The sequence below is a fragment of the Panicum virgatum genome, chromosome 6N (assembly GCF_016808335.1).
Source record: "Panicum virgatum strain AP13 chromosome 6N, P.virgatum_v5, whole genome shotgun sequence".
Classification (NCBI taxonomy): domain Eukaryota; kingdom Viridiplantae; phylum Streptophyta; class Magnoliopsida; order Poales; family Poaceae; genus Panicum; species Panicum virgatum.
The window spans coordinates 32,225,790-32,287,117 of NC_053150.1; the positions used below are offsets into that span (position 1 = coordinate 32,225,790).

A 61,328-nucleotide genomic window follows, 5' to 3' on the forward strand; every position below is an offset into this window, starting at 1 on the left:
ACTACCATGCATGGTTTATTTTCTCGGTCAAAACGTCTCCATATAATATACATGAGATAGACGAGTCGGATGCTACAGTAACCACAATCCATTTGTAGCAACGGGTGGAATTTTGGTCTGCCCCTAAAAAATTGAGGTGGGTCACCCACTCACCCCAAAATTCCACCCGTTCCTACTAATTCATTTTTAGGGGTGAGTGATGGCATGACCCGCCCCTATAAATTGTTTCACACAAAAAATTTCATAACTTTTTCATATGATCTCGGATGAAGTCAAATTTTATACCAAAATTGTAGAGAATTACGAGATCTAAAACTTTGTAGTTGACAACTTTTTCATTTAAGGTCATCTAATGATCCAAAAAATTACTACAAGTTCTCTAATAGCTATAACTATATAGTATCTCATATAACTCAAGTCATACTTTGAAATTTCTACAATCTTAACCTTTATATACACTGATATATATTTGGCATATTTTTTATGTTTCTATAGTTCACAATAACCATAGTGTAGAAGTTTCATATTTTTTTAATTTATTTTGCTATAGGTAAACAATTAAATGAATTTACAGATAAAATAGAAATTACTTTTAGAGGCGGGTGATGGCATCACCCGCCCCTAAAAATGTATTTTGTACGGGGGTGATGGTGTCGCCCACCCCTACAAATATTTTTCTAATTTATTCTAGTAAATCTTTTAATTTAAAATAAATAGCAAACAATCTTAAAAAATTGTGAGCAGCGGCTCGGCATGGAGGGGCGGCTAGCGTGGCGTTGAAGGGTGGTCGGCGCGGCCCGCGGTGGCGCTCGACGGCCTGCGGCGCGCAGGCTTTTGCAGCTGCCAACAAGGCACGGCGCAGCTGCCGGCGCGCCCGGACGCGGAGGCGCGTGGCGAGGCGGCCTCTCGCGGCGGCCTCCCGTGGCGGCGATCGGCCTGAAGCGGCGGCCTCCCGCGGCGGCGGCGGCCTCCCGCGGCGGCTACCGGCCTGGCGCGGCGGCCTCCCGCGGCGGCGGCGGCCTGGCACGGCGGCACGTGGCGAGGCAGCCGGCGGGGAGGAGCGGCCTCGCACGGCGAGGCGGTCGGCGGGCCGCGGTCTCCCGCGGCTGCGCGCGGCGAGGCGGCCGGCGGGGAGGAGCGGCCTCCTGCTGCGGCGCGTGGCGAGGCGGTAGGCGGGGCTACGACGCGCACGACAGACGCGGGCCTTTTTTATTTTTTATTCTATTTGTAGGGGCGGGTCACTCTCTTACCCGCCGCTACAAATCTATTTCTAGGGACGGACAGTGGTGTTACCCGCTCCTGCAAACAACTATTTTTAGCTGCGAAAAGCAGGGGGGATGTTACACCCGCCCCTAAAAATGTCTTTTTATGCGCCCCTACAAATCATTTTTGTAGTAGTGATACTCCGTCCCACAAAGACATATTTGTGGTTAAAGAAAATAACGTAGGTACCCTAATTATTAGGAAAGAGTTATGTGCTCATGTAAGTGACTTTAATTAATTTGCTATAATTAACTGTGTATGAAGAAGTCTTAATATAAAGGCAAGAACGCTATGCATGTGCCGAAGTTTAAAGGGGAGTGCAATTAGCTGGGTGCAACATTATGCTTGTACAAAAGGTACTTGCATTCTCCTTAATTATGACAAATTCTGAATGATATATACTGAACCAAACCTATTCAAAACAGGGTTCAAATTTAAAGCGTAGGGGGAAGGTGGTTATAAATCTCTCATGACCTACTCCTGATCTTTAGATCTATGATCTGATGGTTTATTGATTCATTTCAACCCAAACTAATCCATCCTATTTCAAGAAGACACACCTCTCTTAATTAAAGTCAGCAAAAAAATTTAAAAAACCAAAAACAAATGAGGGCATATACGCCATGACACAAGTTTTATCTTTGTGCATCACTCAGAACTGCCACAAAAACAGCTAGAGAGTAATGTACATAGTTGAGAAAGAATTATTTTGCATCCCTCCGGTATAGCTTAAGTCTAGTCTTAAGTCTAGTTTTCATTTTTCAACCCTCTGATCCGCAAACCATTTTTGCACTAAAAATTATGAAAAATCCACATGTGAACATTGGCACAAACTTATTGTGGTTTTGGGTGACACCGCCACATATGGAAGATTGAAAAGGTGTTTAAAGTATGAAAAATATTTAACTAAATTAAAGTGTAAAAGGAATTATTTGCATTATGCAGTCTTCGTAGCATAAATGAGTTGTCTGTGTCAAAAAAGAGGACATGTTAAGGGCTAGTTGATGACAGCCTGGCTGGCCTGCCGGCTCTCACGTGGGAAGGCGCATCTAGACTAAGTTTGCTAAGTTGCAAACTCGCAATTAAAAAATCCAAAATTACACTTGGAAAATGATACCATTTGCATGTGTCAATTATAATTTATTTACCTAAGTTCTAAATGATTAATTTAGGTTTATAATATTCTGTTATGCAAATACGAATTCTTTAGAAGATCATTAATTTTTGAAAAGTGATAAACCATTTCCTTGATGTTTGGATTCTTCACTAATTCTAGAAATTGGCAGCAGCGCATAGTGTATTTAAAATTCGAATCAATTGGTTCTGGACCAATAAAAGGTCAAATCAATTTGTTCTAAAGCAAAAACAATTTATAATGGGCCCATGTGAAATTGTTTTATTGAGTTCTGTACACCATTTGCATGTCATCACACTCCATTCAATGTAAGACTTGGGTTACATCACGTTATTACCACATCAACTAGAACTACAAACATTGTTTCCAACGTTGAAAACTTAATGGTTTTAATAATTGAGAGTTGAAAAGTACACAGTTTAGACAATGTTTGGGCACAAATTCAGAGACAAAGCCATCATCAAATGAATAAAGGGTCTGAGGTCAAGCTTTGTTGGTCTGAGGAATAAGTCTGTCCATATAGGAGTATCATATACCCTCCAAATATATAAAAGGTAGCAGACAGAATTAGTCAGAGGATTTATAGAACAAAAAATGAGGAAAGATCACTGAATGATTGGCTAACCCAACCTACTATATTGAGGTGGCTTCTGAAACAGGAAAGGTAACCCCGTGCTGTTGTTGGCGTCATTTTTGTGAAACATAAATGACACCCACATATATTTTTCAGTGGAGATATGTAATGGTAACTTATGGCTCAGTTGGCTAGGTACTTAGTCCAGCAAGGAGTATGACTACTGTTCTAAATTTAAATACCAGGCTATAGCGGAGCAACGGCGGTTTATGACAACTGCTACCACAACAATGTTGCACTAAATTAAATAGCACATTATATCAGCCGAGCAGTATCCTCCGCTAAATACTATAGCCCGCTAAAATTGAGAATGATCCATGCCTACTCTTACAGGAGTAGTGGACTCATGAAATCTATGATAGAGAACATTCCAGCGGTCAGCGGATTAGGTGTAGATCGAGTTTTGATATGAAACTCTGGAGAGAGGTACACTCAGTGTGGTGCCAATGTCATGGATTTGCTTGGCAGGAAATGTTCATGCACTTCATAGGCTGCAGGGGTTGCAACGGTGTGCCAGGAGAACTCATGTGCTGAAGGAGCACTAGACATTTTCTCCTTTGTGACAGAGTGACGACCGTGCTGCATGCATTTGTCTATGCTCTTAAGAGACCTGGACGCTTGCGATATCATTCTACTCGTCCACCGAAGACCATTGCAATGAAATAAGTTATCAGAAATGTTGAGCTGGCCAATTCAAAGTCAGTGCTTACAGTAAACTAATAAGGATCAATGTTGACATGACATCCCACATAAGAAAAAAAAAATAAAATTGCAATAGACATTTAAGAAGAGGGGCTATGACACCAAGTTGCAGGAATAGCTAGTATTATTTGTTCATGCAAGTTGAGACTCCGGATGCATGTTTTCTTGTTCAATGTTCATCAGATTATTGTTGGATAGTTCGTCGGTGACGTCAGGGTTAGAGCATGGGGACATGGGGTCATGCTTGGATGTGAGTAGACAAGGAAACAGCAACTAGGTAGCCATGGTGATGTCTCTGTCCAAAACCATCTCGATCATATCTTGGATATCTATGAATAGAACATGTAAGGACGCAGAGGTAGCCATGGTTTTCTCGGTCAAACTCGGTTGGTGGAGACTATGTCGCTGTCAGAAACTATATTGTTTCCGCACGCGATGAACTGAAGGACGTACAGGAGGGAGGGGGAGCCACATAGCGACAATACATGCATACTAATTCAGAGTCCAATTTCTCCTAAAGAGAAATTATATACGGTACTCGGTAATGCTATTGGTGTAGCGTTTATTCTACACCCTGCAGAGTTACCTAATTACTGAATCACGTTCAGTACACACGTAGTGGTTATTACTAAGATTTATTCGGTGATTAATTAGGTATAACTACACACCTAGAATGTAGAATATCGCGTCGGTAGGTGTGTCTATATATATATACTGTATACACAACGCTCGCATTGACATCGTCTTGTGCGTCCCCCAAACTCGCGGTTTGGAAATTCTTGCCGCTGTTGTGGAACACAAGGCTCGGCCGGTTCTCACGAAGGAACCAGTAGAGGGAATTCTTTAATCTTTTGCTGTCATCGCAAAGCCAAGTTTCTCACCTAAGATATCAAACCATTTGTTAAACCGTGCATGCAGCACGCCGGCTGAAGGTTCAGCCTTTGAATAATGAACGGGCTGGAGGGCTGCTACCGTTTCATCGGAAGACAATGCAAGAGGCTCCAAAAACCATATCCTCTCGCATATGCGACGCAATGATATGATAACTTTGGGTTGACACTTTACAGAGTATACTTCTCGATGGCTATTCTCTAGTCTTCGTTCTTGACTATTGACCGGTTCTGGCTTTCGGCTTGTTTGATCGGATCAGTTAGTGTTTGTCTAGGATTTGCTGATCTAGCTTGTCATACATGTTTGAGAAAAGATAGAAATCTCAATGAACAGACCAAGGGAAAATAAATCATCATGTTTCAGCAAATGTTTGAGAAAAAGAAATCGCAAAGAAGGACCTAGCCCGGATGCAGACCGTCGAATGAAAGAATCCACCGGCTGCTACAGCCGTCGTCAGGTCTCGCCCGGGCAGCTGGCTGCGGACGAGAAGGTTCGACTACGCCTACCACGGAGCCCACATGCCGCGTCGCCATAGCAGGAAACGAATCTAAACTTGTCTCCGCAAGTCGGCTTACTGGATCGGACAATAGCTAGCCGCTGCCGCTTTCATTGAACAATAGAAGCAGCTGGTGAAAGGCCACAGGTACATCGGTCTGATCTCTACATACAGTGAAAAGAAAAAGAATACTAGCCTTGCTAGTTTTCCACACTGGTGTGTGATGACTTATCGTCCCAAATCCTGCAGTACTGGCTGGTTCGTTCCCAGCTCTTCCTCGCCTCGGCGGTGCTGTACTCCGATGCCGTCGACGAGCTCGTGGAGGTGGGTCTCCCGGCGTGGAGCCCTATGTACAGGAGTCTGCTGGCGGAGGCTTGTTGTCCTCAGTGACGGCGGTTGGATCCGGCCTTGTGCTTGGTCTAGGGTGCTTCGACAGCTGCGGGTGCTGTGGTTGGCTGGTGAGTGGATGGACCTCGACTTCCCCGCAGCACGTGTCGACGGCGAGGTTCGATCCATGGTTGGAGGAGCTCGGGGCGTGTCCCCCGCCGACGTTCTTTCATGGGCGTTTCTATTCCGGCCTTCGCGTCGGGTGGCTACTGCGGCTCCTTTCAAAGCTTCCATGCGATGGGGTTCCTCCAGATCTGGGGTTGCCTTGGAGCTTTCTTCATCGGCGGCGGCTGGCGACGGATCGACGACGGCGGTCGCTGGAGGCTTCTGGTTCTTGAGGATTTCACATGGTCCAAGGACTTTTTTGTAATTTGTGCTTCTCTCAGGGGCCTCTGTGTAAGTTGGTTGGACAGCTGTCCTTGTATCCTCCTGCGTATCTGTACTCGTACGCGTATTTGTATGTCTTCCTTAACCAGTAATACAGATACGTTTAATCCAAAAAAAAAACTCACGAAATAGGGAGGGCAAGTCGCCCGGGCGTGATGAAGGCTAGAACTGAGAAATTTGACTCGCAAGAAAAATTGAACACGGAGGCAGCAGTGCATTGTTAGCTAGGCTATTGTTATTTGTTTGTTTGGCACCTCTACCCAATCATGCCTTACATACGGAATGAGTCTTTTACACAGGTTCTCTTTTCTCATTGTTTCACCATCCTACTTCACGGGATCTCTGATCACATATGACAAGTTACCACTATAGAATAACTCATGTGGGTTTCAAGCCCAATTCCATATATGCATTGTCTATCACATTCCGTGAAAGACCCTCTGTGAATTGATCTGCCAGATTCTTAGTCATCTGAACATAGTCCAAGGCTATAACTCTAAAGTTTCTCAGTTTTCTGATAGATTTCAACTATCTTTTCACATGCCTTGATGACTTCATGTTATCCTTTAAACTGTTCATCTTGACAATCACTGTTCGATTGTCACAGTTCATTAGGATTGCCGGTATCGATTTTTCAACTATCAGCAAGTCCATAAGGAGCTCATGAAGTCACTCGGCCTCAACAGTGGTGCTATCTAATACTGTGAGTTCTGCTTCTATTGTTGACCTTGTTAAGATGATCTGCTTACAAGACTTCTAGAAAACCGCTCCACCTCAAAATGTAAACACATATCCATCTGTGACTTTTATCTCATCAGCATCAGAAATTCAATTTGAATCGCTATACCCTTCTAGTACCCCTAGGGTACCCGATGTAGTAAATTTCATAGTCCATTGTGCCTTTGTCAGACCCAGGGCCACAGGATATCTCATGTGGAGCGGTCCTGTGCGAGATATAGGGTAGGAGATATCACGTACAACATGTAACCACCCGTAACATATCTTGTACTAGTTGGATTGGTTAGAATCTACCCGAAAACTACTCAAGATAAGATCTAGGAGATAAAATGACCTAGAACCTTCCTTGTAACCCTGCTCCCCCAGCCTATATAAGGGCGGGTAGGGACCCCTCCATTCAGACAATTCCCCCCAAGGCAATACAAACCACACATGACGTAGGGTATTGCGCAACATCTACGGCCCGAATCTGTCTAACCCTTGTGTTGCTTGCACCATCGTGTTCCTGATCTCAACAATTCCCCACGATAATCTCTCTACCTAAGGGTATCCCTAGGTAGATCCGACGGTAAAATACCGACTGCTGGCGCCCACCATGCGGCCCATCTCCAACGATCCTCCGACAAACTCGATGGCATCTCCTGATCATGATGGCATCCTTGAAAAGGGTACAACTCTCACGTTTGGGTCATGGACCTGCGTTGCAGATGGATCGGGTGGCTTCACTAGCCACCTGGACGATCACCAACCGGAGAAGCCTAACTCCTCCCGTCAGCAACTCCCAACAACCTGGCAGCTCTAGCTGCCATAGTGCAAAATCCTCCCAAGGATCCCCGAGAGGAAGAAAATTTTGATCTGATAAACAGATACTGGACTGACCCTGACGTGCCACTAGCTTCCTATGACTACAACCCGAACCTAGTTGCGGCAGGAGATCAACTCTGCAACAAGATCACCGAATGCATCAATTTGGCCCAAGAAATGCTAGAACGTAGAGGAACCTCCCACGTCACAGCTTTGGATGAATCCCACCAATCGGAGCGCGCTATAGGCTATCTACATCAAGTGGATAATTCTCTCTTAGATCGCATCAACTTTGCACAAAGCACTCTAGGAAAAGACCGCGTGCCAAGTACAGCAAAACCACGAATCACAAGGCTACACTACCCATTGCCAAAGGACCTCCTCGGTCAGATTGATCGAGTAGATGAAGCCCTGCTAGGATGCATTAACCTAGCAGAATCTACCCTGCACGCTAAACATCAGGATGCCTAAGAGGCTAAATTCAACAAAGAATTTGACAATTTCATAGATGGTCTAGAGCCACTCGACTCCGGACCCGTGCAAATAAACTCCGAATTCCTTGATCCCAATAACGATCAAGAATTCATCAACCACCTAAACAATTTGGATCCACCAGATAAGTTTGATGACCCAGAAGATTGGACAGACGACGTCGACCTTTTCATGAAAAGCTTACTTCACCTCGACAAGATCGATGAACTCTGGCACATTTCAAAGGCCAAGAGAATGTAGGAAGAATCCCAGAAATACAAACAGCGTGAGCAGCAGCGTCGATCACAACCCTCTGCTCATCAAACCCAACGCGCAACTGTACAAACAAAAAACGCACCGCCCACGTGGCACCTCCGGCTCAGATGGAACTCCCTCCACCTGAGCCCACCAATAGTTCCCAAAACATTCCTTTTGGATTGCAAAACTCGACTTCCACATACCAGGAAGCCACGTCATCAAAAACCCTGACCAAACTCAGAAGGACTCAGGTTTCCCGATCGGCTACAATCAGATCTCGGCAAATTCGGAGTCGCGATAACCGACTAGAAGAAATCAACTGAAGGAGGGTACCTAACAAACCTCCCCCACTATAAAACCAAACAAGGTTAGGCCCAATAGGGAGGAAGAGGAGCTACCATATCAAGAGGGACCAGCTCCACCCTCCAACCAAGAAGAAAGAAGCACCAAAGATTCATCTAGGGAGATCAACATGGTGCGCCTCCTGGATCTAGAAGACGACGACGACTCGATGGAGCTAGTCAACCTCGACAACTACAACTCCGATGACTACAAGCAGTACCTTTCCGATGAAGATATGCTCGACGACCAAGCTGCCACTCGTGCAAAAACCCCGGAGTACAGGAACCCTCCCCCTCCCCCTCCTCCAGCAGTCACGGTCATCGTGAAACTGGAGGTCGAGGACAGGGAGAATGAGATGGAGCGCCGAAGAGCCTGCAACCAGAAGCGAGCCGAACAATGCCAACGCTTATCTGATCGACTACAACAAGATGTTGGAGATCCCCATGACTACTACAACAACGACATCCGCAACGTAATCAACATTGGGCGAGACACCCGCACCGTCATCATCTCCAAGCGTCAAGAACGCGAGGAAGCTGAGGCCTACTCTCCCTCCTCCAACTATCGTGTCTTCAACGATCATCAGAGACAGGCGCGCAAGAGGCCCAACATCGGGGCCCACAACTCAGAGGCTGACCCATTGAGGCCAGCCCCTCTTCCTCAATAGGGCAGGAAAGCAGCCCTCACCAAGGAATGCTTCGAGCGATCCCTGCAGAAGTGTTGCCCCTGGTACCCAAGCGGCAAGCACTCTACCTTTGAGTGCCGCAACCTTCGCCTCGCGTTAGGTGCACCTCAGTTGCCACCTAATCCTCCACACAACCCAGACGTCACTCCCCAAGGCTGAAGAAGCAGGATCTCCTGCTCCAACAATTACTATATCTACCACTATATAGTTTCGATCGGCACTCAGGTGCAAAAAGGAGTCTAGGTAAGGAAGTTTCGGTATTAGAGTCTTGCGTAAGCCATCGATTTTAATAAAATTATCATAATATACATCAGACTTCCCAAACTCTTACTTACTCCATTAAGCATCACTCCCATTGGGACGGTGTCCCACCCCTTGGAAGCGCCTCTGTAACACCAGCTCCGGTAGGTACACAGGAAGCTAGTGCTATCCTAAAACCTTTGAACTCGTTGGGAAGTACCTCCGGCTACCCATTCTAGCTGGCTACTCAGGCAGCGTCACTCCCATTGGGACAATGTCCCCCCTGGAAGTGCCTCCGTAACATCCGCTCTGGCAGGTACACTATCCTTGAGCCTTTGAACTCGTTGGGAAGTACCTCCGACTACCCATCCTAGCTGGGTACTCGGGCAGCGTTACTCCCATTGGGACGGTGTTCCCACTGGAAGCACCTCCGTAACACGCGCTCCGGCAGGTACACGGGAAGCTAGTTCTATCCTTGAGCCTTTGAACTCATTGGGAACTATCTGACTACCCATCCTAGATGGGTACTCGAGCAGTGTTACTCCCATTGGGACGGTGCCCCCCCACCCCCCCAGAAGCGCCTCCGTAACACCCGCTTCGGCAGGTACATGGGAAGCTAGCACTATCCTTGAGCCTTTGAACTCGTTGGGAAGTAACTCCGACTACCAATCCTAGCTGGGTACTCGGGCAGAGTCACTCCCATTAGGACGGAGTCCCCTCCCTGGAAGTGCCTCCGTAACATCCACACCAGTAGGTACACGGGAAGCTAGTGCTATCCTTGAGCCTTTGAACTCATTGGGAAGTACCTCCGACTACACATCCTAGCTGGGTACTCGGGCAGCGTCACTCCCATTGGGACGGTGTCACCCCTCCCTGTCAGACCCGGGGCAGCGGGACTGCTTATAGGCATAAAATATTTTAGAGTAAGGGATAGCTCATGGATGTACCTTACCTCTTTTGTAACTACCCGAATAGGCGTAGAACTAGTTACAGTACAAAGGAAACTACCCGATCGTGCTGTAGTATGACTCCAACTGTACTCGACTAGGACTTTCCATGTAAACCTGTTCCCCTAGATATATAAGGGCAGGTAGGTACCCCCTCAAAATACATCAACACCTAATGCAATAGAAACCACCACACAGGACGTAGGGTATTACGCAACTCACGGCCCGAACCTGTCTAAATCTTTGTGTTCCTTGTACCATCGAGTTCCAGAGCCGTCGATCCTTACCTACAAACCCTACTGCTAAGGGTATCCCTGAGCAGGCTTGGCGGTAAACACCGACAGCTAGCGCGCCAGGTAGGGGACTCGATGAGTTCATCGGCGAGTTCGATGGCCACCTTCGCTCTCAGCACCATGACGCCTCCCCGAGGCGCCACCTTCATCTTCGGCTCGTGGGTCTACGTCGCCAATGGTTCGGGCGGCTTCGACAGCCACCTAACCAACTCTCCCACACTGAAGATCTCTACGTCGGAAGATTCCAACAAACTCGCTAGATCTCACGATCATGGCGTTATGTTGCTTCCCGACCTCGCCAAGGAGATCGAGACGAAACTCGAAAACAACTCGAGTTCCACTCGGACTCAGATTGATATCAAACTGAAATCTACTCGGATTGGGACTCCTCTTGCGCAACCCATCTTCAGCTTGCGCAATTCATCATCTGCTTACAAACAGATGATTAAATCCATCTTTGAAAATAGCCTGGATTGTCTACTCTGCGTCGAAGACCACTCAGTCACCGCTAGCCGGGAGGCATCCGTTTTCGATGTATACCCAGATCTAGTCGAGTCATCCAATGACAGCCTAGATTGCATCACCAATGCATTGGCAAAAATCCAACTCAAGTCCTGCCAAAGTTATACTCTCGCAAAACTACTCGACAACCTTCGAGAAGTTGCCAGCATTGATGATCTCCCGTTTCAACATGGTACTCCCCTCGAAACCAAGAGGGAAACTGGGTCTGGAGGAACTGTTCTAGCTGATTACGAATCAGACCGGGAAAGCTTCTCTCCCGAACGTTTGGTTCCGGTGATTATCCAACAACCCGGAGGTGCTCCTAGCCAGCACGATCCAAACGAAGCCTTGGATCAGATTTCAGCAGACAATCTGACCCAAGATGCTTCACCAGACGAAGATGAAGCCACTCGCACAGCCCGCAGGGCAAGGAATCAATGTAAAGAGGAGCGCAGGGTTCATGCGGCCGAACGTGCTCGTATTCCACCGCGCAACCTCAACAATGAATTCAACAATGTCGCGGACCCTGTCGTCAGAACACTAATTGATGCGATGATAGATGCAACCCTGCGACTCATGACGATGCCCCGAAATCCAGAGATTGAACGAGTCATAAATCTCGCCAAGAATGCTGTTGAACAACTCGAGAGACAGAACTCGTTGTCCTCACTCCACGGTACGCGATCAAGGGCTACTACAACAGTCATACCTCAGGCAAGCCGTACCCCCGGAGGCCACCAGCGTCAACAACAACAGGAGCAGCAAAACCAAAGAAATCAAGAGGATCAAGAAGCCGCGAGCAGCCATCGCCCCACGGGTGGCCAACCACCAGTAAACCAAGCCCCTGGGCCTCAGCCAAACCGCAACAACAATAATCGCTGGCACAACAGAGAAGAGGTAGCCGATTCCATCATGGACGCACGGGACTTCATCAACGCAAGACGCAGAGCTCAGCTTGCAGACAACTCTGACCGCTTCCAAGCCCTGAGCAGGGCTTTCGACAACATCGAGTACCCAAGGGATTTCAAGCCCATGAACATCTTGAAGTACGACGGTAAGCAAGACCCTGCTCAATGGTTACGTTTATACTCGACCGCTGTTAGTGTTGCAGGGGGAAACACAAACACCAAAGTCCTCTACTTCCCGATGGCCCTTGAACCTACACCCCTCACGTTGCTCAAAAGTTTGACACCCGAGTCCATACACTCGTGGGAGGACATCAAGAAGGCGTTCGTCGACAACTTTCAAGGGTCACTACATCGAGTGGCTACTTGCCATGCCCTATCCATGTGCAAGCAGGAGCAAGGCGAGTCGATCAGATCCAACGTCAAGTGCTTCTTCGACACAAGGGTCACCATCCCCAACGTCGCCGATGACAAAGTCATCGACTACTTCCAGAGCGGCATCACCGTCCAGTCTCTATACCGTGATTTTGGGTGTAATCGCCCCAAAATGGTAGTGAAGCTACGAGACATGATGCAGCGCTGGGCGGATGAAGAAGAGCAAGAATGCAGCCGCTTCCCACGTCGCAACAATGACAACAATGGGATCCTACGCACAAGCGTAAGCCTGACGATACAGTCGGCACTATGGATTGCACCCCGCGTGGTAAGAAGGGCGACAAGCCGCAGGACCAGTTCGACAAGATTCTTCACAACAAGAGATGCCCAATTCACCCCAAGAGCAATCACTCGATGTGGAAATGCACAATCCTGCGCAAGTCCTTCCAATCGGCACCTGCAGAAGCTCCTAAAAAAACAAGACAAAGATGACGAAGACGACAAGAAAGACCACGACGATTTCTAACAGCAACAAAACGTCGTCAATGTCATATTCGGGGGAGATCCTAGCTTCTCCAAGCGAGCTCAAAAGCTCATACTCAGAGAGATCCTCTCATTCGAGCCAGCAATTCAGAGGCCACTGAAATACAGCGAGGTCCCCATTACCTTCTCCAGGGAAGATCAATGGACCAGCTTCTTTGAACCTGGAAAGTTCCCGCTAGTACTCGATCCAGTCATCCAGAGCTCCAAGCTTACTTGAGTACTCATTGACGGCGGAAGTGGGCTCAACCTGATCTTTGCAAGTACTTTGGCAAAGATGGGCCTCAACTACATGAGTCTGCTTACTCCAAGTAAGACTCCATTCTACGGCATCATCCCCAGGAATTCCTCTACACCAATCAGCTCGGTTACTCTCCCAGTTACATTTGGAATAGAACAGAACTTTCGGACAGAATACATCAAGTTTGAAGTAGCCGACTTCGAATCTTCTTACCATGCTATCTTGGGAAGACCTGCTCTAGCCAAGTTCATGGCAATACCGCACTATGTCTACCTGCTCCTCAAGATGCCAGGCAACACAGGAGTACTTTCATTGCGTGGAGACCTCCTCAAGTCCTTCGAGTGTGACAAGGAAGCAATAAATCATGCTGCTACAATCCGGGTCCCTAGCTCTGTCAGCAAGATACTTGCTGCTGCTAAGGAACTCTCACTCAAGGAGTCGATGCCTTCCAAGAAGCCAAGCCAATCATCGGTTAAGCCAACTGGTGATGTGGGCACCAAGACTATCCAGCTACAAGAGGGAGATGACTCCAAAACAACCTTCATCAGAGCAGGACTGGGGGACAAATAGGAACTCGAGCTCGTCAACTTTCTTAGGGCCAACCGAGACGTGTTCGCGTGGAAACCAGCGGATATGCCAGGAGTGCCCAAGGAGTTGATCGAGCATGCCTTGAAGGTCGACCCTAAAGCCGCACCAAAAAAAGCAACGGTTGCGGCGTTTCTCATCGGACAAGCGATGGCGAAACTACTCACAGCAGGGTTTATCAAAGAAGTCTACCATCCCGAATGGCTGGCTAACCTTGTGCTCGTCCAGAAGAAAAACAACAATGAGTGGAGGATGTGCGTCGACTACACCGATCTAAACAAGCACTGCCCAAAGGATCCTTTCGGGCTACCAGGTATCGATCAAGTAATCGACTCGACAGCAGGATGTGTTCTGTTATCCTTCCTCGACTGCTACGCAGGGTATCATCAGATTACCCTGAAAGATGAAGACCAATTCAAGATGGCCTTCATCACACCCTACGGGGCATACGCCTACAAGACCATGTCCTTCAGGTTAAAGAACGCTGGTGCCATCTACCAGCGTGCGATACAGCTGTGCTTCGCTGATCAACTACATCGCAATGTTGAAGCCTATGTTGACGACGTTGTTGTCAAAACCAAGACCCAGGATCAATTCATTACTGAACTGGAAGAGACCTTCAACAACCTCCAAAAATTCTGTTGGAAGCTCAACCCAACCAAGTGCGTCTTTGGCGTACCCTCCGGAAAACTACTCGGATTCATCATCAGTAACCGAGAAATTGAGGCTAATCCAGAGAAGATCAATGCCATCATGGCCATGGATGCTCCAGCTACCATCAAGGACGTCCAAAAGCTTACAGGCTGCATGGCAGCTTTGAATCGATTCTTGTCCAGGCTTGGCGAATGGGGTTTACCCTTCTTCAAGCTCCTAAAGCGACAGGATAAATTTGAGTGGACTACAGAAGCCGCGGAAGCACTCGAGAACCTTAAACATCATCTCCAGTCACCGCCAATTCTAACAGCTCCACTACTCGGTGAGGAATTACTCCTCTACATCGCTGCGACTACTCATGTAGTCAGTACGGCGATAATAGTCAAACGCCCGGAGGAAGGCCACGCCTACGACGTTCAGAGACCAGTCTACGTCATCAGCGAAGTACTCTCTAAATCAAAGGTTAGATATCCATCAATTCAGAAACTTCTGTATGGAATTCTAATCACCTCCAGGAAGCTCTGGCATTACTTCGATGAGTACAAGATCTCAGTCATAACTAACTTCCCATTGGGGGATATACTACACAATCGGGATGCCACTGGACGAATTTCAAAGTGGGCAGTTGAACTGGGAGCCTTGGAAATCAACTTCAAGCCAAGAACAGCAATCAAGTCACAGGCACTAGTCAACTTCTTAGCTGAATGGCGGGAAAATCAAATTCCAGCACCCAAGAATGTTCCAGAGCATTGGGTGATGTATTTCGATGGCTCACTTGAGCTCGACGGAGGAGGCGCGGGAGTTCTATTTATCCCCCCCAAGGGAGAGCAATTGAAGTATGTGTTCCAAATCCTATTCAAGGTCTCCAACAATGAAGCTGAATACGAGGCACTGCTACATAGTCTTCAACTAGCCGTTTCTCTTGGCATCAAGCGACTACTAGTCTATGGCGATTCACTCTCCTCGTCCAGCAAGTCAATAAAAAATGGGACATCAACAAGGATACAATGGATGCATATTTTGAAGAAATCAGAAAGCTCAAAAACAAGTTCTCAGGATTGAAAATCCACCACATGGACCGTGAAAACAACGTGGGAGCTGATGTCCTTTCCAAACATGGATCTACTCGAGCAACTGTTCCTGCAGGAGTTTTCGTCCATGAACTTCATCATCCATCAGTGAAGGTACAAAACCAACAAACCACTGACACGGAGGCCCCGGCCCCACTCAGAGAAGTGCTGATGATTGAAGAAGATTGGCAGACTCAGTTTGTCGACTTCATTAAGGAATTCAAGCTTCCACCACATGTTGATCCTAAAAGCGTTGAAGCTGCCCGCATCATCAGGCGTAGCAAGGGTTTCGTCCTAGTTATCAGCAACCTATATAAGCACTCTGCTTCTGGCATCCTCATGAAGTGTGTTACCCTTGAAAAAGGCAAAGACATCCTCAGAGAAATACACAAAGGATTTGCGGCAATCACGCCGCATCAAGGACACTAGTCGGAAAGGCTTATAGGTCAGGTTTCTTCTGGCCAACAGCTGTTTCAGACGCAGAAGACCTTGTCAGATGATGCCCTAGCTGCCAATTCTACGGCAAGAAGACTCACGTCCCAGCACACAATTTGATAACAATCCCTCCATCATGGTCGTTCGCTCGTTGGCGTTTGGACATGATCGGACCATTAACCGTAGCTCCAGGGGGATTCAATCATGTGCTGGTAGTAGTCGATAAGTTTACAAAGTGGATTGAGTAAAAGCCCATTGTCAAGATCTCATCTGACAGAGCTATGGATTTCATCTCTGACATCATCCACCGGTTTGGTTTTTCTAACACCATCATCACAGATCTCGGCTCCAACTTTACGTCTCAATCTTTTTGGGATTTCTGCGACAACTCTTGTATAGAGGTCAAGTATGCTTCAGTGGCCCACCCTCGAGCAAATGGTCAAGTGAAGCGTATCAATGCCTTAGTACTCGACGGCTTGAAGAAAAGACTCTACGACACTAACACCAAGAAAGGTGGCAAGTGGATTTGAGAACTACCCCATGTAGTCTGGGGGCTGCGAACGCAGCCTACCAAAGCAACTGGACAATCTCCCTTCTTCCTCACTTATGGGTTAGAAGCTATTCTATCCGCAGATATCATATGGTAATCTCTAAGAGTAGAAGCCTATCAAGAAGAAGAAGCAGATGAAGCTCGACAACATGAGTTAGACTCAGTCGAAGAAGCCAGAATCAATGCTTTAACACAATCGGCTAGATATCTTCAAGGAGTCAGACGCTATCATGACCGCAATGTCCAGCAAAGATCTTTCAATGTTGGAGATCTAGTATTACGAAGAATCCAAGATGAGACGGGACTGCACAAGTTAAATTCCAGATGGGAAGTTCATTTCATCATAACCAAGGTTACAAGACCAGGATCATACAGAATCACTGATGCAGATGGCAATGAGGTACCAAATTCTTGGAATATTGAGCACATGCGCAAGTTCTATCCTTGATCCAAGCAATATGGTGATGTCAGTTGATTTCCTTAATAAAGCGAGGGTCTTTACTGGCTTATCGACTACATTAAAGGCAATTTCTCTATCTGACAGCATCACCAGTCCAGGATAGCTTACACAGTTTTCCATTGGGATAACTACACAAGCCGCATCCTTGTCCTTAATATAAGGACGCAACATACTCGCCTAGCTCGAGAAGGTATATGGATACCTTTACTAGTTGTCCATCTTGGGTAACTCGACGGAGTTCATCCTAACAGGTCGACTATAAGGCACTCCAGCCTTGTTGTAAAGGCAAAACTACTCGCTCGTCTGAGTATGTTATGGATACTACTACATGTTGTCCATCTTTGGCAACCCGACGGAGTTCGCCCTAACAGTTCAATCTTAGTAATTACTCCAGTCTACAGGTTAGACACCTTATTCACCTTGCTCGAGTAAGTTTTGGATATCCCTTCGACATTTACGTCTTGGGTAACCCGACGGGATTCATACCTAACAGTTCTGTCTTACGGATTACTCTAGTCCTTGGTTAGGACATATTACTCGCTTGCTCGAGTAGTTTATGGATATCTTTACAAGTTTTTTTTCTACTTGGATAGTCTAACGGGACTCATCCTAACTGACTAACTTTAAGGATTACTCCATGCGAGTATTCTACTCGATTGATCGACTAGTTCATACCTATCCTCCGGTATCAGATCATGCTTCTGAAGACACACCAACAGGATATAAGCTATGAACAACGACAAGAACTCACTGAAGATGCTAAGAGTTGTTACAAAGCAGTCTACTCTGCCATGTTTTTCAGAATTTCCTCAGCAATTACTTCTGATTCTTTACAATAATCTCGGAATTTCTCATCGGAACAATCGGGAGCTATTCCTTTAGCTATGGGAGCAAAGTTGAACTCAGGCAAGTAAGACTTGACAACTCCTATCATCTGGGTCAGATAATTTTTGGAGGTAGCCGCCATGACATCAAAGATCTTCTTGGGAGCCTCTTCTAGACGCTCCACCAAGGACTTGCTATTGGACGACCCCTCTTCAGAATCAATCGTGTCCACAAGGACCTGAGCTACTGTTACTAATCGAGCGTGGTCATCTGGAGAACCTGACAGAAGGATATTTCAATAATTATTATTGAGAAAGGAATATCAGTACAAAAGATCGAATACTCACAAGCTTGAGTAGTCTGCAACTATTACTGAAGCCTAGAATTCTCTTCCTGAAGCTTTGATCTTTCCTCTTCAAGGGTCTTGATTTGCCGCTTCATATCACAAAGTTCCAGATGATGCTGTTGGTTTGCTTCATAAAGCTTGTTCCGAGCAGCAAGAGATTCATCCAGTCGTTTGGCAATCATGGCATTTTGTTGATCCAGGGTTTTCCGATTATCTACAGTCTTATACAAAGCCTGAGACTTCAGGAAAGATCGATTGGCAACATCCTATGACATACAAGGCAAGACTGGTCAGATGTCAATAACTACTCGAGAAAAACAAATAGCAGTAGAATACTCACCTTGGTATATTTGAAGCTCCATTGCATATAATCAGCAAGCTTCTTCACATTGTCTATAGACAGCAGTGGATCATCAAACAGTTCTTTCCCCAACTCCTCCTGGGTTGACTGAGGCATAGCTTGAAAAGGCACTAGTCGAACGGCTGACCTCTCGATCCTTCAGCTCCACTACTACCAGTCCCACCGGCATTGGAGCCTCCTTCAACAGCCGCAGGAGTTTGATCAGGTGCTTCAGGGTTTGGCTCGTTTGATTTTCCAGCTGTGTCTACATTTGGCAAACCGGCAACTGGGTTCTCGATTAACCCAATTACAGGTGATTCGGGGGCTGATCTACTAGTTCCTTCTGAACTACTCGACACCCAGTTGCGGAAATCTTGAATCTGTTCCTTCTCATGTGCCGGGAGATATTGGATCCTAGTCAAGCAAGATTCTGAATAAAAAGTTGAGGCAAATAGGATGAAATCAAAAGAATTTCAGATCCTTACTGGCCGGCATCGAGACGAGGAACTTTTCTCTGCAACAAAGATCCGGGAGTTGCCTTCCGTTTCTTGCTGCCATCAGAGTCAGCATCTACAGACGTCGGAGGCATACAATACTAGGACTTATAATTTTTCTACAAAAGAAGCAAAGAATTCGTCAGAAGATAAAAAATGTTAACTACAAGTACTCAACATGGTTTTCAAATCACATACCCATGCATTCTCGGTAGGATGTTTTGCCCAGAAGAGCGTTGGAAGCTTCAGAGACTTGTCAAAGTTGTCGAGTACTTTGCAGCACTTCTTGACTACTTCAGATTGGGACATTGGTTCTGGTGACATTCTGGTAGGATCCTGTGTGCCTTCATATCTGAAGGAAGGATGTTTCCGATGCTGGAGAGGCTGGACCCGACGGCTTACAAAAGAAAAGACTACATGATCACCGGTGATTCCTTTATTTTTCAAATGAGCAATGGCTTTCAGGATGCAGTCAACTTGCTCGCCACAAGGTCCTTTACTCGACCAGCTCTCTTGGACTTGGGGGGGGCAGGAATTCTTTCTGGGAGGGGAGATTCAAAGTTTCCAACATGAAACCAGAATTTTTTCCACCCGACTCCTTTGCCCGATGGATCATAAGCCAAGTACTCGTCTCGGGTCTCAGGACGGAGTACTAATTCACAACCCTCGACAACGGCAGGTTTGGTAGAATTCGGAATGGGGACAAGGGTGAAAAAGTGTTGGAAAAGGTGAAAATGCAGAAGAATGCCAAGGAATGCTTCGCAGAAATGGGTAAAAATGGAAAGATGCAAAATGGAATGAGGAGTCAAATGATGCAGTTGGATTCCCTAAAACTGCAGAAGAGCATATAAAAATTCTGATACGGGAAGCGCAAGACCACGTTCCACGAAGTCACGGAATACAACGGTCTCGAGGGTACCTTCCATGGGGTAATCCTCTCCTTCCCCTGCACACCATTGGATCACACCTTGAGCCTGGAGGAGACCCAAATTCTCCAATTCCTGCAATGCTGCTTCAGACATTTTGCTCTAGTACCAACCGGTTGACATATTGGCGACGGATTCCTCTTCAACCTTGGATTTGTTCTTCTTGGGAGCTATCTCAAAGTCACGAGTTTTGACTCAGGGGCTACGAGAGGGCCTATGAATCTCACTGAGAAGGGACAAGTGTGAATCTAAGTTTGACGGCGGCCAGGAGTTCAAGGGGTAAAACCCTCAGAAGTTTTTAGATGGCTTTATATGGTCTCTGGTTGCAATTCCGTGAATATTTGGGATATCAACGGATTCTTTCCTTTTCAGGAAAGTTTCCATTTTGCCATGAGTTTACTTTGATTCTTATATCTAAATGGAGAGATTTAAATTCAAGACTCGGGGGCTGCGGGATATATGTATCAGAGATTTATTTTTCAATTTTTTTGGGAAATAAAGAAGAAAAAAGACTGAAGTGACCCTCAACCTAATTCTGCGATTCAGCCTAAGGTTCAGTGGCTACTCCATATGGAGCGCGAGTACTTCGCGCACCATATATGATCAAGATTTCGAGGCTTGAGCACCTCAAAGCCTCAAAGCAACCGGAAGTACTTGGAGGACTACTCGACATATCCAAAAGGAAGACCAGAAGCAACCAGAAGGACATTCTGATTATTTGAAGTACTCGAAGACGCTAGACCAAGTACTCGACGCCTGCAGGATTCGGCTACGAAGAGCTCGGGGGCTTGTCAGACCCGGGACAGCGGGACTGCTTATAGGCATAAAATGTTCTAGAATAAGGGATAGCTCATGGATGTACCTTACCTCTTTTGTAACTATCCGAATAGGCGTATAACTAGTTGCAGTACAAATGAAACTACCCGATCGTGCTGTAGTAGGACTCCAACTGTACTCGGCTAGGACTTTCCATGTAAACCTGTCCCCTCAGATATATAAGGGCGGGTAGGTACCCCCTCAAAACACATCAACACCTAAGGCAATACAAACCACAACACAGGACGTAGGGTATTACGCAACTCGTGGCTCGAACCTGTCTAAATCTTTGTGTTCCTTGTACCATCGAGTTCCAGGGCCGTCGATCCTTACCTACAAACCCTACTGCTAAGGGTATCCCTGAGCAGGCTTGGCAGTAAACACCGACACTCCACCCTGGAAGCGCCTCCATAACACCCGCTCCGCCAGGTACACGGGAAGTTAGCGCTATCCTTGAGCCTTTGAACACGAAGGGAAGCACCTCCGACTACTCCTCTGGTGGAGTACTTGGGCAGCATCATTCCTAGTGGGACGTTTTCCCTGCCAAGGAGCATCTCCCTAATCCCTGCTCTTGCAGGCGCACGGGAAGCCGATGGTCTCCTCCTACAATTAAAAGTCCATTGGAGTGCAATTCCGACTACTATCCTAAATAGTAAATCGGATAGCTCTACCTTACCGGAACAGATAGCCCTAAAACACCAAGTGAACGGGCTACACAATAAGCAAACGAAAGTTATCATAGGGACGTAGCTCCCTCCTAAGGGGAAGACCCCCCCCCCCCCCCCTCTGGCCATGAGAAATCGCCAAACAACGGTACAAATGGCTCAGCACCAGAAAAGTGTTAAAGACGCGATAAAAGAACATCGTGTTTATACAAAACTGGGAATAGTCTATACACCACCCACTCGCTAACAACCCTACCCTCCAGCCGACCTCTTTTTCTCGAAGGTCTTCGGCCACTCGTGAACATCCTTCAGGCGCTTCACGACGGACCAAGAATCATGTTGACCCTGGCGAAGTGGCTGCACGATGTCAAGCACAGCACGGCCACCTTCCTCCAGGTCCAAGATCTCCTTGTCCCGCCGATCAATGTCTCGGTTGAGGTTCTGGATGGTATGGAGCTGTTCGGCGAGCTTATTGTCGGCTTGCTCCAACTGCCCTTCCATAGTTTTCTTGTACCCTTCAAGATCAACATTAAACTCATGGAGCCATGCAGAATCTTGAAGGGCTTGGTCTCTCTCCCCTACAGAGCATAAGGTATCAGGACACTAGCCCAAGAAGTCCATGACAGACTTGAACAGACACTTGCAAAAGACCACTTACTTCTCAGCTGGGCAAGCTCCTCATCTCTTTGACTGGTAGAACCAGTCGCGTTCTCACGAGCTGCAGCCAATTGCTCCGCCAACGAAGCAATCAAATCATCCTTCTCCTCAAGCTCCCGCTTGAGAGCAGGAAATTGTTGGAGCTGTTCTGACTTCATAGCCAGAGCAGACGACTTGATCTGTGACCTCCGAGCCAATTTCTGCACATCAAAAACAGCAAGCCATCAGCCCACACTCTCACAAGAAAACAAGTAGCTGACTCAACTACATTAAAGAAACTTTACCACAATATAGTTGTGCACTCGCTTGAGCGAGTCCTGAATCTCTTACATGAGCCCTCCCTCCAGCAGATCATCATTAATGAGCCCATCAGGGACCTCATCTGACATTTCCGGAGGAACAACCCTGGGAGCTTCATCCTGAGACGGCTCCACATTTGGTTCCACCGCAGTAGGCTCTTGTGGTGAAACAACTCGATGGGCCTCGACGTTAACATCTCCGACCTACACCTTGGCCGTGCCTTCAGTAGCCGGAGGAGGAGAAGGGGCCGGGACTTCAGCATCTTTTGCAGAGGCGGATTCAACCACTCCAAGGACTGGATCAGGAGAAGGCTCCTTGATTGGCGTAGACTCTTTATTCCCAACCTCCTCCCTACCAGTCGTCTCAGAAGAGAGGGCAGTAGTCGGCCCCCCTACACCAGCGCCTGGTACGGAAGGCGCAATGGCCAACTCATCTACCCGTATACCCGCAGAAGCAGTCGATGCAAAAGCCCTCGTCTGCGCCGCAAGGCCTAAATCGGCAACACCTCTACAAAAGCTAGGGGGTCAGGAAAATCAAGTCAGAAACACAGCCAAGACTTAACAAGTAAAGCACTTACATCTTTGCCCTTTTGACAACAAGTTTCTTCGACGCCTTCAACCCCCTCCACGAGAGACCAGAGCTAGTGGCAGGGGCGACTGGCCTGGCAGCAGTGTCATCTGTCGAAGTTTGGTCAGTAGATCAGCCTGAACTACTCGGACTAATGACCTCATGCCCACATTTTTTCTTAGTGGGCGTATCCGACGACCCAGGGCTATAAGAAGACTCGTACCACGAAAGATCAATGTCAAAAAGCCATCGAGACAAGGCAATAAACAACAAGGGCATGACACGAGGATTACCTTTGATCGTCATTTTTCCGTTTCTGACCCTTTCCCCCAGTAGAAGAATCCTCGCTAGAGGATGTCAGGGGATCTTCCTCCCCATCACTAGGAGACTTAGGCCAGAAGCTAGCCGGATGAGAGTGGAAATCGTTCAATCCAGCTTGTCCTACAGACCCTGGGGGCGGAGGATAACTCTGAAACACCCTCACATCATCCTACAAGGAACAAAAACAAGACTAACATGTCAATGATCAGAAACAATCGAGTCTACAAAAAGCAGTCGGGCAAGAAAGAAATCTTACCTTTGAAGGAGGCTTGGATGCCCTGAAGACTGTGGGCACATACGGGACCGAGAGCTGATCTGGAAACATTATGTGGATCACCCTAAGCCCATCTTCACGGTCAATCGGCTCTGCAGATAACAGATCAACATCTCTAGTGCCCTGGTACTCGAATGCCAAGGAAAGCTTCACAAAAGTGAACGAACACGGAAATATGCAGGACTGAATTAGGAGTAAGATGATGGAGTTAGATCTTGTAATAATAGAGAAGCCCTTCCATAAAATTACTCACAGGCATGGAGAGACCGTGCTCAAGGAAAGATGCAAATAAAACAATCTCAGAATCCTTTGGGGCAGGAAAATCCTCGCCCTGGGCACTACGCCAAGGGCATTCCCCATCTGACCGAACAAGAAATCGATGCTCCAAGATTCCCAAATCCTCAGAAGAACACTTACTCTGTGGCCACAGAGCATTTTTCGCTTGTTTCTCTTCGCATCTCGACCTTCTCGAGAGTCTCTGATGCTCGAGGGCTACAGATTTGGAAACGGCCTCGCGATCTGGCAGGATGGATTGGGAGGCAGAAAGGCGGCGGTGGAAAACAGCAACGAAGGCCAAGGTAAACCCCAAAAGCCACTGGATTGAAATCTATAAAACCCTAGCAGTGGCAGTTCTGTAAATACTAGGGACAGCAAAGGGGCGAACCCCTATTTGGACGCGAATTAGGTCACAAATTTGCGGAGTCTCAACCCTAAATTGTTACCAAACAATGTTTCAAAGCCTGGGAACTGTCCTTCCAAAATTTGGAACAGGATAAAAGGACCCGGGGGCTACATGCCACTAACAGTAAATTCATAAACAATTTATCTGGGATTACATTTCGGATAAAAGAGTGGAAACCCGTATTAGGGTATACAACAACTCGATCTTGGAAAACAAGATCAATTACAAGGGATACATTGGCTACTAGTCGTTACAAAGCTTTAAAGCTTGCTATTGCCAAATTGGGAATAAGAATATACACATCCAGGGAGATAAATTTCAAATGCAAGGAGGCAGATTATAGTAAGAGCCTCACAAGTCCTCTTCTTGCATCTTGGCGAGCAATCCCTCATCTCCTCTGGACATGTTGCAATAGGATCCAATCAACATACCTGGAAGGTCATCCCCTAGGACCATGTTTCCACAATGGAATATCCAAGAGTATGACACAGCCAGACCGGTAATCCTCCTACAGTTTCTTCCACCCTTGTCTCTACAGGTACAAGATGCCCAGGAAAATGATGTTTGAAGCTGCAAGAGTAAAGATCCGGACAAAGGAAACTATCCTTATTGCTCACACATACTCTTCTAGCATCAGCTATGTGAGAAAAACTACTCATATCAGGAGAGAGCTAGCAAGAGAGGAACACCAGGCTAAAGCCATGTTTTGCTTTGGTGGGTGTTGCTCGAAGAATCTCAGTGCTCTATTTATAGAGACTGAGGGGTTGGCATCATCCAACCTGTGACACTGCCGACACAATAGTCACGGGTGTAGCCAGGTGGATCCTTTAGAACAGTAAAAGGACATGTGACTACACATGAGCACTTGAAAACAACCGCAAACTTACTTTGAGGAGGTGCTTTCAGGTCTAATCGATGTGGTGTATCTATCTGAGTTACTTTTTAAGGGAAGCTTTCCCGAAGTAAGAAACCATTTAGGTGCCAGATTCGATTTACTTGTCTATGTCACCAAAGTAAGATAAATGCCACGAGTAGACATACTTAATTCCAAATTACAAATTTGGAGTCAAGTCTCGGGGGCTGCGGGATTCGTGTCATAAATGATTTACTTTTTATATGCTTTTAAGGATGAAGTTTAAGACTAAAATTTGACCCTCAGCCTGATTCTTCGATTCAAACTAAGGCTCAGGGGCTACTCCATATGGAGTGCGACTACTCGTCGCAACCATATTTGAAGACCTTTGAAGATTGTAGAACCACTCGGGCAAGAGATCCTCGCAGCCTCAGTGCAGTTCTTGAAGTACTCGGAAGAAGAGACCTGCGCAAAGTTTAGGATGCACTCTATGGAAAAGGAGTACTCAAAGACCTGCGAGTACTCGGCTACGAAGAGTTCAAGGGCTTTTCAGACCCGGGGCCACATGATATCTCATGTTGAGCAGTCCTGTGCGAGATATAGGGTAGGAGATATCGCGTATAACATGTAACCACCTGTAACATATCTTGTACATCCGGTAACTACTCGAGATAAGATCTAGGAGATAAACCGACCTAGAACCTTCCTTGTAACCCTGCTCCCCCAGCCTATATAAGGGCGGGTAGGGAACCCTCCATTCAGATCAATTACCCTCAAGGCAATACAAACCACACAGGACATAGGGTATTACGCAACATTTGCGGCCTGAACCTGTCTAACCCTTGTGTTGCTTGCACCATCGTGTTCCTCATCTCGGTGATTCCCCATGATAATCTCTCTACCTGAGGGTATCCCTAGGTAGACCCGATGATAAAACACCGACAGCCTTATAGATAGTGCATCACTCTTTCAAGAGCCTTCCAATGAATATCTCCTAGGCTTGAAACAAACCGGCTCAGTTTGCTCACAGCAAACAAGATGCCAGACCTCGTTGCACTAGCTAAATACATCAGTGAACCAATGATCTGAGAATATCTCAGCTGATCTCTCATTATCTTTTTGTTCTTTAGAATTACACTAGCGTCGTATTGTGTTGAGTCAGGTTTATAGTCACTATAACCAAAGTAACTTAAAACCTTCTCCACATAGTGAAACTATGTAAGAATCACCCCACCATACTCTCTTTTACCAGTTTTATGTTAAGGATAACATCAGCCTCTCCCAGATCCTTCATCTCAAAACTTTAAGATGGAAAATCTTTGACTTCCTTAATCACATTAAGGCTCCTCCCAAAGATTAGTATGTCATCCGCATAGAAGCACAGAATCACTCCTTCGGCCCTACCAAAGAGATAGTATACACATTTATCAGCTTCGCTCACAACAAAGCCAACAGGTGTCAAAGTTATGTCGAACTTCTTATGCCACTGCTTAGGCGCTTGCTTGAGACCATATAAAGATTTCAACAACTTACATATCATTCCTTCTTGACCCTTTGATACAAACCCATCTGGATGATCCGTATAGATCTCTTCTAACTCTCCATTGAGGAAAGTTGTCTTAACTTCCATCTGATGAATGAGAAGACCATAAGAGACTGCCAAGGAAAGTAACACTCGAATTGTGGTCAATCGAGCAACAGGGGAATAAGTACCACAGAAATCTCCTCCTTTCTAGGTATAACCCTTGGCAACAAGCCTAGCCATGTACTTTTCAATTGTACCATGTGGTCTAAGCTTTTTCTTGAATACCCACTTGTATCCAACAGGTTTACACCCATAAAGACGTTCAACAACCTCCCAAGTTCCATTATACATAATAGAATTCATCTCACTCCTCATTGCTTCCTTCCAATAGTTAGCATCAGGAGATGAATATGCCTCTTCAATGGTTTTGGGTGTATCATCCATAAGGTATACAATGAAATCATCACCAAAAGACTTTACAGTCCTTTGTCTCTTCCTCTTACTAGGAGCCTCATTGTTATCCTTAGAATTTTCCACAAGTGTAGGTTCATTGTGTTCTGTCGGCTCAACAGAGCTATCATCCTTGATAAACTCTTGCCTAGATGAACTTGTTTCATCTCTCATGGAAAAAATATTTTTCAAAAAATGTAGCATCTCTAGACTCTATTTTTGTACCAACATGCATGTCAGGTACTCCAGATTCGCTATTAAAAATCTATAACCAACGCTGTGAATAGCATAACCTCGAAAGACACAATCCACAGTTTTAGGTCCAAGCTTACGTTTGTTGGTTATCGGCACACTAACCTTGGCCAAACAACCCCATGTATGTAAGTATGAAAGTGTTGGCATTTTCTTCTCCCATTCCTCGAATGGTGTAATCTTTTTATTCTTTGTAGGAACATAGTTTAGGACATGACATGCAGTCAATATAGCCTCACCCTACCATTCCTTGGAAAGTCCCGTTGTATCTAATATAGCGTTAACCAAATCAGTTAGATTGCGGTTTTTTTCGGCAACCTCATTTGACTGAGGTAAATAGGGAGGCGTCCTCTCATGAATAATACCATGTTTCTCACAGAACGAAGTGTCGGTGTTTACCGTCAAGCCTGCTCAGGGATACCCTTAGCAGTAGGATTGTAGGTGAGGACCGACTGCTCTGGAACTTGATGGTGCAAGGAACACAAGGATTTAGACAAGTTCGGGCCGTGAGATGCGTAATACCCTACGTCCTGTGTGGTTGCTTGTATTGCCTTAGGTGTTGATGTGTTTTGAGGGGGTCCCTGCCCGCCCTTATATACTCTGGGGGACAAGGTTACATGGAAAGTCCTAGCCGAGTACTGTTGGAGTCCTACTACAACCTGGTCGGGTAGTTTCCATGTACTATAGCTAGTTCTATGCCTATTTGGGAAGTTACAAGAGAGATAAGGTACATCCATGTGCTATCCCTTACTATAGAACATTCTATGCCTATAAGCAGTCCCGCTGCCCCGGGTCTGACACGAAGTGAATAAATTTGAGAATTACTCGCCACCACGATCTGACCTAACTCTTTTAATCTTTCTATCAAGTTGGTTTTCAACTTCAGCTTTATAGATTTTAAAGTAGTGTAAATCTTAATCTTTTGACTTCAACAAATAGATGTAACAAAACCTAGTGCAGTCATCGATCAAAGTCATGAAATACTTTTTTACCACCTTTTGTCAACATGCCATTCATTTCGCACAAATCAGAATGAATTAATTCTAGGGGTGCCAAGCTCCTCACCTCCACAACCTTGTGAGGCTTGCAAGTTTGTTTCAATTCAACACATACATGGCACTTAGAATTTTTGACAAAGCTAAATTTTCAAATTAAACTCAAATTAGCTAACCGCACCATACAACCAAAATTAACATGACAAAATCTCGAATGCCAAACATTTGATCCATCAACGTTAATAACAATGTTCACAACTTTATTATAATCATCTGATAAAGAAAAGTAGAACAAGCCTCCGCTATCATAACATTTTCCAATAAAAGTCCAAAACTTAGATACATTTATTGGACTCAAAGACTAACTTATAACCATCTCTACACAGTAGAGAGCCGCTGACTAGATTCTTCTTGAGGGTGGGGACATGCTGCACGGTCTTCCTCAGAGTAAACTTTAGATTTACTGTACCAACACCAAGAACACACACATGTGATCCGTTCCTCATCAACAAGGAGGAAGTCCCTCCAGCCCGGTAAGAAGAAAATAAAGAAACATCTACAGAAACATGAGTATTAGCTCCAATGTCAACCCACCACTCGGGTGAACAAAATACTGAAAGAACTATAGGTAATGAAATATTGTACCCTGATGTTCCTTCAGGTTCGCTAATTACCATGTTGGCGGACTTCGTGCCATTGCGATTCAAACACTTTGCAGCAAAGTGGTCCGGACTATTTGGTTCTGCGGTGGCTTCTTATTCTTGTGGGAATTTTTCTTTTGAACAAAGTTGGCACTTGAAGCACCAACAACTCCTTTCCCATGTGTATCTTTTGCTCTTGCCTTCTCTTCAACATCAAGAGTCCCAATGAGTCCATCGATGGTGAACTATTGTCTCTTATGTTTCAGTGAAGTAGCAAAATCTCTCCAAGAAGGTGGTAGCTTAGAGATAATACCTCCGGCCCCAAATTTATAGGGTAATACATATGGAGTCTATTTGCTATAATTTTTTAGATTCTTTGCCAGAGTATGTATTTCATGGGCCTTTCTACCACATAACGGTCTTCAACCGTCCTGTAGTCAAGAAACTACTCCATCATATACAACTCACTGCCTGCATCAGACACTCCATATTAAGCCTCAAGAGCATCGCACAAATCCTTACCAGTCGTGAGCCGGATATATGAATCCACAAGATTTTCAGTGAGAACACTTATGATGCAGCCTCGAAAGAGATTATCGGAAGCATCGAATGCACTCCCTTCCTCTGGAGTGAACTGTTCGGGCTTCCCCTCTTTTACATGCATCAACCTCATCGCTGTCAACCATAATATAAGATGCTCACGTCAACATTTGTAGTTGAAACCATCAAAAGGAGGTGGTTTGATTGTTGCAGCAAAGTTACCTAATGAAAGCCTATTAACAGTATCAAGTTTTTGGATTGCTAGAAATATATGCAGTTTTTGATATATTTTAATTCCAAATATTATTAGCAATTTTATGACATAAATTAGTGATTTTGTGAAGACAAAATATGTGCTTGTTTTCATGCTAATGTCACTAATAAACATGAACGAAATAATAAACCAGATATAGTTTAGAATGTACCCCAAGACGGGACCAGTGCTGGAGGCACCAAGTGCGTCATTCCCATTACTGGACATTGTGCCAGTCAGGGGTGTTCGATGTAGCCGATCTATTTCATTGCAGTGCAGATGGGCGTCGAGAAGTAGTCGAGATGATCTTGATGTTCACTTGGGGAACACAGGTATGACCACTGGGATGTAGAGGACGCAGTCATTCGGCTACCAGAAAGTAGAGGATGTAGTCGTTCGGGGAGCAATCGAGCAGCCGCATGAAGACGCTCCCCAAAAACTTGATTGCATTCAGCATGCAGAGGTTCCGGAGGCCTGCTCTCGCGAATTAACAGCCAAGGTTAATTCTCGGTCTTCACTCACCTATAATTGTCAACGTTTAATGTCTCAGAATAATTGCATTCAACATCAAAACGTCCTCGGCCGAGACGAGATGAGCGAGCGGCGCGCGCGTGTGGCTCGCCAATCTCTTTTTACCGGCTTCACAAGGGGTGTACACAAGGTCCACTAATTAAGTCGGTTGAGATCCTCCTCAAATCCCCGTATGAAATAAGCATTTGATTCTCTAGCATTTATTAGAGGATTTTTAATTCTTTTATTGCTAATGAAATCAAATGAACCAAGCCCATAAATTCCAACACATCATGCAACGAGAAGAATTTTCTAAATGAGGTTTAACATTGATACCGTCATCGTCAACGACGATCTTAATTCAAGAATTTTAATTCACCAATATATATGTACCAAATGTTTGATATGCATTGATTTCTATCTGCATATTGTGCTTTTATTGATAACACCAGTATTAGAAGGGTCCCCTTATTTTCTCCATGGCCCCCGGAAATCTCAGGACCAACCCTGTCTAGTCCATAATGAGGATGCCATTCTCATGTGGTAACACTGCACAGATAATTTCAGGGATATATAAATTGTTCCAATAATTCCTTTTCTATTCAGGGATATGCTGAACTCAACTGTTCTCCATTGCTTTATTTTCGTTTTGTTTATAGGAAACAATGGCCTGCATGTTGATGGATGGAAATGCTACAGGCCTCCTAGCTATCTAGTAACAAATACTAATTTTATAAATGAATAATGAGAGAGTCATGAATCCAGGTTTCTAATACTTTGATAAAGAAATAATGTTGACATGATCAATTACTGAATTTCCCCTACCTTTTGATCTCTAAAACATCAGGGGTATATTACTATTAAAAAATTTGTGTATCCTTATTGCATTATTTTTTAGATGTCCTGACATCTGAAGTTTTGAATCATTGTAGGAGTTCACATTTGGAGGGCCTACAAGAGTCTGGAGAAATCATCAGCACTTAGCATTACTATTTCTCTTACCATTAGAAGAATGTAGTGAACTCCTGAGCAACTGAAATATGGCAAATTTTGTATTTCATATGTACAGCCGTACAAAGTGTCCTGAAAGTTCATTGTGAGCCCATCAGATTTCATTAGCTTTATTGTATGCATCTGAAATAAGAGCACAATAGTCTTGGGTTATTGTATCTCCACTTAATTTATTTTGATCTCAATGCAAGGTATTAGTTTTTGTCAGTTATCTGGTGCTTTTAGCTTGTATATATGCCTTTACCAGCTACATTAAGTGCTTCTAATATATGAATATATGAATGACAAGTATGATCGATCCAAAGTCTCTATTTTTACGTGCCCCATGTATATTTTACTAGTTTATTAAAAATATAACATCTACAATATCAAATTTATTTCATTAAATCAACCATAAAATATAATTTGGTAGTGCATATAGTTGGTAGATAAGATGTTATATTTCTCTATAAGCTTGGTCAATGTTGAACAAGCACGAACCTAATGTGATATAAAAAAAAATCTAAACAAGAGAGTATGTTTGACTGCAGACATTAAGAATGCAGGACCTCCTGGTTATAAACCATTGCAATAGAAAGGGAATGGAGGGCTTTTCCAAATATCCTTTTTATTTATTTTTATATTTTTATATGTTGTTTGAAGCTTTTATGACAGCAAGAACAGATCCAAAGTTCAATAAACGATGATCCTACAGAAGACACAAAAACGATAATCCTGCCCAAGCTTGCGGCTTCTAACATGCAATTGGTGCAAGCCATGCACGGTGCACCATATAGAATTTTATACGGAGCAGACAACCATCCCGATGAACCCTGCTAACAGACAGAAGATAGCATTCGTCACGACAGTTCATTGCAGGTTCTCCTGATTAGGTTCTGAACATCTGTTTAGCAACTGTCACATGCACTTATATTACACGACCGCAGTACTTAAATCTAGCATTTTTCTTCAGCATCACATGTTTACCATAGCACACATGCTAGGATCAATTACAGTTGCTATAGTCAGGTACCGGTCACCATCTTCTGGATTACATACACCTAGGGAAGTGGATTTCACCAACATAACCCCCAGCCATCGCCCTGTGGACATTTTTCTCAAACTTCTTCGGGTCATCACGAAGAACAGCTGCTGCTTCATGGTTCAGGGGGTCCTCATCATTAGGTTGCTGCAAGATATTGAGATTAGCAACTAAGACCACATGATGAAGCAAAATAGTACAACTAGCTTTTCTCCATAAAAAAAGTGTGGGTGAAATAATATCAAGGAATAATACAGTCGAGATAAATCATATAAGTGAAATAAACACAAACCAACTTTCAAAATGATGCATCATAAGATAATTCATGAGTATAAATCACAGTAACTCACCGAGAATAGAAGATTCAAACCATACACAATGGTGTTGATGTTCAGGACAGGCTTCCAATCTTCACGCAGAATGTTCAGGCAGACATTTCCCTCCAAGTCAATATTGGGATGGTAAACCTTATATGTTAGACAAATACGAAAATTAGTACAAAGAACTGTTACAACTTAGAAGGGTGGGAAGGGAAGCAGGAACTAAGAGTGAAATGTCAATAGAAATAGCCTAGTTACCTTAGTCTTGCACTTGACTTTGGGAGGTTCATGAGGGTAAGCTGGAGGAACTTGGAAGGTGAAAAGAAATTTACCACCCCTGAGAAAAGAATTTCCACATTAGGTGTACACTTTAAAAGATTAATACTACAGCAATTAAGACAATATTGCATTGGTACTGAAACTAGGGGCAAAAACGAAAATAAATGTATAGAACAAAAAAATGTAGTCCTAAGTTCAAATCCCAAAATTCTGCTTCAGATTTTGAGTAATTGCTAATCTAAGGATCAAACATCTTCCAAACCAACAAAAAACAAACCGACAGAAACAATTGTCCATAAGGGATCCTCAGTTTGCTTTGGCAGGAAACTAGGAAAACTTTGCTACTATAGGCAAAAATTAGAAAGAGTTGTTAACAAAAGATTTACACTTTACCCTGGCATTTATTTGCAAAACAAAGTCATACCATAACCTATCAGCACAGCATATCATTTACCCCTTTATCTGAGTTATTTGCTCCCATGAGAAAACGGAAAATATTCAGTGCAAACCACATCTTCAGTGGAAACGTGAAAACCCTCTACACACATATTTAGAAGTTCCCAGAAAAATACCCTGGCATCAATTTAGAAGTACCTCTAGATGCCAGCAAACCATCCATTTCCTACTTAAAAATACATACAAGGCAGATTCAGGTCTATCACAATTGGATCTTTAAATCTGTGTGCCAAATTAAGATAAAATGGGTAGAGTATTTCTTAATTTCCTTTTTTCTCGAATTCACAGGAGATCTGTGCATTATTGCATTAAGGAAAAAATATTTAGAATACAACCTACAACCCACACAAGAACCCAAAAAATCAGATCACCCTTGCCATTCGGAAAAGAGATTGTATGAGAAAAGTATGTCAAATATGAATCCTCAGAACCACTTACACGTAGTATCCTTCATCGGGCTTAATAGTGGCCTCAAAGTTCATCAGATCATCCTTGCCATTCGGAAAAGAGATCTTGGTGGTCTTGGGAAGGTTGAGTTCAGCAATATCTAACAATAGCAATGTAAAGTGACAGTAGTTAGCAACATAGTACAACAGTGTACAGCACAGCAAGTATGAGTCACATGATAGATGCAAGCTAAGAAGAATTAAAAAAAATGAAAACCTTCAGCGATAAATTATGCACAACCACATCACCATCATGGCGCTGTGTATGTAGGAACAAATCAGACACAAAACGAACTGCAGAACAAGATTGCTTCCAAGAGGACCAACCTTTATGGAGACGCAGCTCCCCTGGACTTTGCTTCCTGGCAGCAGGTTTTCCATTTGCAGTCGCTGCATCATCCTTCTTCTGGCCCTTAATCTTAAAAAGATTTATCATTTTCTCTACAAAAGAAGCTAAATCAGTTATGACATTCCACACCTATAAATAAGCATGGCTCTACATCTTGATTCTCCTATAAATGCTAGATATTACACATGATGTACCAAAATCATAACTCAAGCATCATATGTTAGTGGTTCCTGTTAGATATATATGTATAACCGGCTGTACATTGCCTTGTATAGGTGATTGATCACCTTCCTAGTTTAGGAGATTGTATCCTTGTACACCAAGCCTCTTGGCTATATATATGAAAGGTCACCCCCCCATTGGGTGTGTGGTGTTTCCCATTCTATCTCTCTACATGGTATCACGAGTCTAGGTTTTCCTTGATTCTCTCCACCTTCCGCTCAACTCCTGACCGCGCCGTGCGCTCCCCGCACAGGCGCCCACCCACCGGCGCTGCCATCTCTCTGGCCGTGCATCCCTTCCCTCCCGCACCATTATGTCGACAGACTCAACCCAGTCCTCGACGACCTCTCCTTCCATCGGCGCGACCTCCCCTGCTTCTGGCGGCGCGACTAGCGGTGTCATCTTCATCAACCCCTACGCCACCGTCTCCGTCAAAGCCCACGTGCCGATCACCCTCGAGTTGAAGAACCCTAACTTCACCAGGTGGTCCGCCTACTTCCGCGACATGTGCGGGAAATTTGGTCTTCTGTGGCACCTCGACGGCCCTTCCCCCGTTGCCGGTCAGCCCGTCGATTACGCCTGGGAAGAGGCAGATTGCTGCGTCCGCAGCTGGATCTACGGATCCATCGCGGAGGCCGTCCTCGCCATGACCATGGACGGAACCACCAAGACGGCCCGCGCGCTGTGGATCGCCATCGTCGCTCTGTTCCAGGCGAACAAGGCACCACAGGCCATCTTCCTGAGTCACGAATTCCATTCGTTGACTCAGGGGGACTCCACAATCGACGACTACTACCACCGCGTGAAGACCGCCGCCGACAAGCTGCGCGACGTTGACCAGCCCGTCTCCGAGTCGACCCTTGTCTTCAATCTGCTCCGCGGATTGAACAAGGAATTCTCAAGCACCGCCGACAACATCGCCGCCAACAACCTCTCCTTCTCCTACGCTCGCGACCAGCTCCTCCTCAAGGAACTGCGCCTCGCGAACGAGATCAAGGTTGTGGCGGCCACGACACTGGTCACTGGCTCTGCTCCCTCCTGTAGCGCCTCCGGCTGCCGCTCCTCCTCCTCCTCCTCGAGTGGCGGACAGCAGCAGCAGCCACAGCGCCCACGCAACAACAAGAAGGGTGGCAAGAAATCCGGCGGCGATTACGGCAGCTGCGGCTCCGGCGGCAACAACCACTACGGCGGCGGCGGCGGCCAGCAGCAGCACAGACCAGCACCCCCACCCGCGCCTTGGATCTGCATGTCCCCGGGCGGGCAATTCTGGACCATCTCCCCCGGCGGTAACACTGGCGGCGGGCACCCCTGGCGCTCCCAGCAAGGCATCATGGGCTCGGCTCCTCCGCAGCAGGCCCACACCGCCTTCGCCCCGCTGCACCTCTCGCCTCCGCCACAGCACAACCCGTCGCCAACTCCCTCTTGGGATCAGGCCGGGCTGATCGCCGCCCTCCAACAGATGTCGATGCAAGGCGGCTCTCCATGGGTGGTGGACTCAGGAGCTTCCTCCCACATGTCTTCATCGGATGGTATATTGCTCCAACGCCTTCCCACATCTATTTCTTCAGTTTTAGTAGGCAATGGTTCTAGTATCCCGGTAGCTTGTCACGGTCACTCCATTTTGTCCACCAAAACGTCAAACTTTGCTCTCAACAATGTCCTTGTCGTCCCTTCCATAGTTCAGAATTTACTTTCTGTTCGTCAATTCACCCGCGACAATCATTGCTCTATAGAGTTTGACGCTCTCGGTTTTTCTGTCAAGGACCTTTCGACGAGGCACGTGATGCTTCGTTGCAATAGCACTGGAGATCTCTACACCTTGCCACAGTCCAACACCAGCCCGTCTGCACTTCTGGCTGCCTCTTCCTCCCTGTGGCACCAACGTCTTGGACATCCAGCACCTGCAGCTTTAGATTGCTTGAATAAGAACAATTCTATTTCCTGTAATAAAGTAGCAGATTGTATTTGTCATGCCTGTCAACTCGGCAAGCATACACGTCTACCTTTTAGTTCATCTACTACTCAAACTGCTGCACCTTTTGAGTTACTTCACTGTGATGTTTGGACCTCACCTGTCAATAGCATCTCTGGTTTCTCCTACTATCTTGTGATTTTGGACGGCTACTCACACTTTTGCTAGACCTTTCCTCTCCGACGCTGAGGTCCACTAGCACATAGTTGAGTTTGTGGCCTATGCACGCACCCAGTTCGGTCTTCCTATGAAGTGTCTCCAAGCTGACAACGGCACGGAGTTCGTTAACAATGCCACCTCCACCTTCCTGGCGGCCCATGGCATTCTGTTGCGTCTTTCATGCCCATACACCTCAGCACAGAACGGCAAGGCCAAGCACACCCTTCGTACACTCAACAATTCTGTACGGACACTCTTCCTTCATGCGTCCATGCCACCATCGTATTGGGCAGAAGCACTTGCGGCTGCCTGTTACCTGCTGAATAGGCGCCCCTCCTCATCTATTCACAATGAAGTTCCCTACACACGCCTCTTTCGTGAGCAGCCTACTTATGATCACCTTCGGGTCTTTGGGTGCTTATGCTACCCTAACCTCCAGGCCACGTCTGCACATAAGCTCGCTTCTCGCTCCACAGCGTGCGTATTTCTTGGGTACCCTTCCTCTCACAAAGGTTATCGCTGCCTCGACTTGTCCACTCGGCGCATAATCATCTCTCGACACGTCATTTTTGACGAGTCTCGATTTCCCTTTGCCGACGGCTCACCCGCTCCCGATTCTTCCCTCCTTGATTTCCTGGTTGATGACACTATGGATACTATGCCTTGCTCTACTAACCCTACAGCTTCCCCTCCACCGGCTAGGCCTTCTCCGGCGGCACCAGCGGCCGCTCCGTTCCCAGAGGAAGTTGAGCAGCCGCCCCCTCCTCCACTGCATGCTGGACCGGGCGGGCGTGGTCCCGTGCCCCCGCCAGGTCCCGCAACATCTACGTCTCTGGGCAGGCGTGGTCTTGTGCCCCTGCCAGGACTTCAGCAGGCGCGCCCAGCGGCTCCACGGGATGCCGCTGGCCTCGTCCCTGCCCTACCGCACGTCTACGTGCGTCGCCAACCAGCGCCGACTTCTCCGCCGGTCCCTGTACCTGCTGCCGCCTCTGAGTCCTCCCGGCCTATCACTCGTACACAGTCCGGGGCGATTCCGCGTGTGCAGTACAGGGGCCTCAGCGCCACGACTCCGTCGCCCATTCCGGCTAACTACCGCAGTGGGCTGGCCGACCCAAACTGGCGTGCGGCCATGGCTGATGAGTACAAGGCCCTGATGGACAACGGCACCTGGCGACTAGTTCCACATCCGCCTGGTGCCAACGTCGTATCGGGCAAGTGGATCTTGAAGCACAAGTACCACTCCGATGGCACTCTCGCTCGCCACAAGGCACGCTGGGTCATCCGCGGCTTCTCCCAGCAGCACGGCATCGACTACGACGAGACGTTCAGCCCAGTTGTCAAACTGCCGACAATTCGGGCTGTTCTGAGCATCGCTGCTTCCCGCTCGTGGCCTATTCGCCAGCTGAACGTGAAGAACGTGTTTCTTCACGGACATCTTGAGGAGACTGTCTACTGCCAGCAGCCACCTGGCTTCGTCGATCCTGCCGCCCCTGACCATGTTTGTCTTCTACAGCACTCACTCTATGGTCTGAAGCAGGCTCCGCGGGCGTAGTACCAGCGTTTTGCCACGTACATCCGCCAGCTTGGGTTCACTCCGTCGGCCTCCGACGTCTCCCTCTTTGTGTACAAAGAGGGTGGATGTCTTGCCTACCTGCTGCTGTACGTCGACGACATCATCCTCACCGCCTCCTCGCCGGCCCTCCTTCAGCGCATCATCGATCGGCTCCACTCCGAGTTCGCCATGACAGATCTTGGGGATCTCCATCACTTCCTCAACATCTCCGTCGAGCGCTCCTCCGATGGGATGTTCCTGTCCCAGCGACAGTACGCAGTCGAGCTTCTTCAGCGGGCTGGCATGTCCGAGTGTCACTCTACGGCGACCCCTGTTGACACTCGGACCAAGCTCTCTGCGACCGATGGTGCTCCCGTTGCTGATCCTTCCGAGTACAGGAGCATCGCCGGCGCCCTTCAGTACCTCACGCTGACTTGTCCTGACTTGGCGTATGCAGTACAGCAGGTGTGCCTATTCATGCATGATCCTCGTGAGCCTCACCTAGCACTGCTCAAGAGGATCCTTCGCTACGTGAAGGGCACACTCTCCTTCGGTCTTCACCTGGGCGTCGGCCCTGTCCAGTCCCTCACTGCATACTCGGATGCGGATTGGGCTGGCTGCCCCGACTCTCGACGCTCCACCTCCGGCTTCTGCGTCTACCTCGGCGACAATCTCATCTCTTGGTCTTCCAAGAGACAGACCACCGTCTCCCGCTCCAGTGTGGAGGCGGAGTACCAAGCTGTGGCTCATGTCGTCGCCAAGTGCTGCTGGTTGCGGCAGCTTCTTCAGGAGCTTCACGTCTCGATTGCTTCGGCGACAATTGTCTATTGTGACAACGTCAGTGCTGTCTATATGGCAGCCAACCCAGTTCATCATTGCCGCACGAAGCATATTGAGATTGACATTCACTTCGTCCGCGAGAAGGTGGCTTTGGGACAAGTTCGGGTACTACATGCCCCCTCCTCTCACCAGTTCGCGGACATCATGACCAAAGGCTTACCTGTATAGTTGTTCACTGAGTTTAGGTCCAGTCTTTGCGTCCGAGACTCTCCCGCTGCGACTGCGGGCGGGTGTTAGATATATATGTATAGCCGGCTGTACATTGCCTTGTATAGGTGATTGATAACCTTCCTAGTTTAGGAGATTGTATCCTTGTACACCAAGCCTCTTAGCTATATATATGAAAGGTCACCCCCCCCCCCACCCCCATTGGGTGTGTGGTGTTTCCCATTCTATCTCTCTACAGGTCCAAGGTTAGCAAAGCATGGTTCTTGAATTACATCATTCTTATCATTTACTTAAAATACTTAAAATATGGACTGATATAAATAAAACTTAACTTAGGTGAAACCTGACAAATGTTCATAAGCAGCAAAACAAGAAACTGTTATTCAACACACAGAATCCTTTTATCTATCTATTTGGAACTGCAGAAACAATTGTCCCCTTGACCCCGTCATGGTTCAGGCAGAACCCCAAAATCATGTCTTCATCAGTTAATCATGATCAGCAAGTGAGGCAGTGCTGGGTCAGGCAAAACAATGCACAACAATCAATAGTTCAATACACAAATAATAAAACCTATCAACTCACACACAAAGCCCTACATCACAATTTAACAAACACCACATTTACCTCAGTCCTAACAATTTTTTCCCCATATAACAATTCTCCTTCAGCTCCCCTAATAAGTAATAAGATGGGCGGTACTTGCAACGTGATCACATCAAGCAATCGTTTTGTATACACAAAAAAAAGGTAAGGCCAATCAGACAACATGCGATTTCTAAAGGCCCAAATAAATCTTGGAATGTCAAGCGCCTGGCCTTCTAAAGCCCAGAACCCCACCCCAAGAATCCAACCGAGCAACCGCAACAAAAACACACTCTACGCTACGCTAGATTGGACCCAACGCGGGGCATGAAGATTCAATTGAGCAACCCCTAATCTGCTTTGGGTGGAGAGGGGAATTCAACTGTGTAACCTTCTTCCACGCACAGCGGCCCCCAACCCCAACAAACACAAATCCGCCGCCGCAAACAAGGCGGATCGGGGCGCCCACACGAGAAATAAAGATTCGCGCTCGGCCAGTGCTCGCCGTAAACAAACAATTCCGCGCAAAAAGAAATGAAGAAGAAGAAACAAAACCAATCATACGAGCAGGATAAGGTAGGTTTTCCTCACCTCGGGATCGATCGACGACCGGACGGGTCTCCGCCGAGGAGAGCGAGAAGGAACCCCTGGGGGTAGGCGGGCGGCGAGAGGAGGCGGCGCGCGCGTGCGTGGTCGGCGGCGAGGAGGCCCGGCGGAGGGGATTAGCAGAAGGAAAGGCGCCGGGGCTTTTGGACTCGGGGGTGCGGGGACGGCTATTTATGGCGGTGGTAATGTCGCTTTTGGCCTTTTCGTTTTCGAAATTCGAATACGGGTGAGGTGAAGTTCCCTTCGACCGCGGCCAGCCTTGAACTAGCAGAACTAGTTTGAGTCTCTTTTTGCAAAGGAGTACTAGTTTGAGTCACTTTTTCTTCCCTTTTCGAACCCTCAAAAAAGAATACTAGTTTTGAGAGTTTTTCCTTTTTTGAAAGGCTGCTCTCTGAGGTTTGATATATTGATAGGGTGCGAAAATACATATGAATTTAGGTGAGTTCTGTCACATGTATTAAATCTTCCATATGATTGCTTTCTAGCTAGCGTGATATAACACATGCATGAACCATTTCACCCGTGTATACATTCTCTGCCTCTACCATACAGTCTCTACAAACATACACATGCAGTTCGCACAGCAGCTTTCAGGATGAATTCAGAGGAGGTTAGCCAAATAGCATTTTTATTGTAAAGAAATTATTTTAGCCTGACTTTATGAAGCGATCCTCTAAAATTAGCAAAGGAGTTGTGAGTTGAAATGTTCATTTTCTGATCAGAATCACTTATATTTAAAATTTAATACAGAAAAGCACTTTCAGATACAGAATCACTTCTCAAAACATAAGCAGGAGGAGCTCTTTGTTAGAAATCTAGGCATTTTTCGGTATATTTTAATTTCAAATATTATTATCAATTTCATGACATAAATGAGTGATATTGTGCGAACAAAATATATGCGTGTGTTCATGTTATTCTCACTAATAAGCATGAACAAATTAATAAACCAGAATATGTTTAGAATGTACCCCAAGGCGGTACCAGTGCCGGAGGCACCGGGTGCGCTGTTCTCATGACTAGACATTATGTCGGTCAGAGCTATTCGATGTAGCCGAACTTAGCCGGTGCAGTGCAGATGTCCGTCAAGAAGTAGTCGAGACGATCTTGATGGTCACTTGGGGAACACAAGTACGGCCACCAGGAAGTAGAAGACGTAGGCGTTCAGCCACCGGGAAGTAGAAGACGTAGGTGTTCGGACACCAGGAAGTTGTCACACCCGGTTTTAAGGACAAAACCGAATGCATAGCTATATGTATGCCAGGATCAAGTTTCATACATATAGAGATATCATAAGTGAACAATCAGTAATAGTATCACGTAAAAGAGCAATACAACGATTAAAAGACTATCAGAGTTATACGGCTTATCCTGGAAACGAAGGCTTCAAACTTCATAGACAATCGACTGGGGGTTGCGTACGCCTAGAACTCAGCATCATCTTCGAAAGACTTCACAGCAACTTTCCCTTCTGATCAGTAGTAAGTAAGGGTGAGTACACTTATGGTTGGTACTCAGCAAGGCCACAAGAAATAACCAGAATGTGATTTATATCCATCTTTAAGTCTATTAATCATGTGAGGGTCCAAGCCGTTCTTGACCATGAGCACAGCTAACCGGTTAGCTTTAACTCTGCAGAGGTTGTACACTTTCACCACAATTCGCGTAAAAGTTCCGAAGAACTTTGAACCCAACCACACATGTGCTAGCTAGGCACAATACCACACTTCCGAGGTGTGATTGCATAGGGACGCTACGAGGCATTGACAAAAAATTCCTATTGTTGGGATCTTTGCTTCTTAGATGCTCAAACAGGGAGCATGAACAGTATGAAAATGGCAAGAAAAGTAAGCACTTAATTCCCCAGTAATAACCAGAAAATTCAACCCTTTACACTGTGGAGAGAGGGGGCTATTTATAACCCTAGCCCTCGGCCAGGTTTTCCTAAATTACCCCCTTCCAACCCATTTACAGCTCACTTACAGCCGGTTTTGGGGTAAAATTATAAGGTGAGAGGTGTACAAATCCGACCTTCTCACGTATTCATGTTTTACATGCACACCTACTCCCGACAAAGGTCTCCGTGTCCTTCGTCTGGTCTCATCCTGATGCTTGACAACCTTCGGGCGCCGAGGTCCTTCGCAGGCCCCCGGCCACTTCTGAGTGATCAACCGTGACCATCGCATCCGAAGGTGACCTCTCTGGTTCTTTCGAAGGTCTTTCTCTCCTGGCTTGTGCTTCTGGGTGAGCAACTGCATCCTTAGGTCCCCCGAAGGTGAGTTCCCTGGCCTGGGGCGATCTCGCGAGCGACCGTCGCCCTTCGGGTGTGCTCGCCTTCCTTCATTGGAGCCCTGCAAACGAGGTAGGGAGCATTTCCGAGAGTGGGATCGACCTCCGGGAGTCTGTCTGAAGGTCCAATCCCCAACAGTAGCCCCTCGAGGGTGAGGTCCGAAGCCGACGGTCCGAACCCACGTTAAAGAAGAAGATTGCTCGTATCCTTCGGGAAGCTCCCGAGGAAAAACGTCTCCCGAACCGTCGGCTGCAACGGTCGGTTTTGGTTGTGTACGTGTCAGGCTCCAATTGCGTCGCTTGGGCGGCCGACTCCTCGATTTTACCGTTGGTACTGTTGGTTTCCCCCGCTTATATAAGTGGAGAGGGGTAAAACCTGTGCCCTCTTGAGCTTTGCTTACCTTCGATGCTTTTTGCTATAAAGCGCTTCTTCCGAAGGTTCCGCTTCGTGCGTGATCAAGCTGCTTATTTTTCTCGGTGTAAGTAGATTAGCGGTTCATGGCTCGCACTAGGCAAACAGCAAAGTTAATCGAAGGTTCGTTTGGACCCTTTTTTCTAATTTGCCTTTCTTTGCTTTTATGTAGATATGGCATTTATTAAGAGTGCGGTTCTCCGCGCAGACTCTGATCCCGTTGAACATCCCGAAGGGTCCGAGGCCTCGCGTCCGCCAACCCAACAAGAACAGGCCAGCGGCAGTCTTTCGGGGGTCTCAGCGAGTGTTTCTGACCTAATGGCTCCTGAGAAGCGTAAGACCTTGCTCTTCGAGCCATCTGTTGTCTCTCAAAGTACGATCGATTTCTATGTTTCGAAAAGATATTTTCCCGAAGGTGTGTGTCGCCCTCCTGGCCCGGAGGTTTTACCGGTGCCTCGGTCTGGGTTGCGCATTCCGATGGATCCCGTAGTTCCGAAGCTGCTGGAGACATTCAATGTGAAGCTTCACCATTTTACCCCGAACGGGATAGCAACATTGTCCAAATTTTTATGGGTTGCAAGGACGTTTGGAGGTGGAGTATCCGTTGATGCCTTTTGCAGGCTCTTTCAGTTGCATTGTCAGCCTCGGAAGGTTTTTGTGGATGATGATGAAAAAGAGAGCGAGGTGCAGAATGGGTGTTGCACCTTCGTTCCTCGCAAGTCCAACAAGAAGACAGGCTTGTCGAAGGTTGTTCTTGCCGCCGCCCAGAAAAACAAATGGGAGGGGAACTGGTTGGAGTACTGGTTTTATGCCAAGATCGGATTTCCGGATCCAGAGGGTTCGGATGAGGAGAAATATCTATTAGCTTCGGAAATCGAGCCTTTTGATCACACTTTTCAGCCTGCATACAACAAGTGTGCGCCAGGTTTTAAGCCGTGTGTGGAAGCCTTCATGACAGCTTGCCAGGTTTGCGGCGGTAGAGATGTGGTGGAAGAGTTTTTAGCCTCGGGGATTTGGCCTTTGTCCGCTGGTTGGGCTCCTCAAGGGTTCGAGCGGAAGCGTTTTGCTGGGATGGCATATGACTTGACCTCTCCAATTTTTGGGCTTTGTAGACCCGAAGGTTCTAGCGATGAGGTGATTGTTGCCGAGTTGGAGCGGGAGGCCTCGGACATCTTGGGGCCTTGGAACAGGAAGGAATATCTTTCCTTGGTCGAGGTTTGCAAGAGGAACCTTCGTTTGAACAGATGCTTGGCGGAGATGGGAGTGGAGTACGGCCTTCGGCCGGTGCCTACGGGTGCGGTTCCGAGGATGACACCTCCGGGTATTGTTGGCTCCGAGGTGGCGTCGAAGAAGTCCAAGGGCAAAGGTAGAAAAGAGGAGGTGGGGACTTCGGGCGAAGGTGGCGGAGGGGGTGGTCGGGGTCGCGGGAGGGGGAGGAAACCTTCGAGCTCGAAGGCTTTGGTTGCGAGGGCCGAGAGAGCTAAGAGGAAGGCGTGGGACGAGGAGGTTTCTTCGGGAGATAGTGGTACGCCCTCATTTATGGAAGAACTCATGGGGACGCTGGGCGGGGAGATTGTAGTTCCCGAAGGGAGGCTTTTTAGATCTCGTTATGATCTTAGCGATGAGTACGGGACCATGCTTTTTGGTTCCGGCCGTTGGGTTGAGGTGGCGAAGGCACTGATTAACCTTTATTATTCAACCGAAGGTATAACGAAACGCCGGAGGATTCAGAGACTTGTTAAGACTTTCGCCAAGCCTTCGGACCTTCCGAAGCCGCTTGAGCCGAGACCCATTGGGCCTGTGGCCGGTGCTCCAAAGGCCCCGGCGCCGGTGTCGGCGGTCGCCATACCTACCCCTGCGGCGGGTGTCGAGGAGGGGGAGGTTTTGGTTGGTGAGACGCTGCTCTCTCTCAGGGGCGGGGATATCCCGGGTGGGTCCTCGGCACCACCTCCGGACAAGGAGCTGGAGATGATGGAGGGGTTGAACTTCGACGAACCCGGTAAGCTTCGTTACTTTGTTTTTCGTGGGCTCTTGGTTTGTTTGTGAGCTTAGTAGGGGAGGGCTCCCTTTTTTATTGTCTTTGCAGCTGTGTCTGTGTCGATGCAGCAGCTTTTGGCCGTGATGCACGGGCCTGGCACGACCGTGATTCTCCCCCCTTAAAAAGGTTAGGCGAAGCCCGGTTCCGTTTAGCTTTTGCTCATTTTTTGGTGTGCCCAAAGGTGATTTCAGGCTTGGTGTAGAATTTAATGTAGCAGTGACCGAGGCATCCACTGATATTGCCGCCTTCGTAGTTGCTGACTTGCTCAAGAAGCTTGCCCAGGCCAGTCGTATATTGATGCAAAAGACTAAAGCTGATGCGGACCTTCGGGTTAAGAGCGCCACCGAGAAGCTGAGCCTGTCAAAGAGACTACGGCGGGCTGAGGCGGAGGTTCTCGCTCTGAGGGATGAGAACATGCAATTGAAGGGGAAGTGCACTAGGCTGGAGGCAACAGCGAGGGACAACGAGAAGGTTCTTGAGAACCTTCAGAAAATGGTGGAGGACGACGCAAATGAGAAGAATGCTCTCAAGGGTAAGGTTAAGAAGTTGGGAAGCAGTTCAAACTAGGGTGGCGGAGCTCGAGGGGGTGTTCTCAGAGGTTGCCGCTCGGGGCGACGCGGTGTACCAAGAGTACATGAAGGCTCTTGCTGCCCTTGGAGCGGAGCCTCTTCCCTTGCCTGAGCCGGCCGAAGGTCCCCAAGTTTTCTTTCAGCTTTTGGACTGGTTGCTATCGGAGTTCGAAGGGCTCGGAGAAGTGATGGGCGTTGCGAATGATAGCGCGGCGTCCGTCTCCTTCGAGGGACTCGTGGGTAACCTGCTCCGAGCCGGCGCCATCGACCTCTCCAAACTTGGGGGGGGGGACTTTCAGTACGTCCCCTACGAGGGTTTGTCTGAGGAGGTTGCCAGGATCTAGGAGGTCAAGGTTGCATATTTCGAGCGTTTCTGGGACCCTTCGGGAAAGGTCGCCGTTCGGACTCTGGTGACCACTGCTGCTGCTGAGGTAGGGTTTATTCCATCGTCCCATCCTTCGTTTTTCTTGTGCTTGTTTTTTGCTAAGCTTTTTCGTCTTGCGCAGGAGTTGATTCCTGATCAACCTTCAGAGGACAATCAGACGTCCGAGGTTCGCAGGTCTCCTTTGGGGCGTGACGCTGGTGGTTCGTCGGGGGCTCAGGTCTAGAGATTAGTCTGTAGGAGTTTGTTTTGGAAGCTTTTGGTGCTTGGTCCGTAAATGTTCCCATGATGCAGGATGTGAACAGCGCTATGGTATTGATGAGCTGGGAGGCTTTCAGTCTTGCTCGTCCCGGATGCAGCGTGGCAGAATACTTATGCTGGTCCGGTCGTGATTCATTGTAATCTTTTGCTGGTTATTGTAACTTATCTTGACCTTCGTGAAGTTTACGAAGTGCGTGTCGTTCTCACGATTGCCTTTCTATAGGCTTTGTATAATGCATCCTTCGAGGTGCTCCTGTTCATATCCTTCGAGGTGCTTTGTTGTGTGCATCCTTCGTTGTGCTTTGTTGTGTGTAAAGGAAAAATGTCTCCCGTATCTTTCAGGTCGCGAGTAGAGTTAGGACCCGATGAGGGATGTGCGAGGGGAAGGTCAGGAAAAAAGTCTCCCCTTTCTCGCACATGGCTCGTTGGTGTTCCTTGTTCGAGGTATTTAGAGAGCTTCGGGTGTTGTGTGTTAGAAGAACTCCGCTTTATGTTGGCTGCTGGCTGTGTCCTTTGGGGAGCAAGTTGTTGCCACCGGAAGTTACGAGCGCTAGGGTTATGTTTTTTGTAGAAAAACGTCTCCCCCCTTCCTAACGGGTTGTTGCTTGGGGGTGGCCTTCGAAAGGTGATTTTTTCATTGTCGAGGCAACGCGCGCAAATTTTGGTTTTTTGGAAAAACGTCTCCCCCTTTCTTGTGCGCTGTTGTCTCGGGGGGTTGTCGAATGATGGATGCCGAGGGTTCAGATAGAAAAACGTCGCCCCCCTTTCTGGCATCCGTCTTTTGATTCTTTCGAGGTTTTTGGTTTTGCTTTCCTTGGCACTTGGTGCACTTGGCCGAAGGTTTTTTTCGTTTTGCACTTATTGTGCGTTTAGTGCCGGAGGTTTTTGGTTCGAACCTTTTGGAAGGTCGAAGCCCCTTGGCATTTGTTTTGCACTTGTTGTGCGTTTGTGGCGAAGGTTTTTTGGTTCGGACCTTTTGAAAGGTCAGGGCCTCTTGGCGTTCAGTTTGCACTTGTTGTGCCTTTAATTGCCTAGGGTTTTTTTTCATTTTGCACTTATTGTGCGTTTAGTGCCAAAGGTTTTTGGTTCGGACCTTTTGGAAGGTCGAAGCCCCTTGGCTTTTGTTTAGCACTTATTGTACCTTTGGTGCCGAAGGTTTTTTGTTTCGGACCTTTTGACAGGTCGAAGCCCCTTGGCATTTATTTTAGCACTTATTGTGCCTTTTGTGCCGAAGTTTTTTGGTTCGGACCTTTTGACAGGTCGAAGCCCCTTGGCATTTATTTTAGTACTTATTGTGCATTTTGTGCCGAAGGTTTTTTTTGTTCGGACCTTTTGACAGGTCGAAGCCCCTTGGCGTTTATTTTAGCACTTATTGTGTCTTTTGTGCCGAAGGTTTTTTGGTTCGGACCTTTTGACAGGTCGAAGCCCCTTGGCGTTTATTTTAGCACTTATTGTGCCTTTTGTGCCGAATGTTTTTTGGTTCGGACCTTTTGACAGGTCGAAGCCCCTTGGCGTTTATTTTAGCACTTATTGTGCCTTTTGTGCTGAAGGTTTTTTGGTTCGGACCGTTTGAAAGGTCGAAGCCCCTTGGCGTTTATTTTGATAAGTATGCAAAGTTTGCGGATTCTGCATACTTTGCTAACTTACAATTTTACGTAGCATACAGATGCTGGCCGAAGCTTGCCGTTCTGGCTGTTTAGGCGAAGGTGAGACTTTACTTGGGGGAAATTCGTTGTATTGAATTAGTTTACAACGGGTCCGCCTCGTCGAAAACCTCACCTCCGATGTGGAGTTTCCCCCTGTGAGGAAAAGAGTACGTCCCTTTACAACGTAAAAAGGAATGAAAACAGCTACGAAGGTCCGCAGTCGCTTATAGTTTTGCGATGCGGCCTTTTTACATGCTCATATGTAGTACTTCTTGAGGCTGTCAGCATTCCATGGATGCTGCAGCTCGTTGTCTTCGGCGTCAGACAGGTGGTACGACCCTGGCCTGTTGCTTTTGGTCACTATGAATGGCCCTTCCCACTTTGAGTGGAGTTTACCGGAGGTTTCGGCGTTTGGCTTTCTTTTAAGGACCCAGTCCCCGACTGTGATGTTTTTTTTCACGACCTTTTGGTCTCTCCACTTCGTGGTTTCTTGTTGATACTTCTCAAGGTTCTCCGAAGCTTGAAGGATATCTAATTCCATAAGATCCTTTTCGCTCGATGGTATGGCCTCGACTTGGTGAGTCACCCTTAGGCTTCGGTTTTTAAGCTCTTCTGGTGTCATTGCTTCGGCACCATAGAGTAGCCTGAATGGGGTGAACTTCATTGTTCTTGATTCTGAAGTGTTCTTGGACCAGATGACCTTCGTAGTTCATCCGTCCATTTGCCCTTTTTCTGATCAAACAGGCATTTTTTTATGCTGCAGAAGATTATGCCGTTGGCTCTTTCGACGGCCCCGTTAGATTGCGGGTGGTAAACCGAACCAAAGATTGCATCCGTGCCCACACTGTAACAGAACTCTCTGAAGAGTTGTGAATCAAATTGTTTGCCATTATCGACGGCGATTTCCCGCGGGACCCCAAACCTGCAAATGATGTTCTGCCAGAAGAATTTTCTAATTGTTTCTGATGTGATGTTAATTAGGGGCTTGGCTTCGATCCACTTTGTGAAGTACTCGACGGCAACTGCTGCGTACTTGTAATTGCCTTGAGCGGTGGGTAGGGGCCCAACGAGGTCAATTCCCCATCTTTGCAGGAGCCATGTCGGAGGTATTAGCTAGGTCGGCTCTGAAGGTTTTGAGGATTTTGGGCCCATCATTTGGCATGCTTGTCATGTCTTGACTATGTGATAGGCGTCCTTTAGCGCCATGGGCCAGAAAAATCCTTGCCTGAAGGCTTTGGAGACAAGTTGTCTGAAGCCAATGTGGGATCCACAGAACCCGGAGTGTATTTCCCGGAGGAGCTCAATGCCTTCTGCTATGGAGATGCACTTTAGCCATGGGCTGGTGACGCCTGACTTGAACAGCTCGCCCTCGGAGATTATGTAGCCCCTTGCTCTTTGGGACATTTTCTTCTCTTCTTTCTCATTTGCTAGTTCATTGTTTCCCCGAAGGTATTCCATTATGGGTGTTCTCCAGTCTTGATGATATGGCTGAAACCTGCTTTTCTTTCTTCGATTTGACCAAAGGTTCTGTGATTTCTTCGAAGAATACATCCGAAGGTAATTGCTCCTTTCTTGATGCTGCCTTTGCCAGCTTCGTCGTTCATGTGCCTTGGAATATGAACGATATCGAAGCCCTTGAAATATTTCTCCATTACTCTGACGGCATCGAGGTACTCGATGAGCTCTGGTTTTCTTGTTTCTGAGTCTTTTTCAATGTGGTCTCTGACAACCTTTGAATCTGTTCTGACTATGATGTTTTGATGGCCAAGGGCTTTCATTTTGCGAAGGCCCAGGAGCAAGGCTTCATACTCGGTGGTGTTGTTGGTTGATGATTCGAGGTTGCCGAAGCTTAGACGTGCTGTGTATCTTGTTTTTGCTCCCGAAGGAGACTCTATGATTGCAGCAATACCTGCTCCATCATTGCACCAGGCCCCGTCACAGCGCACGATCCAGGTTTCAGTCGAAGGTTCCTCCTTGAAGGTTGGGGATGTCCAATCGGCAATGAAGTCTGCCAATACTTGTGACTTGATGGTTGTTCTTCTCTCGAAGTCTATGTAGAACTCGGAGAGTTCCGAAGCCCATTTGGCAATTCTGACTAAGGCCTCTCTGTTACTGAACAAATCATGCAGAGGTTCATCTGTGACTACGATTATCTTGTGAGCTTCGAAATAGTGTCGAAGCTTCTGAGCAGACATGACTACTACATATGCAATTTTCTCTAGCTCTGAGTACAGGAGCTTCGAGCCTGCAAGAGCTTCGGATACGAAGTAGACAGGTAGCTGCTTCTTCTTTCCTTCAACTACTTTTTTCGAGCACGAGCGCTGCACTGAAAGTAGAGTAGGATGCTGCGATGTACAGGAGCAACACATCCTTCGGGTCAGGTGAGGTCATTTTGACCATGTTCTGAAGGTGATTTTTGAGTGCCTGAAGGGCTTAGCTTTGCTCGAGGCCCCACTCGAATTTGTTTGCATTGCGAAGGACCTTGAAGAATGGTAGGCTTCGGTCAGCAAAGCGATGGATAAATCTGTTTAGGGCTACTATCCGCCCTGTGAGCTTCTGTACGTCCCTGATGGACTTGGGCTCCTCCATGTTCTAGAGAGCTTTTACTTTGTCTGGATTTGCTTCGATGCCTTTGGTGGATACGAGGCATCCTAGCACCTTTCCTTTGTGAACTCCAAAGATACACTTGTTTGGGTTCAAGGACAACCCTGCTTTTCTTAAGCTTGCGAAGGTTTCGGCCAGGTCTGTCACATGGTTACCTCTTATTGAACTGGTTACTACAATATCATCAACATAAGCCAGGACATTTCTTCTGAGTTGGTGCTCCAGGACCACCGAAGACATTCTTGAAAAAGATTGTCCTGCATTTTTTAATCCTTCGGGCATCCTTACGAAACAGTAGGTGCCGAAGGGGGTCATGAAGCTTGTTTGCTCGTCATCTTCTTTCCTCATACAAATATGATGGTATCCGGAGAAACAATCTAGCAGAGACATCAGTTGACTGTTTGCCGCATCATCAACAACTCTGTCGATTCTTGGCAGCGGGAAGTCATCCTTCGGGCAGGCTTTATTGAGGTCAGTGAAATCGATGCACATGCGCCATTTGCCATTCTTCTTCTTGACCGGCACGGTGTTTGCCAGCCATGTTGGGTACTTTACTTCTCGAATAACATTTGCATCTAACAGTCTCTGGACTTCGGCTTTGACTGCCACAACTTTCTCATCTGCCATTTTGCGAAGCTTCTGCTTCTTCGGCTTGATGCTTGGGTTGATATCCAAGCGATGCTCAATGATATCTCTACTGAACCCCCGTAGGTCACTGGTGGACCATGCAAAAACATCTTGATTCTTGCGGAGGAACTCAAGAAGCTCTTTTTCTTCCTCGGGCTCGAGGGTTGCATTAATGTTACCATTTTGTCGGGTAGATGCACGTCAAGGGGGACCTTCTTGACTTCGCAGTCTTATTCGAAGGTTGCTTTCTCATTGTCTCTGTGCTGCTCTTTGAAGGTAACGGACTTGGATTCTGTCCGAAGGTTGTGGACATTTTTCTGGCCTAGGGTGTATCCCAGCTCTATGTCCCGCGCAAGCTGCTGGTCCCCGCGGATGGTGATGACCCCCGTGGGAGCTGGAATCTTCATACACAAGTACAGTTGAATTTGTTGATTGTCCCCCTTCCTAGGATTGCGTAGTATGGGTAGGGCATCTCTACCACATCGAAGGTGATGTGCTCTGTTTTGCGTTGGCTGTGTCTCCGAAGCACACAGGGAGTGATAGTTTGCCTATTGCATTCACTCTCTTTCCTCCGAATCCCATTAAAGGGATATCCGAAGGCTGAAGCAGGCTTCGGTCGATGCCCATCTTGTCGAAGGTGTCAAAAAAGATGATATCTGCAGAACTGCCAGTGTCAACTAGTATCTTGCCAATCCTCCAGCCCTGAATGTTTTCCTCGATGACAAGAGCATTTGTGTGTGGGTAGCTGATGAGGTTGACATCTTCTTTGGAGAAGGTGATCGGAGAGTGTGACCACTGGGTTCTCTTGGTTGGACCTTCGGAGATGATGCAATGGACTTGCCTGAAATAGTCTCTTCGATGTCTCTTGTTTTCAAAGTCCAGGGTGGAACCTCCGGAGATGGGCATGATCATCCCGAAGGTTGGTAGTGCCGCGGGTTGGTTATTTGTGGTTTAGTTTTCTTGTTTTGGTGGGTGAATTGGGGGTGGTGGTAGCTGCTCTTGTGTTGGCTGAGCTTGGGTGACGGGTTAACTGGGTTGTGTTTGGGGGTTTGGCTGCGGGTGCCAGTTGTGGTTGTAGTTATAGTTGAACATGGGTGGGCGGTATGCTTGGGTAAATGGGGGGGGGGGTGGAACGAACGAAGGTTGTGTGTACTGTATTTGTTGAGGTTGAGTTTGTGGAGTCTGAGGCCATGTAGTATGTCCAACTAGCTTGGCTTTTTCTCGGCCTCCATTCTCTCAAGGGTCTTCTTCTCCGGGCACTGGTTTGTTCTATGATCAGAGTCAGACCCGTGGAAGTGACAAAAGAATTTTTTGGGCTCACGCGAAGGTCCGCGACCTCGGCCTCTTCCTCTGCCGCGACCTCTGCCCCGTGCTCCGGACAAAGGTTGCTTGTCATTTGTGTGTTGCGGTTCCGACTCTAGTGGTATCATGAAGGGATCAAAGGTTAACTGTCCCTCATCATCTTGTGAAGGTTCCACAGGTAAAATGAGTTGCTGAGCTGGCTGCTTCTCTTGCTGCCATGTTTGCTGATTGTATTTTTCTGCCTGACGCATAATTCTTCTTTGATCTACCCTTCTGCGATGGTCGGCGTCTGACTTCGCATACTTCTCTGCTTCTGTATAGAGCTCCTCCAGGGTCCTCGGGGGCTCTTTTGTGAGATGAGAAGCAAGCTGGCCAGGAAGGAGACTTTCGATGCATTTCTCAATCGCATCTTTCTCTGTGAAGTTTTGGATTTGAGCCTTCTTCTGAACGAACCTCCGGAGATAGTCATAGAGAGGCTCGTGGTCGTGTTGTGGGCACTTGAAGTCTTTCACAGTGTTGATATTTAGCCTTCTGAATCCCTGGAAGTCCAGGAGGAGCCTTCCTTTCAGCTGGTACCAGTTATTGATTGATTGTTGGGGAAGGTATGAGTACCAGTTGGCCACAGAACCTTCACAAGCCATGACGAAGGACTTGGCCATGGTTGAGTCGTCACCTCCGGCCGAAGCAATGGTTGCTTCGTAGGCCATGAGGAACTGGGTTGGATCAGTTGTAGCATTGTACTTGGGGAGCTGTGTGGGCTTGTAGCCGAGCGGCCATGAAATTCGCTGCAAAGCGACTGAAAGTGGCGAGGTCAGGTCAAATGGGAGGTTGACCGGTGGTGGCCTTCGGTCTTCATTGTGAGCGAAGGTTGTCTGGTGGATGACTCGGTTTTTTTGTTGGGCAGAACCTTCGGGCATTTCTTGGTATGCCCTGTGCAAATTCTCAACTTCTGCCTCCATTTCTGCTAGTTTGCGCCTGGGCTCGGCTAGCTTGTTTGCCTGGTCCAGAGCCCTCTTTTTAGTGGCGAGCTGAGCTTCGATGTTCCTTTTCTTCCTTTCAAGGGCCTTAAGCTTGAGTGCTGCTTCTGTGAGCTCCGCGGATTGGGTTTGATGAGCTTCGATGTTTTTGCTGTCTTCAACCGGATCTCCATGAAGAGCAGCTTCGGTGGTGATGTCTTCAATTCGTGGGTTGGCTTCTTCGTGTTGCAGTGGAGGGCCGTCGAGGACATGACCAGGCTCAGTGGAGTTGCTTGTGGTGCCAGCGAGGGCTTTCCTCTTCACTGGGGCCATCGAAGGTTGTCTTTCGAGCTGGAACGGTGGGCGCCGCTGTTGGGATCTTTGCTTCTTAGATGCCCAAACAGGGAGCATGAACAGTATGAAAATGGCAAGAAAAGTAAGCACTTAATTCCCCAGTAATAACCAAAAAATTCAACCCTTTACACTGTGGAGAGAGGGGGCTATTTATACCCCTAGCCCTCGGCCAGGTTTTCCTAAATTGCCCCCTTCCAACCCATTTACAGCTCACTTACAGCCGGTTTTGGGGTAAAATTACAAGGTGAGAGGTGTACAAATCCGACCATCTCACGTATTCACGTTTTACACGCATGCCTACTCCCGACGAAGGTCTCTGTTTCCTTCTTCTGGTCTCATCCTAATGATTGACAACCTTCGGGCGCCGAGGTCCTTCGCAGGCCCCCGGCCATTTCTGAGTAATCAACCGTGACCATCGCATCCGAAGGTGACCTCCCTGGTTCTTTCGAAGGTCTTGCTCTCCTGGCTTGTGCTTCCGGGTGACCAACTGCATCCTTTGGTCCCCCGAAGGTGAGTTCCCTGGCCTGGGGCGATCTCGCGAGTGACCGTTGCCCTTCGGGTGTGCTAGCCTTCCCTCGTTGGAGCCCTGCAAACGAGTTAGGGAGCATTTCTGATGGTGGGATCGACCTCCGAGAGTCTGTCCGAAGGTCCAATCCCCAATACCTATATAAATATGGATGCAAGACAAGAACAACAACTTTATTTACTTTAGAAAAACAACCAATTATTATTTATTTTTCTTATACTAAATTTCATGTTAAGAGAATAAATGTTGGGAAAATTATAAAATTATGATAAAAATTTCAGGGTGTGACAAGTCGAGGATGTAGACGTTCGTTCGGCCTCCGGGAAGTAGACGAAGTAGTCGATCAAGGAGCAAGCAATCGCGTCAAGACGCTCCCCAAAAACCTAATTGCCCCGCTATCCCGAGCAGGATCTCAGTGTTGTAGAGGTTTCGGAGGCCTGCTCTCGCCAGAGCTGTGCTCGCAGCGCTAGCGATGGGGATTGCAGAAAGCACCACAGGGAGAAAGGAGAGGCCTCCTAAGTAGGAGTACCTGAAGCTAGTGCTTGTGTTGTGAGGATGAGTGAAGGAGGGGCTGGTTTATATAGGTGTGGAAGTGCCTCAGATTCAACAAACCTGGACGCTGTAATGGGCTTTGATGAGTGGTAGTTACTGAAGCAATTGAATCAAAGGAATCTAAACAACCAAGGTTAATTCTGTGTCATCATTCCCCTTTAGCTGTCAACGTTTTATTGTCTTAGCATTCAACAGCAAAATGTTCTCTCATCTCAGCACGTCGACCGCGCCGTGTACACGCACCGCACCGCTCGACCGTCCGGCCGACCAGCCGAGCCTCGCCTCGCCACACCACGCCCACGCCCTCGGCCCGGCGCGGCGAAGCGAGCGAGCGCACGCGCGTGTGGTTCACCAACCTGCTCTTGCCGGCTTCACAAGTGATGTACACATGGTCCACCATTTAAGTCGCTTGAGATCCTCCACAAATCTCAATACGGAATTAAGCAATTGATTCCCTAGCATTTAATAGTGGGCTTTAAATTCTTTTAGTTATATTGATGAAAATAAATGGGCCAAGCTCATAATTCCAACAATCCCCACCATGAATTTCAAGCCACACTAGAAATACTCTTATTTCCTCGTTGATATACCAGTATTTGACAGAGACTGTTAAGTTGAACTTCCATCTAGATCAAAGGCTACACTTATTCACAACTATACAATGGACTATGTCTTGAATTGCCAGTCTTGTGCAAATAAGTTTGACCAGAGCCCAACACTAGTACTATGCTGCATAAGCATCCCCGCGGTTTGGAACTTATAAGTCATACTCCATGCCTTTCATGAGTTTCTAGAGATTACCCACTTCTCATAGACTATGACCAATAGTCAGACTCATATAGGTGTGTTCCTTATAGACATTATGTAGGACAATATCTTTATTTCAAGAAAACAACTCATTTGTTATAAAGAAACCACCTGGAACACATTAAAGTATATACCAACCTGCCATACATATTAGAAGAGAAATGCACCTTATACACGGAATGGGCCTTTTTACAAAGGTTCTCTTCTCTCAGTCGGACTTTAGTTTTTTCACCATCCTACTTCACGGGATCTCCGATCACGTAGGACAGGTTACCACAATAGAATGACTCAGGTGGGTTTCAAGTCCAATTCCATAGATGCATTGTCTATCACATTCCGTGAAAGACCCTTCGTAAACTGATCTGCCAGATTTTTAGCCGTCTGAACATAGTCCAAGGCTATTACTCCGGAGTTTTTCAATTTTCTGACAGATTTCAACCGTCTTTTCACATGTCTTGATGACTTCATGTTATCCTTTGAACTGTTTACCTTGACAATCACCGTGTGATTGTCACAGTTCATTAGAATTGCCGATATCGGTTTTTCAACTATCGGCAAATCTATAAGGAGTTCACGAAGCCACTCAGCCTCAATAGTGGTGGTATCTAATGTTGTGAGTTCTGCTTTCATAGTTGACCTCGTTAAGATGGTCTGCTTACAAGACTTTCAGGAAACAGCTCTACCACCAAGTGTAAACACATATCCACTTGTGGCCTTTATCTCATCAGCATCAGAAATCCAATTTAAATCACTATACCCTTCTAGTACCCTAGGGTACCCGGTGTAGTAAATTCCATAGTCCATTGTGCCTTTTAGATAGCACATTACTCTTTCAAGTGCCTTCCAATGATCATCGCCCGGGTTTGAAACAAACCGGCTCAGTTTGCTCACAGCAAACGAGATGTCAGGTCTTGTTGCACTAGCTAAATACATCAATGATCCAATGATCTGAGAATATCTCAGCTGATCTCGCATTATCCTTTTGTCCTTCCTTAGAATTAAACTGGCATCGTATGGTGTTGAGATAGGTTTATGGTTGCTATAACCAAAGCAACTTAACACCTTCTCCACATAGTGAGACTGTGTAAGAATCACCCCACCATTGCTCTCTTTTACCAGCTTTATATTTAGGATAACATTAGCTTCTCCTAGATCCTTCATCTAAAAACTCTGAGATAAAAAGTCTTTGACTTCCTTAATCACATTGAGGCTAGTGCCAAAGATCAATATGTCATCCACATACAAGCACAAAATCACTCCTTCAGCCCACCAAAGCGATAGTACACATATTTGTCAACTTCATTCACAACAAAGCCAGCAGACGTCAAAGTTCTGTCGAACTTTTCATGCCACTGCTTAGGCACTTGCTTGAGACCATATAAAGATTTCAACAACTTAGAAACCATTCCTTCTTGACCCTTTGATACAAACCCATCTGGCTGATCCATATAGATCTCCTCTTCCAACTCTCCATTGAGGAAAGTCGTCTTAACGTCCATCTGATGAACGAGAAGACCATAAGAGGCTGCCATGGAAAGTAAACTTGAATTGTGGTCAATCGGGCAACCGGTGAATGAGTGTCAAAGAAATCCTCTCCTTGTTTTTGGGTATAACCCTTGGCCACAAGGCAAACCTTGTACTTTTCAATAGTACCATCTAGCCTAAGATTTTTCTTGAACACCCACTTGCATCCAACAGATTTACATCCATAAGGACGTTCAACAACCTCCTAGGTTCCATTAGACATAATAGAATCCATCTCACTCCTCATTGCTTCCTTCCAATAGTCAGCATCAGGAGATGAATATACCTCTTCAATGGTTCTGGGTGTATCATCCACAAGGTATACAATGAAATCATCACCAAAAGACTTTATAGTCCATTATCTCTTGCTCTTTCTAAGAGCATCATTGTTATCCTCCTCAGGATTTCCCACAAATGTAGGTTCATTGTGTTCTATCGGCTCTGTAGAACTATCAACCTCGATAAACACTTGCCTAGATAAACTTGTTTCATCTCTCATGGGAAAAATGTTTTCAAAAATTGTAGCATCTCTAGACTTCATTATTGTACCAACATGCATGTCAGGTACTCCAGATTTCACTATTAAAAATCTATAACCAATACTACAAATAGCATAACTTAGAAAGACACAATCCACAGTTTTAGGTCCAAACTTACATTTCTTGGTTACTGGCACACTCATTTTGGCCAAACAACCCCATGTACGTAAGTATGAAAGTGTTGGCCTTTTCTTCTCCCATTCCTCGAATGGTATTATCTCTTTATTCTTTGTAGGAACACGGTTTAGGACATGACATGCAGTCAATATAGCCTCACCCCACCATTCCTTGGAAAGTCCTGCTGTATCTAACATGGCATTAACCAAATCAGTTATAGTGCGGTTCTTTCTTTCGGCAATCTCATTTGAGTGAGGTGAATAGGGACGCGTCCTCTCATAAATAATACCATGTTCCTTGCAGAATAAAGTGAATAAATTTGAGAAGTACTCACCACCACGATCTGACCTAACTCTTTTGATCTTTCTCTTAAGTTGGTTTTCTACTTCAGCTTTATAGATTTTAAAGTAGTGTAAAGCTTCATCTTTTGACTTCAACAAATAGATGTAACAAAATCTAGTGCAGTCATCGATCAAAGTCATGAAATATCTTTTACCACCATTTGTCAACACGACATTCATTTCGCACAAATCGGAATGAATTAATTCTAAGGGTGCCAAGCTTCTCGCCTCCGCGGCCTTATGAGGCTTGCGAGTTTGTTTTGATTCAACACATACATGGCACTTAGAATTTTTGACAAATGTAAACTTTAGAATTAAATTCAAATTAGCTAAGCGCATCATACAACCAAAACTAACGTGAGAAAGCCTCGAATGCAAACATTTGATTCATCAACGTTAATAACATTGTACGCAACTTTATTGCAAACATCTGATAAAGAAAAACAGAACAAGCATTCGCTTTCATAACCTTTTCCAATAAAAGTTTCAAACTTAGACAAGATACATTTATTGGACTCAAAGACTAACTTAAAACCATCTCTACACAGTAGAGAGCCACTGACTAGATTTTTCTTGATGGTGGGGACATACTGCATGTTCTTCAGCTGCACGATCTTCCCCGAAGTAAACTTCAGATTTACCGTACCAACACCAAGAACACGAGCATGCAATCCGTTCCCCATCAGCAAGAAGGAAGTTTCTCCGACCTGGTAAGAAGAAAACAAAGAACTATAGGTAATGAATTAGCACAAACATGAATATTAGCACCAGTGTCAACCCACCACTCTGGTGAACAAAATACTGAAAGAACTATAGGTAATGAATTACCGTACCTCGTTGTTCCTTCAGGCTCGCTAATTACCATGTTAGCGGACTTCCTGCCTTTGTGCTCCGGACACTTTGCAGCAAAGTGATCCGTATTGGCACACACATAGCAAGCTCCCTTCTTTTTCTTCTTGAACGTGGTTGTCTGCTTAGCCTTTGATTGGTTCAGTGGTGACTTTTTCTTATTCTTGTGGGAGTTGTTCTTCTGAACAAAATTGGTGCTTGAAGCACCAACAACTGCTTTCCCACATATGTCTTTTGCTCTCGCCTTCTCCTCAACATCAAGAGTCCCAATGAGTCCATCGATGGTGAACGTCTGTCTCTTGTGTTTCTGTGAAGTAGCAAAGTCCCTCCAAGAAGGTGGCAACTTAGAGATAATACCTCCGGTCACAAACTTATCGGGTAACACACATGGAGACTCTTTGCTACAATTTTTGAGATCTTTTGCCAGAGTATGTATTTCATGGGCCTGTTCCACCACAGAACGGTCTTCGACAATCCTATTGTCAACGAACTGCTCCATCACATAAAACTCACTGCCAGCATCAGACACTCCATTTTGAGCCTCAAGAGCATCCCACAAATCTTTCTCAGTTAGGAGCCGAATATAGGAATCCACCAGGTTTTCAGCGAGAACACTTATGACGCAGCCTCGAAAGAGGTTATCGGACTCATCGAACGCACTCCCTTCCTGTAGAGTGAACTGTTCGGGCTTCCCCTCTTTTACATGCATCATTCTCAGTGCTATCAACCATAGTATAAGCCGCTCACAACAACGTTTGTAGTTGGAACCATCAAAAGGTGGTGGTTTCATTGTTGCAACAAAACTAGATACCGAAAGCCTATTAACATATTCAGGTTTTTGGATTGTTAGAAATCTAGGTATTTTTTGGTATACTTTAATTCCAAATATTATTATCAATTTCATGGTATAAATGAGTGATATTGTGTGAACAAAATATGTGCTTGTGTTCATGTTATTCTCACTAATAAGCATGAACAAATTAATAAATCAGAATAGGTTTAGAATGTACCCCAAAGGCGGGACCAGTGCCGGAGGCACCGGGTGCGCCGTTCCCATGACTGAACATTGTATCGGTCAGTGTTGTTCGATGTAGCCGAACTTAGTCGATGTAGCCGAAGCTAGATGGTCGTCAGGAAGTAGTCAAGACGATCCTGATGTTCATTTGGGGAACACAGGTATGGCCACCGGGAAGTAGAAGACGTAGGCGTTCGGCCACCAAGAAGTCGAGGATGTAGACATTCGTTCGGCCTCCGGGAAGTAGACGAAATAGTCGATCAGGGAGCGAGCAATCGCGTCAAGACGCTCCCCAAAAACCTGATTGCCCCGGCTATCCCGAGCAGGATCTCAGCGTTGCAGAGGTTTCGGAGGCCTGCTCTCGCTAGAGCTGTACTCGCAGCATTAGCGATGGGGATTGCAGAAAGCAGCAGACGGAGAAAGGAGAGGTCTCCTAAGTAGGAGTACCTGAAGCAAGTGCATGTGTTGTGAGGATGAGTAGAGGAGGGTGAAGCGTCCCCTCATAAGAGGTGACTCAAATGTGATACAAATATCAGTCCCAGGAGGCTGATAACACATTTATTACATCAGATGGTACATCAACGTACAACTCTACGCGGTAATGGGCAATGAAGCGCCACTATCCACAGGCAACAACTAAAACTCAAACAAGAATGTGAACCACAAAGAGGTCATCAGAGTCTTGCGCCATACGAAGCTTCCTGCGGGTGACCCTATCCACAGGCAAGGTTGGGTGCAGAACGGAACCCCTACTCAACGTCCTCGGGAATAAATTCTGGATCTTCCTCTATAAAAATTAAGCAAGAGTGAGTACAAACGTACTCAGCAAGTCCAACCACACCCGCATAGGGGGTATAAACAGAATATATGCACAGGATAAATCAAGGATAAGGGTAAGGTTTAATTTGCGGAAAGCTAATTTTTATGCTTGGGTTTATTTGAAAGAAAAAGATTTTTCTGAGCAATTATCATGTACCGAGTAACACGTAGGATTAATCCACCCAGGGTCCAAGTTTATGAGGTACTACCGGACTCCTCATCCGCCGTAGCACATGACACAGCTGCCGGACACTTTTCCAAAACAACTCACGCCAACACATCCATTCCCAGAAGAAGTACTAGTTGTGCGACCAAAGCGTAACTCGCCCAGTACCATGGGCACGTCTATTTGAATAGATTTTATACTCTGCAGAGGTGTGCAACTTTTCCCACAAGCGGAGTACCACAGCACGATCACCTTAGTGTCGGTGCAGATCCCAACAAAGCCATTACCCACCTTAGCTAGACCTGACTAGCCAACACAGAATCCACCAAGGGGCCATTGACCTACCACCAAGGTTTAACCGGGGCATAAGTCACACAAAGATTATCCCGTCTCCTTAATCACCCGTTGCTCTCAGCTCTCCTGATG

The 61,328-nt window shown here is 46.6% G+C and overlaps 2 protein-coding genes across 2 annotated transcripts; one reads left to right on the forward strand and one right to left on the reverse strand.

Moving 5' to 3' along the window:
• Positions 1–32,053: 32,053 nt before the first annotated feature.
• LOC120679331 (probable NEDD8-conjugating enzyme Ubc12-like) lies at positions 32,054–40,364 on the reverse strand. The gene is made up of 6 exons (XM_039960903.1): positions 40,193–40,364; positions 34,082–34,195; positions 33,747–33,855; positions 32,832–32,910; positions 32,604–32,720; positions 32,054–32,400 (listed from the first exon to the last, which is right to left on the reverse strand). The coding sequence occupies exons 2-6, from the start codon at positions 34,188–34,190 to the stop codon at positions 32,263–32,265; spliced, it is 552 nt and encodes a 183-aa protein (XP_039816837.1). The 5' UTR covers positions 34,191–34,195; positions 40,193–40,364; the 3' UTR covers positions 32,054–32,262.
• Positions 37,586–39,016, forward strand: LOC120678072 (uncharacterized mitochondrial protein AtMg00810-like). Its single transcript, XM_039959230.1, has 2 exons — positions 37,586–37,954; positions 38,039–39,016. The coding sequence occupies exons 1-2, from the start codon at positions 37,586–37,588 to the stop codon at positions 39,014–39,016; spliced, it is 1,347 nt and encodes a 448-aa protein (XP_039815164.1).
• Positions 40,365–61,328: the final 20,964 nt, after the last annotated feature.

Bases quoted from the DNA above. Each gene is read 5' to 3' on its own strand.
- LOC120678072 (XM_039959230.1), top strand. From the start codon at position 37,586: ATGGCTGATGAGTACAAGGCCCTGATGGACAACGGCACCTGGCGACTA. The intron at 37,955-38,038 runs GTTTGTCTTCTA...TACATCCGCCAG, and splicing joins ATCCTGCCGCCCCTGACCAT to CTTGGGTTCACTCCGTCGGC.
- LOC120679331 (XM_039960903.1), bottom strand. From the start codon at position 34,190: ATGATAAATCTTTTTAAGATTAAGGGCCAGAAGAAGGATGATGCAGCG. The intron at 32,911-33,746 runs GTAAGTGGTTCT...TTCTTTTCTCAG, and splicing joins CCCGATGAAGGATACTACGT to GGGTGGTAAATTTCTTTTCA. The intron at 32,721-32,831 runs GTAACTAGGCTA...CTAACATATAAG, and splicing joins AAGTCAAGTGCAAGACTAAG to GTTTACCATCCCAATATTGA.